The sequence below is a fragment of the Cyrtonyx montezumae genome, unplaced genomic scaffold, assembly GCF_038088225.1.
Source record: "Cyrtonyx montezumae isolate F1298 unplaced genomic scaffold, pur_monq_1.0 scaffold_14, whole genome shotgun sequence".
NCBI lineage: Eukaryota > Metazoa > Chordata > Aves > Galliformes > Odontophoridae > Cyrtonyx > Cyrtonyx montezumae.
Genome location: NW_027071870.1, coordinates 10,336,261 through 10,408,349, shown reverse-complemented (window position 1 = coordinate 10,408,349; position 72,089 = coordinate 10,336,261). Strand labels below are relative to the sequence as shown.

The window sequence follows — 72,089 nt, the reverse complement described above, 5'->3', positions numbered from 1 at the left end:
AAGGAAAGGGAGGGTATGGAAACTTCCCAGGGGAGGGTTGCTGCAGAGACTGAACAGGCTCTGCTCTATCCAAGCACAAGGAAATGTATTAATGTCAGGCCCAAGTGCCCTGCTTTGTCTCATGACAGCACCTTCACAAACATCTCAAACATTTGTTTTCTTTTGTGCAGGCTCACATGCCACCACCCAGCATCAACAAATAGAAGCTCCATACTTTTTAAGCACAGCCTTATGAGGAAATATTGTTACAGTGAGCCTCAGCTCCATCCTGGCATGGGGATAAAAATGACGCCAGAGGCAGCAGGCAGAGAGTGTGCAGAGCAGCAACTGCAAGGAGAAGAGGAGCCTGGAGAGGTGCTTGGAGAATAAGCTGTACAGAGAAATTCAGGAGACCTCTTAGGAGCTATGGGGTTAGTTAAAGCCATTTTACAGCTCTCTGGATTGGGAAAGAAACAAGCAAGTCCTGTTTTTCTGAGGTACAGAGAACTGTGTCACTGCTGTAGCACCAGAAGGAGCTGCCGCCCTTGCAAGAAGGCCTGTCTGTGGGGCAGGGTCTTGCTAAGCTCCATGAAACGTGGGGCTGGCAGTCTGGCCCCTGGGTGCACAGCTGTTCTGCTCAGAGCAGAGGGCCGTCCCGGGCTGAGCCACCAAGGCCTGTTCTCCTGCAGACCTCCCGCTGTCCCAGGCCTCTCAGGGCTGCAGACTTGGCAGCTGGCACTAGCTGGCTCCACCACACAGATCGTTCTCTAAATATTATGCTTTTCCAGGGTGTTGGTTTTAGCTGTTGTAATTGGCAGGTTTCCTTCATTGCCTTTAGGAGCAATGACTTACTGATAGGAGGAAAAAACTGAGGACATTAGCAGCTTATTCCAGGCCCTACCTTGCCTCCTGAGCAACACATGCCACCCCATTACTACCATACCCAAAAATAGAAGAGTGTTGGTGCTCAAGGCAGCTATGTCTGTATTGGCCTTGTAGAATGTTTCCAGAATCAGATTTTCTCTCCTTTCTATTTTATTTTTTTTTTGTTAGTGCTCAATAGCTCCTTGGTAAGGATGAGTTGTGGGGCAGGTCAAAAAGTTCAGATCTTCCTGCTGGAGTAGTGTCCAGATGACACTGTCTTCTAAACACTGCAGGCTGGCATTTTGAAATTCCCGCATAAATGCCACAGAAGTGTCCGCTATCTCATCAGAGTTCAGATCCTGCATGCTGCAGGTCTGTTAGGATCTCAGTGGATACAATGCCAGCTCCTTGCAGAACTTCTGAAATAGTTGATCCTTTGTCTGCAGCTACTTTGAGTTTCTCCAGGCACACAAATACCTGGTTAGAAAAAAGAGAGCTGAAGGATGGTGGGAAGGGAGGGAGAGGCAAGATTTCTCTCTTATTCCTGAACATCAGATGTTACCACAGCTTTGTGAGTGATGGTTTATAGCAGAGATGTGCAAGTCCCCTGCCCTATTCTGAGCAAAACATGCATAAGCAGAAACAAACATAAATATTCAGCTGAGGCGTCAGACTTACCAAGGCCACCTAGTGAGCTGGCTCACTATTCTGGGCTGTCTTTCTGTTCTGTATTTGTGCATGTCTTACACCATGGGGTGCAGCTCTGAGGGGGACCAGGACCTACCACTGCTTTGCCAACAGTTGCAGGGGACTGCCTGCTGCATGCATTGCACTGACTTTCCTCCAGGAACTGCCAGGAAGCTCCTCAGGGTGAGATGTGTAGGGGAGGAAAGCTCTTTGGCAGGGCTGACTTTTGAACAAAGCAAAGGGCTTCATCTTGCTTAATGCTAGTCATTGGAACTGATTAGTAACTAGTCCCTCTCAAGTACTTCCATTCCTGTTAGAGCAAGTGCAGACACTTCTGAGGATTATTCACACTCTTATCTTCTCTCAGGAGAGGTGGATGATCCCTTGAGTCTTGTCTATTCTTCCCCAGCAAGTCTATGTCTTTCCCAGCAGAGGCACCCTGCACCATCAATGCTGGATCTTCATGACCTGAAGCCTCCCAGCAGGTGAAACAAATCTGGCTCAGAGGGGCTTTGAGGGCTTCAGTCCGGTTTGCCAAAGGCAGGAAGGGCAGCACCCAGCCCTCCTCCCTTAGTTTGTTCTACAGACCCTGGCATGCCTTCTGGGAGCTCCCACTGTAGCCAAAAACAATAGCATGTCTGGAGTTGAGCCACAAAGACATCCAGCTTTGCTATTTTATGCTGTAGCTATCTCCTAAGCACCATTTGAGTACCCGGTTGAGATGAGCACTTCTTGTATTGCATGCAATATATACAAGTTACAGGATAATTTCTGTCTCCGGGAACTCAGTCTAAATTAAGACAGGACTGCAGTGAGAGATGTCACGAGAACTGGCAACAGGGAAGGAGGATGGGAAATAGGAACCTTGCTACAAGCTCATCCATTTTGTTTAAGGCAAACTTTCGTGTCTTCTAGAATGATTTCTCAGCACACCCCACATCTCTCCTGTTTTATCTCTGCCAATATCTGGTGCTTACATTGCATCTCTAGATACGTGATGCATCAGCTTCACATGTGGTATTAATAAGCAGTGGGTATCTGCACTGAATGGCTGCAAAGAGCATCTGACTGATTGCATTACAGAAGGATGCCTGGAACTGGAGTTGCTTTCCCAGATGAGCACAGGACAGATCTGAGAACGTTTTTCTTCATTCCTTCTCATCACATACATATTTTCATGGCTCACAGTCTGGACAAGCAGAACATCACGATGTCAACCAAGGGAAGAAGTAAATCTCTTTAAGTAATTTTTAATGAAAAAAAATATTGAGTTACTCTGAGTGCCATAGTTTCTGGGTGGCTGGTTTTAACTTTAGCAATCCATACTTAAAGGGAAATTTTACAGTCTTAATACATTCCAGATGTTCTCCTAGTCCCAGATGAAAGCTCTGTCATCGTTTACTGTTAATATTTTTGTCAGCAGTAGAATTTTATTGTAATACCCCATCTTATTTGTAGGCACTATTAGTCATGAGAGAAACTTCTTCCAAAAGTAATCCTTGGGTCACTCCTTGAGTGCTCTGTCTCACTCCATTTAATTAAAAACCATTAACTGTTTGTTGTGTCCAAGACTCGTCTTTATAATGCATATGAACAATGACTTTTTACCTGATGAAAGCCATTTGCTTTGAACAGTTAGACTAAAAAAATATATAGTTATATTCTACAGTAACAATAGTTGGCTTTGTAACAGCCCTCTGGTGGAACGAAAACAAGAGATTTGCTTTGAAAATAAACCTCCATGAACTTGGATCAACAACAAGGGACATTAAGGTTTACTGCAAAAACAAGAAATGCATTTCATGCTGTTAAGCTTTGATCATATGTTAGATTCTCACAAGGAGAACAGTATTTAAACACAGCAATTTTGATTCTTTGTAGTGACTGATGGTCTGATCACAGAGGGAAGGGAGATGGGGGAGCACAGTAGAGCAGATCATCAAAGCACAAGTCCTCTGGAAGGACCTCTAAGGATTCTCCTTATTCATTGAAGAGCAGCTTGAGTCAAAAAGTTGGCACTTCACAAAGGTGTCTATATGATATTCAGTTAGTAAAGAAGTTGGAAGATGCTGCTAATTTTTTCTCACTTGGTATCTCTGAAGATCAAGCTGGATTTTGAAAAAAGAGCCATCATTTTTCCTGCTCTTACCTCATCATCTTTCTCTTAAGGCTCTGGAGTTGCTGATAGCAGCTGAGAGGAGACAAGGGGACACATATGCTTCAAGTGGGATGGCCAGCTCTTGGGACAGCTCTTCAGCTCCAGCTCCAGGGTTCTGCTTTCCAGGAGAAAAAAAAAAAAAAAAACAATAATAATAAAAAGGCTTCTCTGGCTTTTGTGGTGGTGGAGACTAGGTTTGCTGTGTTCTAAGGTGATGTACAGGATCTTGGCAAGGGTGAAGCATGCCTTTAATCTGGGCTATGTTATCAATATGAATGTTATAGGCTATGAACACTAACAGTGACATCTCCAACATGAGACATTCTTGTGCTGGATTCTAGGAGGGAAATGTTTTACAGCATAAGACTCTGTACAACCATGCTGAAGCAAAGAAAGGGCAACGTCAAACAAGACTAGACAAAATAGCTCTAACTGGGCTGGAACTCTGCCCTCCGTGTCTTGTGCTTCTAATTTTGGTGCTGGGACACATGTGCTACTGTGAAGACCCAGGAATATGAGTAGAAACATAACCCTAGGAGCCAAGATCTACTCCAAAGTTCCTGATTGTACAGTCTGAATGAATCTGAGCAAGTGCAGAATCCTAAAGTGATGTGAAGGCGTGTAATAAAAGCCCTAGCCTTCCTGTCATCGGGTGCCTCATCTTCCTGTGCAGCCTATTGTCACCTTAGAGTGTAATCAAAGATTTCTTACCCTTTTCAAGTCTTCTTTTAAGTTTACAAATATGCTTAGAGCAAGACTTAAAGTGTGAGTTAAAAAGATGTTAGAGAGATAATTATTATCCAGAGGCAACATTCAGATCACAGCAATAATTAGATAAAAGTTTCTTAGGTTTCTTCTGTCCTGCATCTGCAGTGTGGTCATGTCTCTGGGAGGTGGCTAACAAAAAAGCACTTCAGCTGAGCTCTTCACTCTATGAAGCTATTCAGAGGAACATAATTGAGTCACAACAAATGAAAGAAAGAGAGGAATATTCTGTTCTGCAGCTATGGAGTGTGTGTAATGAGCCTTCATACCATAGAGGCTTAAAGAGGTCACAGCTCATCTGAATGTCACTGAGACACTAATGTACTGTTTCTGAAACTTCTTTTGCAGAGCAGTACTGTACACTGCTAGCAGTATCAGTGAGTCACAGTAATTATGGAGAGTAAAACTATATCTGTTCATGGTAGGCTACTGGATGAATTTCAGAATGCTGAAAAGTGGAAGGCAACAAACCCCTCCTAAGTGGACTGGGCTTTACACATGCCTTCCTTTCACTTTGTCACCAACATTGTCATTCAGGTGTTGTTATCCCATGTGAACACAGAATCAATGCCTGTACAATGATGACTGACAACACAGAATAAACAAAACAGCAACTTCTGGAAGCAACCTGCATTCTTTCCTGATGTTTGAGGTTAAGAGGCCCATTGGAAAGCATCATCTCTGGCTACATGGAAATTGCACATCAGTGATTACCACTTATATCAGGCATTGGAGTGGTTGATACTGCAGTCTGTGTATTTGGTGGGATGTAAAACACAAATGGGCAACAACTCTTTGTTTGCATGGCACTTCCCTCTGAGACAGTCCGTTTTCCTCTTAGGCATATATTTCTTCTACCTTTCAGTAAGTAATTCAGGTCTTCTTGTTTAAGATAGTAGTTATAGACAGGTTTCAGTACATTTCTTATCCTTATCAATTAATAAAACTAACTGCATAGAGCTCTGTCTATTTAGACAAGGAAAATATTCTTTCTATTCCTGCATGCGGAGAAGGAAAGTACATGATAAACTTAATGCATTTTAACAAATTCATGAGTATGACTGAAAACAGAGCTTAGCCTCATTCCTAGGGCAATTACTCTTAATCATGCACAACCAGTTTGGTAATTCACTTTAAACCTTCTGTCAACATTTTTTTTTTCCATGGAAGTGGCTGAATTGATTAATGGAATTTTGTTTGCTGAAATCAAAATGCAAAGACAGGTATTCAAAAGCTATTATATACCTGGAAAGATATTGCTTTTCATCTTTTTGTTTTGCCATTATACTTTTAAAATAGGAAACCAAGACAAGACCAAAGAACTTGCTGACCATTTTAGTGTCTACTCCTTCTACACATTGTGTCAAACGTGACAGACAACAATAACCTCCTCAAAAACCTCTGCTTAATACCTGCAACAAACCCAATGACAATTGCTACTACTCTTACTTATCCGTAAATATACATTTCCCCACTCATTTTCAGCACTGCCAAGTCCTTTTGCCTACCTCCTAGAGCACATATCTTGACAGGTAATGGATGTTGCCAAAGCAGCCACCATTGTGGCAACAATTTACACAAAAGATAATGAATGACTCCAAGAGCTTAGACCCAGCCATAGGTAATGCGAGTTCTTTTTCCTCTGCACTGCCTTTGTGAAGGGCAGCACAGCTCTGAGTACCCGATCACAGCTGTTAGCTGTGAGAAACACATGAGGTAAAAATCATCTTGGGACAGCATGATCTAATCTGCCAACAGGCCTTCTGAAAAGACAGGATAATTGCTGGGCACATAATGGGGTATTTTACATGGAGGAGAATGCTAATCAGGGTTTCTCCTCTCTATGCAGCCCCTAGTTTTTACAGCGCAGGAAGGAAGAGCCACTCTGGGACTCTTACTCTGCTCCATCCTGGCTGAATTGGCTGGCAAACTGCAAAGGTGTGGACTCCCAGAAAGGAAGGGAGTCTGGCAGAGTGCAGCCATGTGAGCCTCATTTCCTTCTGGAAGCAGGCTCAGCGAGAAGTATACAGACCTTTTTATTTGTGTATTTTATTTTATTTTCTTGAGGGATTTCTTCTTGCAGCTTCTAGAAGCCTACAGAGAAACTTCTCTCTTGGACTTTTCTTACTTCACATTTTAGGCACTGAAGTCCATATTTAAGCCTTGTTATACAAGGGCATAAGTGATGTGTTGAACTAGCACCTTAGGACTTGAGAGTGATCAGACACTGTTCTACCACAAGAGCAGCCCTGAAGGTGTTTGCTGGACCAAAGGCAAAGTGCCTCTCCACAGGTGCAGCAGCACCCAGGGAAAGATCATCCTGCTCACAGAGACTGTGCAAAAGGCAGCTGATTGTTCAGGACCCCAAAGGCAGTTGCCACAAAGGCCAGGATCATGCAAGCAGTTTGCATTTCATATCCAGGCAGCTTGCACGGTTGGTGTGGGTGTCCCATCCATCCAGAAATCAGCCAGCATTCTGTATATTGAGGAGTGGTCATTCTAGATGGATCCTGCTGAAGTCGTCCCTTTTTTGCTTTCCCCAGAACATATATCTCATTTCTTTGCCAACAACAAACAAGAAATGGAGTTCCAACACAAGGTGCAATGAAGTCAATCACCCCAAGTTCACAGCAGGTAGTATGTTCTCCCTCCCAATGGGAACACAGCTTTGGAAGGGCAGCACCTTTGCATAAACAAATAGTCGTTGTCTGTGTCAGGATGCAAATGTGTTCAGGATGAATCAGCTTGTGGTGAATGTCTCTTTCCACCCCTTCCTTCTCCCTCACTTGGGTTCCACTTTTAGAACAGATGGCATAACTTCCTTTGCAGCTCCACTTCCCATTGCACACTTCTTGTCCTGCAGCTGGGGAGCACTCCCAGTTAGGGCAGCTCGTGAGTAAAGCTTTCCTTCCTCAGTCCTTGCTCAGTGACATGCATCCTATAAACAGCCCAGCAATGTTGAATGAGGAGCTAATTCACCCTTAGGCATGAACTGAATACCACGAGTAAAGACAGCTGGGTTATGGGTTTTGCTACTTTGGTAAAGCATGCTTAAGTTAAGGTAAATACATTAAATGTGAACTTAGCTATGATCCAAAATGAAATCCACATAGAGTAGAAGTAAGAATTCCCAGATACACAGGACCAGCAGTCAACTGCTTAAGCATGGTGTGTAAATCAGAAAAATATTGTCACCTGAGGATTAAACTTTGTGATGTGAAGTGATTTGATGCATTACAGAAGTTCTTGCTTCAGTCTTGTACAGTTCCAAATTCACTGTTTTGAAACAGTATTTAAGAGTTGCTTTTTCTGAAAGGAAAGATGAGTGTAACTTGCTATACATTCCAGCAAACAGCATACGCAGTTGGTCAGGACTTGAGTCACTGGGGTTACGTTAAAAAATTCTGCATGCTGCAGAGTAAGGATTTTATTTACAGTATGGACCCCTATTAAATGACCAACATTTCTTCTCCAAGAAGGTCATGGGAAGTTCTTCCCACAGAGCTCTGCCCAGGGGCCTCTAGTCCAATGGCAGTCATTTTATTAAAAGCTCTGTTTTCTGTCAAGGAAACTTAGCACATCTTTTACTGTCAGAAATGACTGTAAAAACACGTGCTATAGGCGAGCACAGAGTCCATGTACATTTACCAGTAATGTGCTCTGACTTGGCTCATAGCAACAAGCTCATCTACTCCTGGAGCTACCACTGCGAGCACTGCAGAGCCTTGCACTCAGCCACAGCTGACCCCGTGGAAGTGCTGCAGGAATGGTGCCTTCTCCCATATCAACACAGAGTTAGCTCTTCATCCTGGCAAGTCACTCAGCTGCTCTGTTCTTCCTGTGCTGAAGCTAATGCACATCATCATCTCAGCACATCTCAGACCTGGGTTCCCGGCTAGAACTATTCTCCTGTGCTCACTTTATTCTCTTCCAGAGTATACAACGATTTGAGTTTCATAACAACACACACATGTTATTATACATTTCAGAGAAGGTAACATCAAAGAAGCACAGTGAGTGCAGAAGACAATGAGGTATTTCCTGTGGGAGTTCATGCTACGGTCTTGGAACTGCGAAATACTGTCATTCAGAGCAGTTGGGTCTTTGATAACCTTGGGAGTTTATGAAAGTTGATGCTATGTGCTGTGTTCTCTAACCAATGTTTAGCATGCAGTTTGAGTTATTTGGCTGGGATTCTTATGGCAACTCAGTGTCAGAGGGGAGGAAGGCAGGCTGTAAATTTATGGTATACAAAAGCTTCTGAAGTTCCCACTTTTTCAAGCCACTGTTGTGCAGTATGGCACAGCAGTCCCTCGCTGCCCTGAGCCACTCTGCTTGTACTCACCCACCTTCTGCAGCTTTTCTGTCAGGCCAAAGACCAGCTTCCTTTGACTTTATGCTGTACTCATTTTGATACAGCCTAAGTATCAGCTGGGATGCTAACAAAGTACAAATATTCACTGCTGTTAGGTTTGACAGACAACTGCCAGGTCTGCTGCAATGGATAGCTGGAAAAAAGATGTCCCAGAACTGCAGAAAAATCTCAGATGTGGACGAATAGAAGGTAAAAATGATGGGAGAGATGCTAGACTTCAGCAGGGGTCTGGGGAGAAGGAATATGAGGCACAGGGAAACAAATGGGCAGTGAAAGAGAGGTCAGGCTTAAAGCATGGACAAACCCATGGAGAAAAGAGGAACTGAAGCAGAGGTGCACAGAGAGCACTAAAGCATCTTCCTATAGATGGCCAGGTTCCAGGTACTGCCTTAGTACAGGACAAAGCCGTTTCAGGGATGTGTACATGAGTGAGAGTAATTCAGTACCATGGCAGAGAGGCAGACTTGCATTCTGCTTGAAATCTCATATGTAAGAGCTATATTCTCCCTTTCCTATTACTGCAGATAATGAGTGTTGTTCAGTGCATATGTGCTTCTATGTGACTGTCTTTGAAGGACACACAGGAAAGCATGAGACAGAGCAAGCAATAGAAGGAGCCAGATGGAGCTGCCTGGTTAGACAGCAAAATAAAGGGGCCCTAAGAACACCATGGGAAAAAATGCAAAAGGAAGCAGGCAGCCAGGAGGAGCCAGAGAAAGCATTGGCTCCTGGCTGCAGGGAGCTTGGAGCTGGCAGGGCAGGGAAGATGCCATGATACGTGTGGTTGATCACTGGAGTACGGGCTGAATTTCCACAGAGTCTGTTTCTTCTGTGGGGGACTGAGAAACCACTGCTCCGGGTCACACTGGCAGTCTCAACCTCACATCCCAGAGCAGCAGAGGAGCAGAGCCTGGAGATGACTTTGGGAACAAGATGCTGCAAGGAGAAGTTTCCCCAGGCACCAGGGAATGGCTTCTGCCCCACTGCTCGGAAGCTTAAATCTTTCCGATTTCTCTTTCAACTTTACTTTCTTTAGAGCTAGAGTGGTAATGGTTATTGCTGGTTTTCAAACACATTGAGTCCTCATTTTTGAAAATCTCTTCAGAAGAGTACCACATTTCAACTAATTATTACATTCCAAAGCATGGAAACTGTCAAGGATATGTTTGGTTATTTCTACAGTGTCAGGCATTCTCACTTTCCCACCATTTTTGTATCTCAAAACAGGATTGTTTTAGATGAAGATGTTATTTCAGGATTAGCTGTAAGGATCATCTGAGATTGTATCTGATTGAAATACCCCTGTTTATTTACTTATACAGTTCCTTACATGCCACACTTTTTTTTTTTTTTTGTCATTTAATACATTTTCCTTTTATAGAAAGCAAGATGCTTACATCTTATATTGACTTCTTTTTTTTTCATAGAAATACTTCCCTGATGCTCTGCATTGCCATTTTTTTAATTAATGTCATTATCCATGAAGATTTTCAGCTGAAGTTATTGTTTTTGTTCCACTTGGCATTTACGTTTGGGAAAGAGCCAAGGGAGGAAGTGACAAATCCATCAGCTTAAGATGGGAAACCCTGTGGTTTCAGAGCTGCTCATATCTCATTAGGAGCTGCTTTTCCCCTTGGCTCACATCCTTTCATGGGATAGTTTCTCCCCTCACTTCATTAAAATATACCATCAAAATGTTTACTCATCAAAAACTGACTGGAATAAGCCTAATCTTGCCCACTATATATACACTACCTTGTTTGCAGAGCACAAAAACCAGCAGTCCTTAATGGGATGTGGAGACTTGAGCATATGTTAAACATAACCTAGTAATAACAACTTTACAAAAAGAATGGCTTATTTGTCTAATTGCTACCCTGCTTATATATTATTTTGCCCAGAAGGTACTAAGTCAATCACAAGTACAACTTTTTATGCATATGCTCATATTTCTGTCACATCTTTCCTCCTTTGCTCCGGGCATGGAGGAAACAAGCCACAGTCCCTTGCTCCATCTCCTTCCCCATGGACAATTCTGCATATTTCGGCATCAAAGAGAGGGAAGTTTGCAGTTTGCTTCTCTCAGCAGCAGCTCTCAGAGCCTCAAGATGCTTAATATGGTAGAAAAGCAAACGGGAATAAACACATTGATTAACTTGTGCTTAGCACAAGCCCTGGACAGTGATTCAGAGTAATAATAAAAACATTGCAAAACAATATAAATACCAGTGGGATTAAAAAGCCTAACCCTAAAACAAACAAGCCTGAGCACACAGAAGGAGTGCTGTATCTAATAACTGCCCTGAGTTACACAACACCCAACATCTGCTGTCAGAAGCTCTCCACCTCGCTCAGATCAGCCTCTGGCAAGCAGAGGGCATTTTGCCCCCAAATCACAGCTCCCCATGGGGCTTGGTGCCTCCATCTGTGTCCTCTAATTACTCCTGTTGCATTGCAATGCCAGCAGAGAGACACAGGGATGCAGCTACCTGAAAGAAATGGGAGATGAGGGTGACAGCTGCAGGGAACCAGAGCCAGGCAGGCGAACCACAGTGCTTACACAGTAAGTAACCGTGCTGGCAACTTTGCTCACCTCTCAGCACTTGTCTCTTTTAAACAATTCTGTAGTATCTGGTGCCCTTACTCTAACAACACATTGCCCTGGGTGCTGACATTTAATCTGTTTATCAACAGATCCATTTGCATCTCATTTCACTGGCACTCCACGCAAGAGACAGTAAGTGATGAGCATTTCAGTGTGAGTGATGAAAGATGCCACTGCCAGTGCCCTTTCACACTGCCTGCACCACAGTGAAGTACAGCTGCCATCAGTAACAGGGATTTGAGTGCAATGTCCACCTTCACACAGCAGTCAGAAATTTATGGGTCTGACCTTTCCTCTCCCATTTGAAGTTGGAATGGTGTTGGGTCATGTTTGCAAGAAATAACAGAAAATCAAATAGAGTTGAAGTGGGTTCAGTGTCAAGTGATGCAGAGTCAGCCCCACTTCCCCCGAATAAAAATGGCTCCACTGACTTTAACAAACGAGAGCCATAAAATACCACAAACTTCATGGAAGTGGTTTGCTAGAGCACTCACTGTTACAAAAGAGAGCACAGTTTTTCTAATGTAGATTTTCAGATGCACTTCTCAAGGTCTCAAATGTGTATGTTCCAGAGGAAAAGTGCCTCTTGTCAGTTGCTTAAATCCTCAGTTTTCTGGACATGGGACAGCCTGGGAGACACAGGAGGCACCACTGGGTGGGGATGGCTTGCAAGTCACCTGCTGCTCGCAGGTCAGTCAGGGAGCACTCAGATACATCAGCTGCTAAATAGGTAAAGTGTGGCACAAGGAGGTGAAAAGCTGCTGAGCGTGGTAACCCTTTCCACCCAACAGATGGCCCCAGATGAGCAACTTTTTTATGGTGAGAGGTTTTGCTTTTGTTAAATCATCTCAAGCTAAAGAGTCACTATCCCCATGCTGCATTTCACTGCTTTGACCACTTGTTTGATTTGGCTTTATATTCAGCTGGACTGATGTCTATGCTGAGCAGACCAGGAATGTCAGTGGACTCTCATACTTCCCTCTGATTCTCACTTTTAAGGCCAAACTGTCTGACTAGTGACTTTTCAACAAGAACTGTTTTCAATAGGACTGAGACATCACATTGAAAAGAGAAGATATGGAGCAATTCTAGACACTCATGAAACATGGCTCATGACACTCATACTGATAATGAAAGATCTGCAGATATCCTGCACATTTTTGTGGTGCTGTTTTCCACTTTGTACTTGTAAATGCTCCCCCTGGCTGCACTACCGTATGTTATCACATCTATGCAAACGTAGCCGTACTTGAAGAGCATCTTTCCCAAACTTTCTTCTAGGATACCTAACTTCATCAGTTCCCCAAGATCTACACTCGAGTTCAAGACTTCTGCCAGCAAGTCTAATGTCTTTCTGCATTCAAGCTATCTGTTTTATGCATGTACAAGCTCTCCTCTGTTGTCTTGGACTTCAGCAAGAACTGCTGTTCAACAGCATCTTTGGAAATATCAAGTCATACAAAAGCTATGAAATAGATTGTTATTGTTATGTGGATATTTTTAACACATTTGAGCACTGAGCAACTAATGCAAACACACTTTGATTCCTATTAGCTAAATCCCTTGGTATCCAGTATGCTTCCCTCTGGCTTTTGTCGCCCAGTGGAAGAGACCATTGGCATCAGTGCAGCCAGGGAGCAAGACATGAGCTGAGTGCTGTGTGTCCTTTCTTGCCTCTTTTCGCTGCCACAGTGACCCGTCTCTTCTACAAAACTTCTTGCCCGATTTCCTCCTCAATACTGCAGGAAGCTGCAGTTACTGACTGGAAGAGGTGCAGGGTGGGGGAGACAGTGACATCAGCAAGCATAACAAGAGAAGGAGGGGTAACTGTTATTCCATTTATTCAATTTAGACATTTCCAACACTGGTTCTAACCTTGGGAAGATCACTATGAGAGAGCATTATTTCCACTAATGTTTCCTGTCAGACTTAATGGATTATAAGCACCCCAGCTGCTCCTTATATAGATACTTCAGATTCACTCTGTATGACCATGAGACAGCAATGCTGCACCTACCTCTGGCCAGTGCTGCTGTGCTGCAGCCCATGCCTCTCCTGGTACTCCACCATGTCCATCGTGTCCATGCTCAGCCCTTCCTTCTCCTCAGGAAGAGAACAGAGACAGAGATGCTCTCATGTCTGTGGGACAACTGGATGCATGGGCTCTTCGCCAGGAGGAGTGCAGCAGCATGCTGCTTTGGTTACTACAGGTAGCCAGCACTTTCCCAGGTAGTCTGATTCATCTGGGGAACAGCGGAATTTCAAAGCCAGTACGTTTTCACAGTTTGGCTTAATATTGAATAATGGCCTCTAGGAACTACAAGAAATCCAAATCTTTCAGGTTTTGTCACTCTTGGATGGAGCCTGGTGCTGCCATTCCCACAGCCCCCAGCCCAAGGCTCAGTGCTGCAGGGCCACATGCACACGGCACAGGCAAGCCACAGTCCTGTAACTCACTGAGGTGGGAAATCCTTACCCAAATGTCCAGTTTTCAGCAAAAATAGGGATAAAGTTTGTTGAGGCTTTCTTTTTTTATGTCTAATATGAAAAATCTTTTTGAATTCTAATTCAGTTTTCTAAGTGGACATCAGCATTTCCAAACTCAGCACCACAGTGGCTGCAGAGTGTTAATACAAGAACATGACACCATGCTCAGAAATGCTATCCTTAATGCATGGCTTATCCCACTGAATATTTTATGCTTTTTTGTTCTGCTTTCCTGCTTAAGCAATTAGGAAGTTCCCTTTGTTTTTGTTTGGGCAGCATTACTGCAGCGGGATGCTCTACCTAAATGGGCAAGAAAACATCTTTCATGTCAGTCAAGAGTTTTTATTTTTCTGATAATGACAAATTCACAAAACTGGAGATGTGCAGGATCTGGAGTTTGGTGAAAGAGCAGTGAAACAAAATCTACAAGTGACAACTTTTCTTCTAGCAAGGACTGCCTTTGTGCTGCTGGTTTCTGCCCTGTCCCACACTGGTGCTGAAGGAAAAGGGGGAAGAGTCACACGGAGCTTTCCCCCAGGACTTGCCACCCCTCCCTCCCTCCCCCCCAGCAGGCTCTTTTCTCTTCACCACATGATTAATATATAACCACAGGCTCTTCCAGTGCATGGGAGTTATTCTAGGTGGTAGTCAGAGGGCAGCAGCAACCTTTCTGCTGCAGAGGGTCTTGTGACATGTTTCATACCTTTATCTTTTCAGAACAGAGTTTGTTGGAGTAGGCTGTGCAGCAAGAGAGACCTCATATTTGGTGCCACTGGAAATGACTGTTATTGAATCCTTGATATGCCTTGAATTTCATGTCATGGGTGACAGTGATGGCCACATGCTCTGACCAGAGCTGGTTTAACTCCTGCATGTGCTGACTCTGCCTTTCTGGGTCTCAGTCCAGCCAGGCTGGAGCCTGTGAGCCCCAGCACGGGGTTAACCAGCTCCCTGCTGGGTTCTGTTAGCAGCAGCACTCTTTACATCTGTTTCTATGTTTTGGAGGAGCCCTGCCAAGAACACCCCCTTTCAATTGGCTCTCATGTCTGATTTATTTGAAGTCTCTCAGCCCCTCACCCTTGGTGTCGGCCAGATCACTGGAGCAGGAGTCACAAGATTTCTTAAAAACAACAATAAAAAAAAGCTGATTAGACATAACTCCAAAGAAAATCTCCAAGAATTAATGTACAGACTAGATGTGATTGCTTCCCATAAAGGCATCTTTCCAGCTGCAGTGTCCCTATCACCCCAGCCTGTGATGGGACAGATTAGGCACTGGGTTCCTGCCAGCTGATGCGCTGCAGTGTTTTTAGTTATGGGAAGTGTTGCAATTTGGTAGGCCTTGACCACTTCTTTGAACTCTGAACTCTGATGAGCCTATTGCCCCAATTTGTCGAGTTTGCACTTCGGTGAATAGAAGTGTACCTCTCAAAATTCACACAACCATAGCAATAATACCTTTGGCTTATAAATGTCACCCACACTTAGTCTGGCTGCACAAGGTCTGGTAGACGGACAATGCAATTACACTTTAGCATGAGAAGAGACACAGAGCTGGACTGAATGAGGAGGGTGAGGATGTTTTGCATTTTTCAGTTTCAGTGTTATATGACTAAAAAATCCTATCTCAACCACAACATCAGAACAGCTAATTAATAATTAGCATTGACGCCAATGACTTGTAAATAAAGGAGAATGCAGCTATCTTCAGGGCTGACAGTTCAGCTTTGAAACACGGTCTCATACTTGAGGCCCTTCGCTCTGCTTGGAGATGAGCTCTCTGAATAAGCTGCCAACCCTGTGGGAACCCAGTTCTGCAAACAGCCCTGGATGACACCTCAAGTGCCAGCCCAGGGCTGGTATCTGAACAGCGAGAGCATCCCTCGCTGCTCTGCAGAATGAATGGACCTCACAGAGAAGGCAGAAAAGGCTCAGAGGAAAGAGAGTTGAAGCAAGCTTCCAGCTATGAAATCTCCATGGGATCTATAATGCATAGTGAAACACACAGCTCTTGGTAGATAAAAGCACAGGCTAAAACCAGATCTTTATTCTTCTGAAATATAGGGGATTCATACAGAGTCCTTCAGGCCTAAGTCCTGCAGATCAAAATTTCTAACGAGCTCTGCAGTGTCCAGCCCACAACAAGAAAAGATTTTTGAGAGTATGGAGAACTTTCCATGTGTCCATCTCCACAATTTTTTCACAACAGCTTGTGAAAATTACAGTCCTTTCCCTTGGCTCAGCTTATAACTGAATCTCTGGGGTAAAAGTATGAATTTAAGACCAAGCTGCTTCTTGCAGCAGAAGAGATTGTTTTGTTTGACTTGTTTCCTACAGAGGTCAGTGAAGGGCAGTTATTTTTTCACAAATCCGAGTGGGTATCAAGTGATGGCTAAAATAGGAGAGCACCTCAGGAGTTGCATTCCTTCTGCATAGGTGCAAATCTCTGCTTCAGCCAAATTTGTCTCAGCATTGAGAACCTTAGCATGGGCCAGCAGAGGGTGGACAGGACAGAGAAGGGCAGGGGAAGGGATGTGCAATACCTGGCCCTGCTGCTGGACCCTTGCAGCCTGAGGCATAACAGATCTGCAGTTTGATTTAGTTCAGGAAACCCAGTTGCAATTCCTGGAGAGCCTAAAGATAGCTCTGTCACAGCAGAGCAGCAGTGTGGATTCTGCTGTGCACAACAAGTACAGCTCTTCACACTTCAGGTGCCAGGGCATGGAGTGGGACAGGCAGTGAAAAGTGGGGCCTGCAGACATTGCAGCATGTACAGGAAGGGGGGTTCAGTCTGCAGGGCAGGCTGGCTTCCATCAGAGCAAAACACAATACCCCAGAGGCAAAAAAAGTTATCTGCACAGAAAGCAAATGGCAATTACATGTTCATAGAGCAAAAACTCACTCTGAAACAAGATGTGGAAGAAATCTGGTTTTTACTTGTGCAATCAGCCTTGGCCAAATGTCTTCTACTCCCTCTCTACTCTCCCCTCACTGCTTTGCAAGAAATCCCCTTCATTACTGAAACACAAACAAGGCTGTTGCCATAGGAGTCGTCTTGAGCTGGTTAAAAAGTGATTCAAGAGGATCACCCTGCGGCTGAGTGTGCTGCTGCTGGGAGCAGAGCAGCAGACACTGGGGCTGTGCTGGGGGCTGGGGTGAGGGGAGAGCCCAGACCTCCTGCTGCAGCCCTCCTTTCCCTGGGTGTGCTCACAGAGTGAAGCTGAACAGGAAATTATTGTGCTCTGTGACATAGAGAACCATGTTATAGAGTATTAGAAAGATTGTGATGATGAAATGTTATTTTTCACTTTAGTGGTTAAACTTTTGGGTGTGTTTTCTTAACATCATTCTCATTTTATGCAGTTATTTAGCTTGGGATCCCCTCCTCTTCCACTAAGGCATAAGTTCTGTGCCTCCCTGGAGCCTAAGGAAAGGAAGGTGAGCCCTGGTATGGCTGCGATGGAAACCATCCCTCCAGTGGAGGCGTCCCACGTGCTCCATCACTGCCAACCCCACACCAAAGCCACAGGCAGGCTCCTGGGCACAGGCATGGCCTTGGGGGCACAGGGCAGCAGGAGGCAGCAGGAGGCCTCACCTCAATCATCATTCAGAAAAGAGGCTGTAGCCAAGTGCTGGCACTGCAGTGGGCTTTGTCACCCAGAAACTGTAGTATAAGATAATTCATCCATTCCCAAAACAAAGGCTAAAATATAACATACACAGCTCAGCTCCCTGTGAACTTCAGCAACCTCTCTTGTAGCCTTTCCGGAAAGTCTCCTCCAGCTACCACGTGCTGGAGCTGCCGTTTGCCTCTGCCATTGCAGATTCACCTGTGCCAGCAGAGAGGCAAGGTTTGGGAAGCAGCATACTGCTTGCAATCAAAGGTGAAAGAGGGAAGAAGTGGGGAGGAAGGATAGGAGGAAGACATGGAGGAAGAGCTGTGTTTGTTGCAGCCGGAGGTCTGCAGAAGGCAGGACAAAAGGCCATCCTCTCCAGCTCCCTGAGGTGATGGCAGCTCACTCTGAGCTCCAGCTGCAGGGCTGTGCTCTGACCCTGCCAGAGGGGCTGCTGGGCCACCTCTGCTGTACAGGATGAAACCCATCCCTTGATCAGCTGCTGGTTAATTAATGGTAGTCTGCTGTCCCCTGGATGAGATGGAGGTCCTACAGGATCTTAAAGCCCCAAGCACTCTTGGAAGTAAAACTCAACTGTTGACAGAGGGAGGAAAGAAAAAGCTCTTAGTGGACTTCTATGATTCTGTGACTTCGCAGGCTGGAGACAGGTATGCACCACACACTGCCTCGTCAGCTGCATGGTTTGAACAGAAGAGAGATGAAACCTCAGCTTGAAAGTTGTATCCACTTGGTATTTAGTTTGCAATATCGATGTGCTAAGCTGCTTGCTAATGCAGTAAATCAAGGAGCAGAAGATAACTGCCAGCTCCTACAGAGTGCAGCTTGCTTCATTTATTGCCCATTGAAATGAGTTCATTTTGCAAACAGATGTGGCATTTTCCTCTCTTGCTCAGGATGACTAGGGCAAGAGTCATATTGACAGCTTGGCTTAGTTGTGCCCCCTCGCCAGAACCCCAACCCTTCATGGCTGGCCTGATGCAGGGGTGCCAGAAGTTCTTATGTTACTTACTGGGGAAGTGATGTGTCTAAGAGGGAAAAGTAAAGAACCTTGAACAGCCAAATGCGAGGCGCTCTGCTCTCCATTGAGCTGCAGCAGTAGGCCTGAGGAGGTACAGCTTTCCGAGACTGCAGAGATACAGCTGGTGCACCAAGCCAAGCCTGTCTCCCTGTTAAAACAGGCCTGGAGCTCCTTCAGAGCTCAAGAGACGAAAAGCAGGAGATACACATCCATCACTCACAGCAGGGCACTGCACTATCAGCTTTCAAGAAGCTGATCACAAACACAAGCATGGACTTGTACTTTCCAGCTGGAAAGTGCTGATGTCTTTGCATGTCACTGTCACCCATCCTCACCTGCTCCAACTGCAGCCAGAAGCCTGGTTCTCGGATGAGGCTCTGGAAAAGCTGGAGCAAATCCAGCTGAAGAGGGCCGAGCACCAGGTGCAGTCCTGTCGTGCTGCATGGCTCTTCCCAGGGGGACAGAAGCTATGTACTGAATTTGCGAGGGCTCACGGCTGAGGTTCTCAGAGTGCTCGCCCTGAACTTTTCTTGAACTGCCTGCAGCTTTGTTTCACTTTGTTTTGCTTCATTTAGCTGTGGCAGCAATTTCTGTAAATGACCACATGCACAAAGCTCATTTGTTTTTACTTTTGTGATCTTTGCACGGTACAACCTTAGCTTCATACAGACAGCAGAAACACTTATTCCATGCAGAAAGAGATACTTATGACTTCTAGAGAAATGATCAGCATGAACACCACATTCACCCCAAAGGAGGACTTGAGAAAAAAAAAGAAGTCTGAAATAATGAAATATGATGACATAAAAATGACAGAGAGGCCATGGATAGGAAGGCGTAGTGGCCTCCTGTGGTTCGCTGGGGGCTGTCACCATTGCGCAGCAGCATCATGTTTGGGTGCCTGTGGGAGGTCAGGCAAGAGCACACACAACACATGGCCCTGGGCACAGGACACTGCCCCAGCCAGCAGCCACCAGGAAACCAGCACCTTTCCCAGGAGAAGGAATGGATCCCACAAGGAAAGAAGAATCTTGTGAGGGATGAGCTGCAACGAATGTTATTTATGCTGAAAAAGTAAGATTGGGCTGGGAAATGTTGTAGCCAAATTGATTTGGAAGGGCTGAGCTGGATTCATGTGAAGGAGGTTAGTGGGGGACAGTATGTATATAATTTGTAACCTAATCCAGGCTGCTGTGACATGGGGACACCAGCTGTCACCCGTATGGAAACATCGAAAACATTTAACATGATTAAATGAGACTATTTGGATAATGTGATGTGGAGGTTTGTTTTTCACAGGACCTTTGCTGACAATGTTTTCTTTATGGACCTTCCTCTGCCAAACAGCCACCCAAACTCAGCAGGATGCAATTTCTTCTCCATTTTCCCTGGGAAAAAAACAGGAAAGTGCTGTAATGTAGTGGAGATGATCGTACCACATCAACAAGTCTTTTACAGTTTTTAATCAATTATTTTGCCCAGCCAAAGGAGCTGCATTGTAACCTGTCAATGTTCTTTTTTTTTTTTTTCTTTTTTTTCTCACAGTGCTACTAGGTTAAAGCACCCGGGCAGCACCAGGGGCAAAAAATAGCCACAAGGCACAAGGAGCCAGTGCACAATACATTATTCAAACTACAGCACACAGAGCACTGACTACCAGTTCTACAATCAAAGCTTTTATCAACTCCAGGAGCTGTGATGTACTCTGAACACCTACATTTTGGATGGATATATCTGGATGCTGGATCCGGATCAGCCTATCCAGCTCAGTGCAATGAAACACAGATATTGTTACTTTGTCCATCAATAGGATTTCTGGCCACTCTTCAGAGATGCTAACATTTTCCAAGACCACTGCTGGCTTTGCAATACCAGATTTTGAGCCTGGTGCTCAGATCTATGCCACCTGCTTTACAGATTTACAGTAACGCTGGACTTTGCTGCAAAGACATTACATTCTAAACAGATGGATCCTATACAGGCAACCCTGTTGCTCAAATTACTAGTCTACTAATCATGTTAGCTTTTATTTTTCAGCATATGCTGATGCCACATTTCTGAAGCCAACTCATCTGTAACATGAAGGATAATTTCGCCTACTTCTAATTTTCTAGTAATAGTGTGAAAAAATTAGATTTAACCAGAAGAACTTGACATTATTGTACAGTTTTGTTCTTAGTATTGCCTACATGATTCAAAAACATCCCCAGAGCTCTGTTTTAAATCTCTTAATAGAGAGGGGGGAGGGTATACCCAGATTTCCTGTTTCCATCATTATGAGTGAGTTTCCCATTGCAGGACCAGGACCAGGGAGGGCTGCTTGCACACATGAAGCCCAGCAGTATCCTGGTCTCCGAGACTGTAGACGCCCTTGCAATGGAACAGGGCAGGAAAGAGGCAGCTGCTGCTGCCCTTCTGGAGCCATTCTGGAAAGCAGACTAGTCACAGCAGCAACATATTGTGCTTCCAAAGCAGCTGGCTGTGGAACGAGAAAGCACAGTGGGTGGAGGAGTCTGGAGGATGCAGCACCCCACAGTGCTGTGACAGTCCTCACCCCAGTTGGAGGGCGTGCTGTCAAAAGGAAATGCTGAGGAATGCTTTGCTGCCATGTGTTGCCTTTCCCATCCTGGAAAGATAAGTCACAGAGCATGGTGAGTTCATTATGTTCCATGTTTGTTGATCTAAGCAAGACAGAATTAACTAAGACTGATTTTATTTGGCTGGAAAGAGATGAACAGCAGCTAATATTAAACACCTTTCATGTGAGGCAGGGACATTGGTACTGAAAGAATTATAATGACTTAACACGAACACTAATATACTATTCATGAATAATACACTTTAAATTATTACCCAGATATTGGCTGGCTGGAGTTCCAGCTTTAGCCCATATTTCTTTAGCACTATATTACCTTGTCACTAATTTAGCGAGTTATAGGCACGAGAAATCTTGCTGTGGGGGAGTATGGATAGACTGATCAGGTTATCCTTGTCCATTAATGCACTATTTCTCCTTTTTCCCTGTAAAAGAGAGTAATAGATAAAGTCTATGACTGAAGCCTGTAAAACAGCCCACACAGAATCTGTGGCCGCTCCACATGAGGAGGCCAAGCAGTGTCCCTAGGAGCTCAGCAGATGTGCAGGAGCCATTCTCCTGACAGGCTGCAAGTTTCTCCAACAGATCCCTGTCCCTTCTACATGCTGATGAAATGGCCAACATGTGAATAACTGCATGATGCATGATGATGTAGACAGAGTATCTGGTCCATCTCCTTTTGATTAACGGATCACCAGATGATAAATCATTTGGAAAACATCTTGCTGGCCACAATTATCCAAGCAATGGACAGAGGAGAAAGATAACGCTGTAATGTATGAGCTTGTGAAATGGTGCTGACCCTGTACTCCTCTCCCCTCTCTCCAGCTGGATCACAGAATCACAGAATTGTAGGGGTTGGAAAGGACCTCTAGAGATCATGGAGTCCAACCTCCCTACAGAGCAGCTCCCTAGCCCAGGTTGCACAGGTAGGTGTCCAGGTGGGTCTTGAATGTCTCCAGAGAAGGAGACTCCACCACCTCTCTGTGCAGCTGTGCCAGTGCTCCATCACTGCACTGTGAAGAAATTCCCACACACATCTGTGCAGAACTTCCTATGCTTCAGTTTGTGGCCATTTCCCTTCGTCCTATTGCCACACACTGCTGAAAAGAGTTTGGCCTCGTCCCTTTGCCTCCTGCTCCTTAGGTATTTATAGACGTGGATCAGATCCCCTCGGAGTCTTCTTTTCTCAAGGTTGAACAGCTCCAGGTCTCTCAGCCTTTCCTCGTAAGGGAGGTGTTCCACACCCTTTATCATCTTTGTGGTGCTCCACTGGACTCTTTCAAGGATACGCCTGTCTTTTTTTGTACCAGGGAAACAATGGATGCTCACATTCTGCCTCCAATCTCTAACACCCAGCTCACAGTGCGTGTTTGGACTGCACCTCCTGAATGGCTGCTTCTTCCATCCATGAAACCATACTTCTAGCAAGTGCATCAGTAACACGGTCACCATCCCTGAATGCGTTTAAGAACCACCTGGATGGGTGCTCAGGAATGTGATTCAGCAGTGGGTTGTTAGAGTTAGGGTAGTATGATCAGTCTGCGGCCAGACTTGATGATCTTCAAGGTCTTTTCCAACCTGAGCAGTTCTATGATTCTATGGTGTATGGCTGTGAAAACATTGCTCTAAATGGAGAGCAGGTGTGGATTTACAGTGCTGGTTTAGCTGGTAATGGCAGATTCTCAGGGCAGCCTCTTTTCTTGGTGCAAATTTGCTGTTAGGGTTAGGCAACTTTTCACCCACCACAGGCTGTGAACGGCATCTTGCTGCGGAAAACACAGTGTGATGTAAACGCACATCCCCCAGTCACTTGTTTGTATAGCTGTACCTTCAGAAATAAGAGTAGCAACCAAAGTAGAGCTTGAAAAGAACCCTGCTGCTGGCCAAACAATGCTGTCAAAGGACTTCCAAACACTGTCTCATATGGCTTTGTCAATTGTTTTGCTCTGTGAATCTCTGCAGTACCCAAATCCACTTCAGCCTGGGGCTGAAGTGTGGTTTATAGGTCAGAACACCGTGCAGCTGTAATGCAATAACAATGTGGTTCTTCTGACTAAAGCTGGCTGCAGTTCTAGGGGCTTTTCTCTTGCTTTCTCAGCCACACCCTAGCCTTAAACCCTCTCCCGGGGCATGCAGTTGACTCCAAGTCCAAAGCAGCAACATCGTTTTTGAGTCCAGATCATTTAGTGTTGGATATATGGACAGTGAGCATACATACTGTCACATTTTGGACTCATGAGCAACAGCAAAGCTTATTGATACGCTCCCAGCTGGTTTTCACAAAGTAAGCAATAGAGAGAAATATTCATCCTCAAATTCCCAAGCACCAGAAGCATGCACATCCACACCTCTCCTCTGCCTTACTGCGGAGTGCTGCAGCCATTTGGGGGCTTGAACACGTTCAGCCCTTCAATTAGAAATCTTGAATTTTTTAATGTTTTTCAAAAATCTTGACATTTTCTCCAAAGTTAAAATCCAGGCACTTCCCCAGAAACGAAAGCAGTAAGTAGGCTAGAACTCTAAATCCGTGTAGAAGTTCAGTTTCAGCTGCTTGTGGTGGAAGTTTTGATACCTCCAATATGTTTTTCTTTTTCACCATCTCTAATAGTAATAATTAGAGGAAAGAGATGCAATGACACATAAAAACCTTAGCACTTTTCCTCAGTGATCTTTCTTTATCAAGCTAGGTTTCTGGTTTTGTCACCAATCCTGACATCACGTACTCTGCAGTACACAAGAGTGCCTGCACACTGCACCAGCTCTACCTACACCAGCAGCTCAGTGAGGAAGTCCACAGGACCACGTGTCTCCAGGCCAAATGCTGCAGCAAGAGAAATGCATTCCTTCAGTGTTGCTTTCCTTCATTTCTCCATCACTAAAGGAGTGACTAAACCCTTACTAAATCAACATGACTCAGCCTGAAGCAGGAGCTAATAAAGACAGGATAAGCATAGGCCCTCTAAAAACTGATGGGGCCAAAGATCTCCTTTGCTATTGTGAGTTTCATGGCATTAAGATGTCTTGAGAGAGCTACTCTAGGATGCCAACAAATGAGGCAGGTAGCAGGAGAAGCTTGCAGTTTGAGTCAATATGACAAAATGGGTGAAGGCTATCTTAGTTGCCTCTGGCGCTGTCCTTGAAGCCTGACTCAGAGGAACCCACTCTGCCCTTCCAGCCCAAGAGAGAGAACAGTAGGAAGGTGTGAGGAGAAACAATTGCTTTGTGCTCTGCCCCTCTCTCTGCCCTCTGCCCAAGGCCACAAGGTAGAGGATAGAACTAGTATCTGCAGCCTTTCCCCACCAGTTGGGCATTTGAGAGTCACTAGATCTGTCCCTACCCATAGTGGACTGCCCAGATCCTGAAAGTGCTCTATCTATTTCTCATAATGCTGAAGGAGAGCAGTCTCTGATGGCATGGAGTGCACCAAAACAGAGAAAAGATATGATTCGGGGGATTTACAATCTAATTAAAGGGTTTGATTCTTTATACACACTGTAAAACTGAAAATCCAGGGTAGGTCCATGTGAAAACAAAGGAAAACAAATAAATGTGAGCTGTTTCACACTGGGCTATGTGTATATTTATGCAGAAGACTGAACAAATAAATTAGTGGTTTCTTTTTTGATAATGTAAATATCCCCAAGAACACTGGAGATCCCAGTGAAGTCATCTGGATGGGGATGTAATGCACTGCAGATGTGAAAGTGCTTGAAGGGAAGGAGGGATCCAAGCCTTTCCTGCAACTCTCCTAGCACCCTCATGACAGTGATCTGCCTCACTGTTGTTGTTGGCATGGCTCATTCTGCAGCCGTCAGCCCAGCTCCATAATTGAAGCTACAGGTCCAATTCATTAAAAGAAGATTTACTGGTGTTAAGAGGGTTTTGTTATAGATCTTGTTTTCATAAATGCGACTACAGTGCGCTATGCATGTGATTTACAACAGAAAAAAACACCTGAGTTATGGGAAGAGCATGCAAGCAAGGTTCATGGAGTGTGAATAGTTTAGTGTGGAAACAAGATACAGATCGGGGGGGGGGGGGGGGGAAAGCCATCTTCCTCCATATGCTGGTGTCCCAGGAGGCGTGACAGAAAGATGTGAGGACGTCCGGGCTGTTGAGGTGCTCTGTCCACCACTCTACTCCTGCTACCTTCCTGTGTACTTCAGCACCTCCAGGGGAAGGTGGCAGAGAGCAGGGAGGCCTCAGCTTCCACAGCTCACTGCTTCCTGAATGGAACCTCTTCTGTATGGGAGAGCTATTTAGCTAAGTGCTCAAACCCCACTGTCTCTCTTTACTTAGAGTGACTTTCCGTTTACACTTGGAAAGTATAGCAAAAGCTACAGTGATCACGGAGAGACATGGCACACATCTGAGTTTGGCATTATTATGGCATAATAAATAATATTTGGTTGGTATTGTGGAGTCTTCAGTATGTCATGTCTCATACCAAAGCAGATATCTAAAAAGCATGCCCCTGAAGTATTCTCTGCTTCTTTCCATTGACTACAAAGGAAGCTAGGCCAGTTAGTCCTGATACAGATGAAATCCTTCTGTTTTAAATCTAATTGCAGTGTTGTAATCCCTTTTGCCCATGTGAAGGAATGTGAATGGCATTGATACCTAGAGTGCTGTCAGACAGAGGCAACACAACTGCTGGATCCAGAAAGGGAAACCTGGAAGACAGATTCAAACCCTTCTAGATCCTTTCCCTGTATTTAAAACAGCTTATGACTACTATCCTATAAGTTTGGAGTTTGACAAATGTGAGAAAAATACACCATTTCTTTATTTCTCTTGCAATATTTGCTGTACTGTAGTGACCAACAGGTGACACATCTCTTCCAGAGTTGTCCTATATACAACCAAAGCAATTTCCCTCAGATCTTGAACGTATAAAACATTTTCTGGAAATATTAATTCATATCTTTACAATTGATTCATTTACTTACTATGAGAATATCATAAAGGCCAAAGAGCTTGTAGATACTTTAATAAAAAGAAAGTCTGAGGTGAAGCATTTACTGTCTTTAAGCTATTCATGCGTCTCCAGCAATCAGTTTCCAGAGGCCATGCAGATGTTCAAATCTACATTATATTTGACAGGATCTATTGGCTGAGCCAAGCAGTACATTTTTAAGTAACAATAGGAAATGTTCAGAGAAAAGGGCAATTTTAGACTTGTACAAATGGGAATGATCAGGCAGAAAACTTGCAGCTAAGTTTCACTTGCCCGATGGGAAAACAAGAAGCAACAACATCTTTGTGATTCATGAATTTAGTCATCACGGTCAGTGTCCAAATATTGAATACTAGTCATAGGCTTCCAAACTTTCTTTTGATCGGAAGTTATGGAAGTTCCATGAGTAATTCTGATTAAGTAAAATCTTCTAAATGATCATAACTTTGTTTGTGGCCAGTTCACAAAAAAAAAATGTTAATGCTGAGAGGAGGCCTCATGGCAGCCTACATCAACTCACAGGGTGTGGAGGGGCAGCGCTGAGCTCTGCTCTGTGTGACAGCGACAGGGCCCGAGGGAACGGCATGGAGCTGTGTCAGGGGAGGGGCAGCTGGGGGTCAGGGAACGGTTCTGCACCAGAGGGCGGTGGGCATGGATGGGCTGCACAGGGCAGTGGGCACGGCCCCGAGGGATGGAGCTCTGGGAGCATTTGGACAGTGCTCTCAGACATCGAGCTTGAGTGATGCTGTGTGGAGCCAGAGCTTGGACTTGGTGACCCCTCTCATTCCCTTCCAACTTGGGATATTCTATGTCTCTTTGATTCTATGATAAAATCCACGATTTTCATTTGCAAACCTCTAAAGAGTGTATAGTAGAGTGGAAGGCCCTGCTTCTCAAGTGTAAGCTGGCTGACAACAAGCAGTTAGTTAGCTTGGACAGTTCCCTCAGGAGCTGTTCCAGGGATCCACAGATGATGGCTGAGAACCATAGTTTTAGATCAGTCATATTTGACAACTCAATTTCTGGGCTGGGTGCTGGAACTGTAAAGTTAGAAAGAGATTAAGAAGCTTGACTAATAATTGGCTTTTCAGCCTGTCAGATTCATATTATCTCTGATAAAAGCCCTATTTAAAGAACAATACAAAGGGTGCCAAGTCAAGTATTCAAAAGTTAGGCAACACCAGAAATAAGGTCATTATACTGTTTTAGCTTTTGAATGACATAGTCATGTTATCCTTCTGTTGCAGTCATCACTGTAGTGTCTGTGCTCTACAGAAAACAATTATTGTTTTCAAGCCAGTCTGTGAGGTTAGCATATCTGTGAGTGAACATCCCGTCCTACACTCACCCATATCAGTCATGACAGTTAAAGCCTGCTAGAAAATTGAGTGTTTAGTTTGAAGTGTGTCACACTTGATTTTTCAGGATTTTCAAGCATGACACTTCATTTGCCCAAAGCACAGCTCCTGCTGTCTGTAAGTGGTGCTGCCATAGTCTCCAAAGACTATTTGAATGATGTTCTCTGCATGGTGTGGGGGCAGAAGGATGGGGAGAATTCACTTTCCTCTGATAGTACTCTCTTTCCTATCCATGAGCTTCCTTACAGCAATGTTCACACCCTTTCTGTGTGCAGAGAGGCTCTGAGAGGCTGTGCTCTGTGAGATGCTAAAATCACAGTCTGTAAGTGTACCTTTATAAATACTCTGGTGTTTCAGAGGCTGTTTCTTTGGCCTACACTCTGCACGATGGCCACTTCTTCAGCCACACTGTGAGCCTTTTCCCGACAGTGAAAGAATTGTCACCTGCTGCTGTGACAAAGGGCTCTCAAATATTTCAGGATACGAGGTGGGGAAAAAAAAAAAAAAAAGACATTTTTCATCCTGAACTTGAATTTTTGGAAGTAGCACTATTTGTTGAAATTAAAGCCCAAAACAGATGCCTGACATCTTCAAAGTAGCATGTGATAAAGAATCTATACAAAAGTTTCTCCACATAGGGTTCAAAGCTATTAAGCCTAGGACTGATGTTATATGAAGACCTACGCTTTCCTGAAGACAATCACTGAGATTAGACTGACACCAAGAGTTGCACTGAACTAAATCCACAACCACAGAGTGATAGTGTCTCTTACTTAATGTGAATATCCGGACTGCTCAGACTGAGTCACCAGAGTTCCATTCTGCCCTAGCAATGTGTAGGATTCATTCATGGACTATAGTTGTTGACATATTAAACCAAGGTGATAACAAATTTTCCCAGAAAGCAGCTTCTCTCTTCCTGCAGATGGCTCCTTCAAAAATGTTGGTGTTAATTGCAGGAAGTCCTATCTGAAAGAGAAAGGAAAAGCACTATCTTGATGCTAACTTTTTCATGTGAACATTGCCTCTCTTTAACTGCTTTTCCTTTTCTAAGGGTTAAAATGTGGGAACTCTGAACAGTAACTCAAATAAGGTTCTGACTGAGATACCTAATTGTAGATACACATACTTTCATATTTATCAACATAAATGCTGTTTCAGAATCTCTGGTTTATGTTTGTTCATTTGGGTTTACTTTTCACTGATATACATCTCTCTTGCTTTGCAGGAGAGATGAGCTCACTGAAGCTGTTTGTGCAGATCTTTAAAATAATAGTGACTTTTACATTAAAAGACAGACACTGCTGGAGTATTTGAGGAATCTTGTGGCAAGTTCCTCTGGAGAGATGTTCACTCCTTCCTGCCTCAATGTGCTTGAAGAGTGCAGACTGGTGTTTTGCATCTAGTGAACAGATATCTATCAGCCTGGGTGTGTTCTGTTTCTTTTGTTGTCGTCGTTGTTGTTTTTTTCCTTGTGAAATGAGACTGAATTTGAGAAGTGTTTGTTCGAAAGAGGTGGCTGGCAGGCATTTCCCAGGAGGGCAGCCTGTGCTCTGGTCATCTCAGGAGAAAGTCAGATAAATGATTCTGGAGCTTTGTAGAGGAGAGTGTGATCTAACACTCATTTGAAACGAAGTTTCTATCTGTGGGACTTGAAATCTTAATATGTTTATTTCTCAAGTTTGGGTTCTGCAGTTATAATTGTATTTTCACCATCTTCGAAGTCCTTTAAATGAATACTCTGCTTTATTGTGGGCAGGATTACTAGGTGAGGGGAGGAGAGTCAAAAGGAGCACAATAGCTATTTGGCTTTTTTGTATCCAGGCTGACCTGAAGTGCTTGGCGTTCACTTCTCTCCTAAAGCCTGTGATGCCCAAGGGATTCATATAGATTTGTTGTGTGACTTGAAAGAGGCCAGCAATTCAAAGGATGGTCTAAAGAGCCATGGCAGGTACAGCACAGATAACGAGAAAGCCCTGCTCGTCCTTTGTGACACTGGAAGAGGAAAGGAACCAAGACATCTACCCATCTCCCTGTGAGGACAGGAAAGAGATGTGCAGGGAGCTGGAAATATACCTTTTTTTAAGAAGTACATCTGAGAAAAAATAGAAAACTCTTACACAAATACACTGCTGATACAGTCTTTTTCTACTCTCAGATCTCAAAATACTTCTCAAAAAAATGGGTGAAATGTATCCATTTCATAATGTGAAAAGTACACAGAACCTGTTGCCAAGTTCACCACATATTTTTACATCAGAATTAAGGGTGAAAAATTATCTTCATGCACTCCTGAAATATTCTTCACTCCTCTTCCCAGTTCACCTACTGACGTATTTGAAAACAAATGTTCATCTCCCCTCAACAGAGGGTTTGCTCAGTTCAATGATTGGAGAAAACTTTTATTAAGCCTGGGATTTAGATGGATTTCAAGGTAAAACTGGTTTATTTCATCAACAACTTGTTCAAAATCTGAGAAAAACATGCCAGTGATGGGTGAGGTTACAGAGCAGCTGGATGATTGATTGTTCTGTTCAGTGGGTGTTCCCAGCTATCCTAGGACTCAGCTCTCCATGACAGAAATGTCAAGACACAGCTTTCCTCCTCCAGCATTGAGATACCTTCCCTAATCCCTTCCCAGCTATTCTTCACCTGTCTCAACACAACCAGTAATGAAAAATAAAGCCATCCTTCATAGATTTTCCTTTTACTCACTGCCCCAAAGCTGTTATGCTCACAAGTGTGAAATGTCGCATTTGCCTGTGCTGCGTCTAAAAACACAGAACAGAGATCAGACAATTCAGTTGTGAGTTTGCCCAGAGGCAAATGGGATCATGGGTCACCTATTTGGGTGTGGGGTATATATATATATATGTATATGCCTGGTATGAAAAGAGACATGGAGTTCTGGCTGCTAGGACTGGAAGGTGGTAAGAAGGTGTGGTTATTTTATTTTGGAAACAGCCTCCTATTACTTTGCCTCCATGAGGAGGAATAAAACTCAGGCCTTTTGAAATCTGCATTAAAAATTAGAGTTTCTGGTACAGGCTCCACTTTATGAGCCCACCAGCTCCCACCCACCCCCAACTCGTCCCTGTGCGCTCCCGCCAATCCCGCTGCTGCCTCACGCAGCTCCCGCCGGGCCGAGGCCCAGCAGCGCCCGCTCCCGCCCGCAGGTGGCGCTGTTGCTATGGCGGCAGAAGTCCTACAAACAGTCACTGGGATGGAGGGGTGGCTTGATTTTTTTTCTATATTATTTTTTGTTTACTTTTTTCTTTCAGTTTGCCTGCTGTGTTTTTGTCGGCTAGGAGTTCACATGTCTTCCCTGCTGCAGGGAGGTGGAGGTGGCCAGGAGGCACTTATCTCAGATCACAGCTGTGTGCAGCAGGGGCTCCCTCCTTTCCCTGTGCAGGCTCGCGGGAGAGGGGCTCGGGTGGGATGCAATTTTTAGACTCATCAGCATCTCTTCAGCCAGCTAAAGGCTGTGTCACAGGACATATCCTGCTGATTCAGGACTAGAGGGCAGTTCCTGTCTCAAGAGGGAGAATAAAAAAAGGGAAATAAATCTCCTTTGCCTTAGGAGATGTGAGTAACACCTTGCACCACTGTCTGGGTAAAATGTGAACCTGCAGTATGAAATCTGCAGCCTCACTGGTGTAGTTTAAGCAGTATAATTTCTCACTGGCCAACAAAATTGTATAGATATAAATGCAGTCACCAAGGATGGAATTGTAACTTCAACTGGAAGAGATCCATTGCTCTGCAGACCTGTTTGTACACAGAGCTTTGGTGGCTGTGATTTGAAAGATGGGGGTGGGTGGATCCTAGGGATGTAAACAGATCAAAAAAGTGAAATATGACTTCTGTGGAAAGGAAAAAAAAAAAGATTTTCAAAGTGCATTTCTCAGGGTTTGAAATGTATCCATAATTATGTCGGTATTCCCTCTTCCCCTGAATTTTCTTTTTAAATCTTTTACCATAAACGTTGTCCAGGGGTTAGTAAAACACCAGCATCACAGCCAATAAACTTTTGCTTTAAAAAAAAAAAAAAAAGCGAAGTACACAGGAATAAAAAGCACATGTTCATCATGAATGTCCTCTTATTACAAGAGCTGACAACACTCATGAATTTTTACACTTCTTCAGGGGAACAAAAGATGATTTTTACATGAGGAATGTTTGTGTTAAAAATATAAATATGACGCAGGCCTTAGTTGGCCTCTGTCCTGACTTACCTCCCTGCAGTCACTGTGCTTCTTTGGGGGAGAGGATAGGACCCTCCCTATTTTTTGGCATGGTACCAATATCCCTCGGGGCAACTGTGACCACAGTAACTGATTTGTATGAAAGCTGCTTAGAGTAAGGAGGGTGCTTCAGGAACACAGAGGTGCGTCTGCACTGAGGAGAAGGACCTGAAAGCTAAAACAGAAGGAAGAAAGTGTTGTGGATACTTTTCAGCCTTGGGCACTCAAGAAGGGTCTGGGAAGGGAAGAAGAAAAGCAGAGTATCACAAAGTGAAGAGGGTAGTAACATTTTACAGCAGCCGGAGATCTCTTTCAGAGTGTTTGCAGTTCTTTCATGTGGTGTTATCGGAGTTCTTTGCAAGGGTTTATTATCGTGTTCTCTCAGACAGAAAGCAGACAGCCATCCTTTGACCCACATCCTGAGTTTTACAGCCCTCGCTGTCCTGTGCCATCTGGATATTTATAGTGTGACCCACTGCTGGGAAAGCAGAGGGCTTCCTTTATGCTCTAAACACCGTGCTACGATGATAATGAGAAACTGGGACAAATGACAGGCTTTCCTGCCCACAAGATGTCATAACCCTGCCACTTCATATGACACCAGCTGGCTAGGTCACTGCGCTGTTTGCTCAGTGGATTTTACGTGACTGGTTGTTCTTGCAGCTGCAGTGAAACCAAGGAGAAGGGCTGTACCTGGGGTGGTACAGAGTGCAAATGCTCTGTGGTTTGAATGCAGCAGCAAAGAGGTAAGAGGAGAAGCTAAAGCTCCCCAGTTAGGGCAACGTGTGACCAGCCGGTCTGTCCCAAGATCTGGCTGCAGCCAGCTCTTCAAGTACAGTGCTGGAGAGCTCTGGTGAAATATAGCCCTTCACAGGGACCTAAGGTTTTTATTCCTATTGTTTTTGGCAAATCTTTGCCTTGATCATCTGTGCAATAGATGTTTTTACTTCAGGGGTTAAAATGAGGGAGTTGGCTTCCTGATCAGCCCCCTTCCTTTCTGCATCACCCCCGAGGTGTGACACTGCTTCGGGCTGGTGTCAGCACCTCTACATGAGTCGTGCAAGGGGATTCCCAGCAGCTGTTTGCCTTCCCACCCCCAAGAAGATTCAGAGCAGAACAGAGAGAGAGATAACACAGCTTTAACCGAATTTGGGCATGCATACCACCGCTACCCAGCAAAGGTCAAACATGCTCTAGAGCTATAAGAGGCCAGTGAGAGAGATAAAGAAGATGAGATGTGTGTTGAATAAGATAAGAGCAAGGGGACTTACATGATTAGCAAAGATTCAGGGCTGTGTGGGATAATGTGACCAAGGGTGAGTGACCTGCTGGCTCCAGAGCTGGAGCTGGAGGGGATGCAGAGCCTTGCAGCTGTTTTCTGCTTGCCTTAGCAAGAAACCTGAGTGAGGGCTGAGCAGCATCTGCTCATTCTTAGCCACCTCTGCCTTTCCTGCTCACTTGTTTTGCATGGTTGTCGTGAGTGCCTACAGATGTGCTTGAAAGGAGCACTAGGCTGTTTGTGCTGGTCCCCATGACACGTCCAGCCACATGCTTTGCACATAAGGTCTCAGGGTACCAGAACAAAGAAAGTACTGCAACTGGGTAGAACTGAATGTCTGCCCTCTACCTCTAGAATTAAAAACAAGAATATTTGTTTGTAGATTCAGATTGGATGGTATTTGGGATTATACCAGACTGGAGGTTTTAATACTTAAAGAAGCTGGGGAAGAAGAGAAGATGGGGTGAGATCAGAGCGGTTGGTTGATGGAAAGGAGAGCAAAATTCCACAGTGGTTTCCATGTGCTGCCTCCCTGGATCTGGCTGGTCCCTTGTTTCACAGGTAGATCTGGGACAGGAGAGGAGTATGAAGATGAATTCATTGTTTCTCCACACCATGTGTGGGCCCAGCAGTGAGGTCTAACCTGTTTGTGAGCCAGTGACAAAAGACAGACTTGCACATTCTAGCCATGAGTAGCTTACACTATTGTCAGTGAGTCGGTGGTGGGTTTTTTTAATATTAAAATAATAGCTTAGCTCTCTTGAAGTCTTATCAGCACAGATACGGAGCATGCCATTATTTACTGCAACATAGCTGAAGTAAACTATCCCAGTGCATAATGAGTTGTGCAAAGGAAGTGGAAAATGTTCTGACATGGTGGGTTTATCCAGTGCTGGTTGGTTGCCAGGCTATAAAGGAGGAACCTGCTCGTGCATGGGTGCAGAACATACCTTAAAGGTAGCCAACAAAGGACTCAGCTTGGAAACGTGACTGTGGATATCTCAGGAAGTGTGGATGTGGAAGGTAAATTTTTTGCAAGTAAACATGTGAGAGATAAGGACAGTGCCTGTACCCTTCAGTGTAACATGCCAGCCACAATGTCAGGTTTCGCTGCAGTGAAGTAGTAATCCCCTACAGAGTACTGCAGCCTTTTAACACTTCACCAATACACTTGTCTTTATCAAGGCAATGCAAACATCAGAGCACATGCTCCATTTCGACTCATGGTAACAGTATCAACATCAGAGATGAGCATATCTATACAAGATCTTTATTTGGAGTGTGTCTCCTGTTGGACAGCAGCCCCCCTCCAGTTTACAAGTGAGCACACAGCATGTGCATTGAGCAGAGCAAAATACAAAGAAAACTCTTAGAACGCATTCATCTTCTGATATAAATGCTATTGAAGTTGCTTGCTCCTATTCTCTCTTTCTCCCTCCAACTCTGCCCTTTGGGCTACACACAGAAACCACAGAAATTAGCTAGTATTAGTTTTGGAGTTAGGCCACAGTATCTTGAAAGAGAATTATTTGCAGTGTGTAAGGACAAAGACAGATACCAATATCCTGTCTAGTACATATATCTCCTTGCTTTCCTTAGGTTAGGAACAGCTTTTGGAATGGTTGTGACTGTTTTCTCTGCAAGTCCAGATTTAGAAAGAAAGCTGAAATTGCTGCTGTTGAGGGTGGAAAGTTCCTCTTTCACTTATAATCTGTATGTTATTGTGGTTTCTCTTGGCTGGGAAAATTCATTTTTATTTCTAATCTCAGTCATGTGTCGGTCAGTTCTGACTTAAGTTCCCTTCACCCTCTCCCTGCTGTGCAGCTCTGCAAGCCATATTGCAAACATATTTTTCTGCATGGGTGGGAGATAGCATTGTGGTTTTGGGCTTTGCTATTGGTATCAGGATTTCCCTTTTTCTTTCTTTGAAACACTTTTTTTTTTCTTTTAAAAATAGAGTTGATGGTAAACAGCTTTTGTTTAGTTTCCAGGGGGAGGTGCAGTCAACATTTTCGTGGAAGTTTTAATAGCAGCACTAAATCACAATTTCCCTAATGGATTCACTGACAGAATCATCATCTCATGGAATCTCCAATTTGATCCTTTGTTGTGACTATGCAGAAGAACAGAAGTTTAAATGCTGTGCTCTATGCAGGTAAGTAAATCTCACTCCTGTAAATTAGGACCACAGTATTTTGGTTTACTGCTGGTGGAATGAAATTAGGACAGTTTCATCCTTCCCTAAAATAACATTGTCCTGCAAAAGGACAGCTTTACAAAAATCATTCAAAAGGCCCGTAAGTCACCAGTCCTTTTAACACAGCTTACCCTGCAGTTTTGTCTCTCTTACTTCAGCTGTTGACTCCTGTCAAGTAAAGATCTACTTCTCAGGTATTTTCAGCTCAGTCAGATCTTGGACAAAATGCTCACTTTGCAAGAACTTCTGCCATATGAAATGCAAGACTCTCACTGTTACTTTTCTTCCAAAATCTTGTTTTTCTTTTGAAAAGGGGCAGTGAAGAAAATGTCTTTTTAAATGTGAGGAAGAGGTCCAGTGCTGCAAAACTAACATTCAACTGTCTGTCCATGTGCCAAAGGCAACAGAATTGACCCAAGATATGAATATTGATTTATGATATTAAACCGAAATATTTTACTAAACTCAAATATTTATATGTGAGTAAGCTTGACAGAACTGGCTATTTTCAAAGGGGGCACATTTGACAGATTAGTTTTATTACTCAAGCACTTTAAGCACATACTATCCTTCCTTTTTTCAAGGGTTACTGGCTGTTTCAGTATAGAGAATCTTCACTCCTGACATCCTTTCATTTTTACATGTTCCATCAGGAGCTGAGTGAAGGAAACAGTGGCTTGAGACAGCATGCAGTTTACTGTAGAAGCTGTGGTGTGAAATACAACAGTCTTCCTTATGCCTAAGGAAAGCTTTTTTGCTGGGTTTTTTGTTAGCTGACAAGTGATGCTTATTTGGGCCTTTCAGTTACCAATGATGTTGAGTCATGCAAATGGATTTCTCTCCTTTGCACGACTCATCCTACCCTATCTAGCTGTGATGGCAGTGGGATTTGAAAGACACGTTTCGGAGTACACTTCTGCCCAGCTCAGGATGCCTTTAGCAAAGACTGGAGAGGGTTCAGAGAAAAGTGGCTCTTCCTGCGGAGTTATAATTCGTGCTCAGGGGAACCACACGAGGGAGCACTTTCACCTTCAAAAAATACCATTCCCCTCCGGGAGAGTCCCCGAATACCTTCTCATTTCTCCCCTCTGCAAAGCCAGTGACTTGGTTTTGTTGCTCAGCATAGGTGAGCAAAGCTGGTGTGCAGCACTGGAAGTTCACTGGCGACCCTTCTCAGACAGAAGAGCCTCAACCTTTGGATTCCCTGTGTGCGTCCCCGGCCCCAGGGCGGTACCATAGCGCTGCCACTAAGCACTGTTAACTGTTGCTAACCCTTGAAGTCGACCATCCTTCGTGGATTTCAACGGAGTAAATGGAAGGAGATGGCTGTTTAGCTATCCATTTCCTGGGGAGTGTCCTCATTAAACGTTTTTAAAACAAGTAAGCCCAGGCTCTGGTTTGTTGGGTTTGTTTGTGGTTGTTTCTGTTTTTTGTTTTTTTGTTTGTTTGTTTGTTTGTTTTGGGTTTTGCATCAGTTTCTGGAAATGCCTGTGAAACCAGTAACATCCCATCCCAACCCCAGCATTCCCGGCTCCAGTAGCAGAGCAGCAAGACGAGCTGCACACACATCTGACAATGTGCTTTTTGAGGAACTAGCTCTGCTCTTTCTCCAGAGAATAAACATAAATGCAGAGTCCTGCAGTCACACTGCTGCTTTGCAGGAGGCACTGTAAAGAGGCCCCACAACCTCCTCTCCTGCGTCCACTCAGCCCTGAGCTCCTGCAGCTGCCATTACCACCAATAGCTGTTGCCATGGCAGTTTATGCTCCCATTGAGCACTGAAAGTGATCATTTTCTAACTACATCTGGTGTAGAAGGAGCTTTCTGTTGACTATTTGCAAGTGGTGGAAAATTGTTAATTTATGGTATTTCCCAGCCCAGTTCAAATATCTGGTATTTCAATTATGGCACAGGTATGGTAAAAACACTAAGCCATACTAATTCATAAAGCTGTACTCCATGTTCTTCTCACTGGTATGCATAATCGAATGAAATAGTCAGGGCAGTTAGACTAAAACACCATTTTTAAAGCAGAACTAACTGCAGTCTTTCAACCAACACTCAGTCACATTTCTGCAAAATAAAGCTTAATAACTTCCTTGGATTTTATTTCTCATAGTCTTGTCTGCTAAAAGCAATTTTACAATATTGCTTCTTCCTATCTTTTCTAATTTGTTTTTTTTTTTAAGGGCTTGTCTGCTTACATGTGTTGGAGAAGTAATTACTTGATACGAGTGATGAAACAGATCAACTCCACCCTATCTGAAGGAAAAAAAATGCACAAAAACTGTTTCCACACAGACACAAACTGAAGGTAGTGGGAGCTGCGATACGTGACAATTTACAGTTCTCCAGAAACCAAGGGTAAATTGAAATCTTCGAGTTATTGCCAGTCCCTCAACTCTGCAATTAGATGGGATGATGAGAGTCAAAGCGTTCCATTTGGAGGTAGCTCTTTATAGACAGAGTCACAGTGGGGTGAAAGATGCCCTGTAACCAGGTAATGGCCCCCAGACATCCTAGATGGGTACTGGTGATTATTTTAAAAGAAAGGTGAATATAGTAAGAATGGTAGAAAAAGTTTGTCAGCAAGTATTGCTAGGCAGCACGCTCAGGAGTTAATAAAATAAATTATACACAACATTTTCTTTTTAAACAAGCTTTAAATAGTCCATATGTAACAGAACCATGTGTTACAGACAAGAAATTCATTCTGTCAAAACACAGGATGAGTGTCTCACCCCATCGTTACTTCCAAATTACAGACTTCTTGGGAAAAAATATTTAAAGACATTAGAACTTAGAAAATAAAATTATGCTACAAAACAACAACAACAAAACAGAAGACGGTAAAATAGACCAGTGATGTACATGGACAAGTTATCTGAAGAATGTCAGCAAACAGGTACTTACAAAAAAAAACAAAAACAATGCACAGGAATGAACGTAAAGGCTTTAAAATCACAGATTCTATGCAGGCTAATTCAGTATCAAAGAGCAGAATGCATAGGCTTTATTATATACTTTGTAGTTCATGCATTTGTGTGTGCAGATAAAATACACTTGAAGACATGTATTTAAATGCCTTGAAGAAGAAAGACGTCTCAACTCCTCCCCAGCACCATCAGTTAGCTGCAGGAAGAATTTAACCCAAGTTTATTTCATTTTATACACTGGCCTAATCCAAAACCACGATGTGTAAAAGTAAGTCAAATGAATGAAAGAAACAGGTATTTCATCAGAGCCACTCAGAGATACCAAACCCACTTTTTTGGTAATCACAGTCACTGGAATGTTATGGCAGCAACACCAGCCTGGACAGTTCTCAGCTGTGTTTCAGAAAGTTGCTCAAAGAAGAACAATCCAAGGCTTGAGTGCCAAAAAAAAAAAAAAGAAATTAACCCTGTAGTACATACATACGTACATCGATGGCTCTTTTCAGAAAAGAAGGGAGAGCTATTGAATATGGGGCAATATGGAATGTGCATTAAGATATATAAGTGAAACCTTCTTGGGTCACCTTCACTCAGAGGGATAAGTCTTCTTAAAATATAATAATTATAATAATAATACTTCTTTATACTTGCCACTTGTTAGCAACTGTTTACATCGTAGAAAAATAGATAGTATTCTGTAACAAGAAATATAGTTATTTTGTTAAAATGGGCTATTTTAAACCAGCTACTATTCTTTCATATAAAGAATTTCTAAACAGCAAAACAAAAATAGGTAATACTGAGTGCAAAACAGCCAGTGGTATACTTTGCATTGGTCTGGAACACTAGTTGCCAGCTATTATAGTTACGTGTTCTGTACAATGTACTACAAAGTCTTCATCTTTAAGAAGCTTTGGGATTTTTGCTTTTCTTCTCCCTAGGTGGCAAGAAAGTATTTAATCCAAGAAAATTCAGACTCTGGAAGTCAGAAATAATTTCACAATCAGTCTTTGCTACCATTGTCTCGCATTCCTTCCCCCACTTATTGCAGCAGCACTTTCTGCTTATGGCCAAAAATCCCTTAAGTTAAACAATGTTTAGACTGTAGAGACTTAGAAGTTTAGCTTATAAATTCACATTCTTTTAAAAATCATTTAACTAATCTCCCACATTTACATCTACACCAAAGAGAAAGCTCAAAAGCCTCACTTCATGCATTTCATCATCTTAGCTGAAGACTGAAATACTGTTCAGATAAAAACTCTTCGCCAACTGTAGGCATTAAGTCTTAATGCTACAAAGCCAGATGGTTCCAATGTAGAAGTCAGATTTTTCTGCAGTCTCCGCAACAGTTTCAGATATGAATAGCTAATTCCTAGTGGCAGTGGTAAAGGCATTATCAGTACACCATGGACACCACAAATGGAGGCAATTTCCAAGCATCAAAGAACAAAAATAAAAAGCACCCAGCAAAAATTCAGTGAAACATTCTTAGTAGAGCAGGAATCTTTATTCTCTTCTCTGTTCATCTCACACCTTCTCAACTTTGGTGGGGTCATATGTGTCTGAAAAAGACAAGAAAACACTATGAATAATAATGTATCGTGGAACTTTTTCAATAACAATACATGCAGCAAGCCATGGAAATAAGAGTTTTTTTTAATATAAAAGTTAGGGAAAAAAAAAGGGACACTAACACTGGACTGACAGCCCTAAAGGTACATAATACATTCCTGACCCAAATTCTGTATTTGCACCAATATGACTCAGTAGCAACTCAGATCAAACACATGGAAATATAACTGGGAAACCTTGTGTAGGCTGGAGAAAGCTCACCGACCGTTAAGTGACTGCTTCTAGTGCTCAGATTCTTTGAGATTTGAAGACACAACATTTACCCCCTTTACACTGAACACTACATAGACGCTGCACACTTCCTAATGGGGTGATTGAGGCTGGTTCAGTGATACAGTTCAGCATCTTTTTATTTGACTGTGCTTTCTCAGCTTGAGATTCATGCAGTGGCATAATGGAAAGCATCGTCATCTCACATCACAGCAAACTGCCTCACTTCAGCCTCCAAAACTGCAGATCATGGTTTGAACATTATTCACCAAAATGCTGGACTCTCTTACTAACACTGCTCTTTATTTTAAGCCTATCTCTTGTTAGATCACAGGATAGAACTCACTTTGCATTTCTGACACTGGCCATGCAGTGAGCAGACACAAGCCTTCTTTTTTATCCTTCATCCTTGTGACTCTGGGAGAGGATTGCAATGGAAGGGCTTTGCCTTCTGAGATCTGCCTGCCTTGCACATGCCTGCCTTACCCCACCACCTTGGGAAGCACAGCCACAAGAGGAGTCTGTTTTCCCACAGGGGTCTGGACAACCCAGCACTGTAGCCTATGCCACCTGCTGTGCCTGTGTAACTTGGGTATCTGCATTAACCTTAAAAGTCCCTCCCGCGGGCTAAGCTCCCATAGCACTTGCATTTAAACAGTTGAGCATGAAAATAGTTGGACCCATAAATATCACACTTGAGAGTAAAATGTTCACCCTGAGGAGTTTCACATTGATATGAGTGAACGTCTTCATTCAAACAAGCATAACGATCCTCAGGGAAATTTTTACTTGTCTAAGTGTCCCTCTGCTGCATCCAGATGCATACAAGAGACTGGCTAACAAAGAACTTTGGCCCTAGTGGGCGCTGGGTGGGATCTGTAATTCCACCCTCCTCTCATTGCTAGGCTAGCCAAGAAAAGAGTCTGTGCCAGCAGCGCCTATGTTTTCAGAACTGCTTATCACTATTCAGCCTCTGCTGGTATTTCCAAACTTCGAGGATAGACACTACATGAATGCAAAAAGTCAAGAGGAACATAGTGTTTGAGGACTGGTGCACTCCAGGACAGTGCTGCACCTAAGCTCAGTGCACTGACAGTGTGAGAAGACACTATTATTTCAGTTGCAATTGCAAATGTTTTCTTCATCTAAGAACACACAACAATTCTCAATTGCTCTGCATGAGGCTGACCTAAGAATAAGAATGGGCTAACATTTCAGAAACTCCCAAGACCTCCCTGACCCAGTTTTTGGAGTCATTCACGTTGTGAGAACTCACCAGCAGTTGGAGGAGCTGACTGTGTGAGGGAGCGGGGTGAGAAATTCAGGCCACAAGACCTGGGGCTGCTGCACAGTCCAGGTTATTCCTTAAAACCTTACCCAGATCTTCAACATCTAAATCAAGAACCCCAAAGATCCAGACTGCCAGGAATACTCCTGGAGACATCAGAATTCTGGAAGGGCAAATACTGGAATTCCATCATTGATGCACCTACATTTCTTCAATATTTGGTTAAGCTAATTTGCAATGCTTTCTACAGGAACAAGGCCAGATCAGTAGCTTCCCGGAAACAGTCTTCAAACAGCAAAGAAGAAAAAAGCATCCAGTGCATTTGGGAACACTTGGAGATGTTCTTCAAATAGCACTATTTGCATAGTAAGATCAGCTCTTACTCGGAGATGACTGTTCATCCGCCAAGCTGCATTATACATGTGAAAGCCTGTTTCTTTTAAGGCCTCTGAGCCTCTAGGGGAGGCCCAGTCTGCCACTGTAAGACTAACATCACCCTAGCTCCCTCCAAATAGAATGGACTTTAGAAATATTTACTCCCTGAAAGGAACAAATACAATGCTTTTCCAAAGTGAGAACTAGGCTTTGGCTTTCACTGGTACCAGTGAGCTAGTCTGGAAGATGATGTAATGAGAGTTAACAAAGAAGACACACATCAGCCCATTCTATAAACACAAATCTTCAGTCCTGCCTCACTAAGGCCAGGAGAAGATCCTGTGGCTGTCAGCGAGGCAGTGTCTCTTTGGACTGGAGGAAGCCAGTGGACAGGACTGCTTTTTCCATGTGCGTTACTGTTATGTGTGCTGGGTATGTGCAGCGGGAAGGGACAGCCACACTGTGGACATGGGGAAAGATGTTAAAAAGGACTACTGCAGAGGGCCCACACTGCAGAATATAAACCTGGTATTGTCAGTAAGAAGGATAAAACTAGACCTAATTCACTGCAGAATAATTCTAAGTGCAAGGCTCCAATGAAACATACACAATCTGTTTTCATACATCCCTGAAGTCATGTCACCACAACAGTTATTTTCCACACTCCAGCAGAAGCCCCAAGGGAGGAAAGCATATGAGATCCATGTGGGGCATACTAGATCTGATGGATACATAGAAGCTGAATTACTCTGTTTGGAAAATCTGCTCTGGAGAAATACAGTTCAGAGCAGGAGGAGATGCAGAGCTACAGGGTGCAGAAAAAGATGCAAATGAGAAGACTGTAATACTGGAAGAGTCAATGCTCAGAACTCACTTAAACATTCATCTTCAGAAATAAACACATACATTCACTGTAAAGCATGCTCGATTTAGTTTCAGTCCCTCTGCACTGGAAAACTGTAAATAGATTAACATTGATGGAGTTTAATGAATAACCTGTGCAAATTTCAAGATAGAGTGGTGGCTGCTGCAAGGAGGACAGAAAAAGGGAGAAGATTAATATTAATTTAACAACTTCACACTACACACTGGCTCACTCCAGTTAATTTAATGCACTATGCAGGTGGCCTGGGAGATTCATCCCTTTACGCAGATCTATGGCAACAACTGATTTTCACTTGCTCAATACAATGCCATATGAAAACTGTTTTGGAGAGAGAAAACCTCAAGTTACTTCAGTGATAGATACGGACTACCCAAGTTTATAAGGTATTCACTGAAAAAGTCAACTTTCCATTTGACCTGGGGATAACAGTTGTTCTCAACATGTGATTTGGAAAATATTCATGAGAGAAAGAATTTTCCAGGCCTTTAATGTAGCCATTTCCCAGAGGCTTCACAGAAGAACATCAGATTTTTATTTTTAGTTCTTTCTGAACTCTGATGCAGTATGTGTCTACTTAAGTATTAGAGATGGAAAATTAGGCATTCAAGGAGACGCTATGACTAAATCACCACGTGTTCCCAAACACTGGCAAAAGAGTGACTATCTCTGAACTGAGTAATTTGAAGCTGGTAGTTCCCTGAAACAATCAGACAGTCAGCAGACCTTGGAGACTGCTCCAGTCCCTGTGAATGAGTTTCAGTATCACAAGTCAGTTTTACAGTAAGTTTTCCTAAAATAGGATCCCTCATGTTACCTATTCCACAAGGAGAGTAAAGGGGGTGGCAACCAGATGGGGGTAGTACCACCTACAGCCTGTTACTATTTGAGTGGCATTACGTGGGCAGAAGGAAAGTGACTGTGCCTGTTACATAAGAAAACAGTACCCACTTGGATCTCCAAAAGTAGGGTCTTACCTAAGGAAAAATCTCTGTCGATTTTCTTCTTGTCCACTCCACCTAAATATCCATTTTCACTGAGAGAGATAACACGCTTGGAAACAGCCCCTGAGGTTGCCAGTTTGCTTCCTCTCTCCTCATGTACCTTCGACAGCTTCTCCTCATCTACCTCCTCTCCTGAGTCTGCACTTTTAATGCTCAGACGTCTCATCCGGGACACAGAGTCAACCTCTTTCATTCGTACTAAGCGATCCATGGCAGTCCGGCTTGGTGGAGACGTAAGCTTGCCTTGGAGTGTCTCTATCACTTTTGAGGTGCTCCTCACTCTCTTTTCTGAGTGATGACACACAGTTGGTTTGGACACGAGGTTTTGGTTCCCACCTTGGCTGGGACTCACAGGTTGTTCAAACGCTTGCTCCTTCACCAGTGTTTTAGTGCTGCCTTCCTGGTGAGTGGTTTGGCATTCATCAGGGTATAAGGATCGGTCCCTCACACCAACAAAGAGAGCACTCTCTGTCCAGCCACACTTACGTCCGCCTTCATAAGAACTCTCTTTTTTTCCATCTTTGCCACTTACAGTGTTCTCTGCTGATGACCCAAAGTCGTGGGCATCACTCACAAGCCTAGTGTCTGGTTGAGGCCCAACATGGTCATCTGGAAGGAGAGACTCCACTGCTATTTCTATGCCTAAAATTCTTGCAGCTCTTGCCTGCAAGGACTCATTCACAGGAATTTCCACTGAGTTTGCATTTGAAGAGTGATCACAATTGCTAGCACCAGGTCCTGGGGCTGTATCAAATCCCACTGCCCTCAAATCCGGCTCAGAGCATCCTTGGTTCCTCTTAGTTAAGGACAAGCGTACTACTGAGCCTTGCTCAAATGTCGTATCATTTTGGGGAGCTGCACCTTTGCTCAGTTTAACAAAGTTGAGATAATTTTGGTCTTCGCTCATCTCCTGTAATACAGGATCATTGAAAGGGTTACCATGATAGGAACTACTTGGACTACTGGACAAGAATCTCTTGATAGGTCCCGTGCGAACTGTCTGGCTGTCCGTTCTATTCTTGGCTTCCCCTGTCCTCATTTCTGTTATCAGACTTCCATCTGCTGGCCTGACCCCTTCACTGCTCCCTCCTGGCTGCAAAGAGCACTGAGAGCCAATGCAGCCCATCTCAGCGCCATGCTCTGTCCCTACGCTCCAGCTTTCAGACTTACTTTTAACCCTTCCTGACTTAAATACAGGCACCTCTGGCACAACTGTTTCCAACTTCCCACCGCGTTTTGGTTCTTGGTTCCCATTTCTAGGTGACCTTCTCTGTGGAAAGGCACGTGGCTGTGGAGAAGCTGCTGCACTTTCCAAGTCTTCCTCACTGCTCGTGCTCTCTTCCTGCCCTTGCAGCTCCTTGTTAAAACTTTCTAGCTCGCTTATTGCATCCCAGGGTCGGCGACTGACGGGCTTCAGGAGGAACTGCCCGAAAAGCTCTTTACTGTTGCAAGGAGCTCTTACCTCTCCCTTAACTACATCGGTCTTGGGAGGAAGGCCAGCTTCCCGCTCCTTTGGCGAGGAGGCCTGAGGAACAGAGGCGGCAGTTCTTGAAAATGCGCTGTTGCTGGACTGGCTGAGGTACATCTGTCCCTTCATGCCATAAGCACCCTGTCTGTAGCCTCTGTCATCAGAAGGTGACCCCGCCTGTTTTGACGGTGTCATGGATACCGTAGGTCCTTGTTGCTTAGGAGACAGCGACTTGTTGCTGTTGGGTTGCCCAGGCTTTGTACCATGGAAAATCTGTGGGTTTTTAGGCTCTTCAGAAAAACTGGTCTGTGTCTGCTGGTCTTTGTACTGATCACCTGGCCAGGAGCCAGAGTATTTGAGCTCTCTGTGTTTTGCAGGCTGAATAAATCTGAGGTCATTCATTTGTTTGAACTCTTCTGGTCTCCACAGCTCTTGTTTTTGTAACTCATTTTTATTGGTCATGCTTCCTGTAAGAGCCTGTAACTCCAAGTCAGTTGAAGACATACTTAAGAGACTTTGTTCTTGCAAAGCCCCATTGTTATCAAACCCGTTCTTATCAGGGCTCTGGGTTATGTTGTTGTTCCTATCTGTATCTGGCAGATTTGATTCTGATTTAACTGGGATAGAGACCAAACAAAATATAGTTTCATTCATTTTTTTCTTTGAACTCTTCTTGCTCTGCATCCCAGTTCCAGGTTCAAACTTTTTCACTTTTGTAACGGTCTCACAGGTGCTGTCCACATGTGAGTTTCTCACAAAAAGTTTGCCTTTTGTGTACTCTGTGCTGGCTTCGTCACAGGGGCTGTGATTAGTTGTGCTACAACCGACTCTTTGGTCCAGCAAGGCACAGTTTTCCTGATCTCGGATGGATGGTGCCAACCATCTGCTGCTGTGGGTGGAGCTGTCAGAAGTTCTTTCTCCCTTTACAGAACCCGACAGGTGCGATGCATCCAAAAAGGCACTGTTGTACTGTACTTCAAGATCTCTCTCTTGCAAAGTACTGGAACTGGGACTATGTGCATTTTCAATGTACTTAATGCTGTCCTGCAGACCTTCGGGTGGTGCAATTTTCATGTGCCGTATCCGAGGATCATCAAAGGGAATATACTGAACAGAACGCAGGTAGTCAGTGGGGCGCCTCGAATGGCTTTGCTTCCCAGGAGGAAGATGGTTGTCTTTGCAAGGTGTGGCCCCCATTTCAACACTGTTTGCAGCTGGTCGTTGGCAGGCGACAGCCCGCTCTGCAGCGTCCTGCTGATCACAGCTGGCATACGTGGCATTGTTAGGCACTTCACTGAGGGGATGTGGGCTCACGGTATGGTGAGGTGGGGATTTGTAAGATGGAGGAGGTACATAGACCGGGGGCTCCAAACCAGGGTCTTGAACACAAGCATCTTGCCTCAGCTCATTTGCTTTGGCTAAATAGGAAATGGGTTCATCTTTCTGGTAGTGGTCCTGAAAACCACCGGTTTCGGCAGGTGCCCTGCTCTGCCGCTGCAGTTCATAGGATGGAGGCTTCAGAGGTCTCCCATACTTGGGCTTCACCAGGGGGAGGAAATGGCCTCCTGTTTCATGGTGCTTGGCTGATTCCACAATCAGTCTGTGTGAGGGATAGGAGGGGACTTTACTTACGCTGAGGGAGTTGTTGCTGTTGGTCAGGGAGGGCATTTCCACACACCTCATGCTCATGCTCTCCGGCAGAAGGACTCTTGGCAAGGACTGTGACTTCGCTTTGTTGTGGGAGCCCAGGACGTCATCTCCCAGAGTCAGCGAATACAGCTCTTGGAGCAGTTTCTCCCTGTCACCATCTGACATTTGCCTTCCTACCTTCTTTGGCTGGTTCCAGCTTTCTGTTCTCATGTTCTGCCATTTGCAGTCACCAGGCCCCTCACAGCTCTCGGGCAAACCGCTTCTCCTGACGTACTCAGAGCTCAGCCCTGCTTTCAGCTGGGCATCCTTGGGGTGCCTGGGTGCCCCATGGGCTGCAGCCAGACCTTGCATTTCTGTACCTCCTTTCTGGGAGTAGCCCAGCAGCACGCTGAAGTCCTGCCCTCGCCTTCTCCAGTAGGCCAGATCTTTATCGGTCTTGGGCTGGGAAGAACATGCTAGTTGAGGTCTGTCATAAACCCTGAAAAAGAAACACAGTGTCACAGACAATTTCCACAGATGCACTTTCTCTCCCTTATGGGTAATTCCATTAAGGGGTCAAATGTTGAGTTATGCCAATGGGGCTTCCGTAATCTATTTGCAACCAGAAGGCTTTATGATTTTAATGAGAGGATTTAAGTCAGTCGTTAGCATGAGCAAAGAAACAGTGAAGGGACCAATGCTCTTCTGGCACATTGTTAGCAATTGCAAAGCTGTTAGAAAGAGAAACAAATGCACACAGTTATGAGCTCTGCAAACATGTACAGCTCCCTCAATGGGCACCAGAAAGCCAGAAATAATTATGTTGAACTTATTTCTGCGCTCCGTTACATCAAAATCTATAAACTTCAAGGGGACTACTGGTATAGGCAAGTTCAGCAGTAATCTAAAGCTAAAATGCAGAGGGTAGGGAGAACAGGTGGAGGGTTACTTCCTAAAATATATCCTGTAAGAAGCATGAAGAGCTGAAATTAAACATGTCATTTCCTGTGCTGATTCTTGTTCGTTTTCTGAGGGGACAAATCTTTAAAGGGCTTTGGATGAAATGATACATGACACAACAACGGCAATATACCAGCACAGCTCTAAAAATGATGGAACCAACATTTAAATCTAAAACACCCCAAAAGAAGTATAACTTTTTTTTTAGAAATAAAAGAGGGATTTACTCCAACTACCCATTACTGAAATACGAAAGGCATCACATTTTACCACAGATTAGAAACACTGACTTAAATGAACAGAACAGCTTCCTCGTGTTTTGAACAGACTAAACTATTTTGTATATTACTGCTGAACAGAATTGGTACCTTTTCTTATAAATAATTAATCTTCTACTTCAACCGTGTTCTGCTATTCTTGTACCTATGGTGTCCAACAGAATAACTGCTATTACACTATGTAGCTGCCACCAGCATACAGCTAGAATGAAAAATCAATTTTGACATAAATAGGACAAGTATGCAGATAGAACCTAAGAATTTCACCCTCTTCCCTCAACCCCAAGGTACATAAACAGTGTTGCTGGGCACTTTTTCTTTTTTTCCACTAGAAACAACCTTTTTGAAGAGCAGTTTGTGAAAACTTAACATATTCAAGTGCAAATTATTCATTTTTCTAGATCCACAGTAGTTTTCTTTTACATATATTAACTTTATCCTGTAGGAGCTGAAAATTAAGTTGAGATAAGGAGCGACTTGATCACATTAATTCAGTTAGATTAAGACTTAACATCTGAACAAAATGTTCTGACTCCAATCCACAAAATACAGTTCAATTGCAGAACCCCAGGAAGTAATAAATGTCTGAATTAATGAGATATAACAGGATACCTCCTATATTAGAAAGTTGTTTGCAATAACAGCAAACTTTTCAATGCCTTTCAGCAAGTGGAAACAACTGAACTAAAGCTGTCTTCTTCTGAGATTATCACATCTGTACTTTCATCTGATCCCAGTGCTGCTTGGCACTGTTTACATCACTGCTTATAACATGAGGAGGGAAGCAGACTCTAGCAGTAGTGAGGCAGGAACAGATTACACTTTCTGTTCTGCCAGATTTGCTAGCAAGGAGAAATACCTGACGTGATTTAATCAATCATGCAGGGGTCTATGGAAAACCCTAGAAAGTACAGTGTCACAGGTGCCAGGATCAGAGGACACCTCACAATTAACTGGTTTTACATCCTGTTCAGTGCAGGCCAGCAGACTTCCCTGAAATGGTTCCTCCCTCAGTGCTACCAGGTCTCCTAGGAAAGCATCTCAAAATCTTGATCTGAACACTTCTAGGGATGGTGAATCATGACTGTGGCAAAGGGTCATTCACCATTAAAAAGACAAAAATGCACCAAAAAAATGTAATATAAACTGAACACAAATTTTATCAACTCAAGTATAGAAACGCTGGGGGAAGGCAGTATGGTCGACGATAATATTGAGATTTGAAACAGCTGCAGCTAACGGTACAGAAATGAAATGGGCTGGCTGTTGAAAAGCTTTAATAGGAAACTGGGAATGGGGAAGGAAGCATTACTCAACTCTTTCCTAGGAAACCAATAAAAGAGCAGTTTTGGTTAGTTTGCTTTTTTAAAGACAAACAAAGCTCAAGCTCAGATTTTCATTAAAGTAAAATGGCCCTAAGTGTGGACAGTGACAGCTGCAGAAAGGGTGTTCCTCCATTTATTCAAACTCTTTAAATGTATCACAACTGTTAAAAATACGAAATTTATTTTTTAATATTAAATGATTCTTGACTCTGATAATAAACTTCGAACAGGATACAAACAATCTATCTCGTGGTCATGCAAGTGTAGAAAAGATGCTTAAAAAGAGGTACTTAGAGCATTTAAACCTGATCTTTTCCGTGATCTTTTCACTAGGCAAAGAGTACGTTCACTCCAGCTCCTGGGTCAGGTGCTAGAGGTGGTTATGTGCTGCCATCCAGGGATACAGAAGGGTCCCATGGGACCAAGCAGGAAACTTCAAACATTGTGAACTCTTTTTTGAAAGCGCTGCTTCAAGCAGATACCACACGTGCTGCCAGAAGGTGCTCGGAATTAATTCTATATAAAATTAGGTTAATGAGAAAACATTTCAAAACCAAACTATTGCTAGCCCTTCTCAATACAGCAGGCCACCAGCCCGCCCTGCACGGGCTGCACAACCACATGTCGCTGAGCTGCTGCCCTCACGGCCATGGGTCACGGCTGCCCCAAGGCAGTGCTGGACAAGCTCACCTCGCATGGCTCACCAGAAGCAAAGGAGCACGGCAGAGGCTGACATCAAAAAACTGCAGGGCTATACAGAAACAGCACAGGAGTTTCTGTCCCACTGTGTAAGCAACAGGCACCCAGCTGCTAAGGGTCCATGAGGTGGGCACTGGGGCAGATTTCTTGTGCCCAGCAGGAAGGCACTGCAAGGAACTTATTTCCAGGATTTGGCAGCAAGGGAGAAAAATTTCAGAGAGCTTTTACAGACACAGGCAACTTCTGTTCTATTTTGAGATCCTATCCTCACATACACTCATCCACTCTGAAACACCAGTACAGTCTTCTAATTTTTGCAGCAGGTGACCTCATTAATGATACTATCTACTTAGCTCTAAATTTGCAGCTACTAACATAGTTCCTCCCACACAAACAACAAAGCAACGTGCATCTCCTCCTCACTCAGTAAAGGAGCAGCTCCTCTCTTCTCTACCACAGGGGCAGCTTCTCTCCTTTCTTTGCCTCATCTCCTGTTCCTGTGCAGCTCTCCTAATGCTCAGCAAAGCAAGCACGACCAGGACAGCCCTACCAGCACCTTCTCCCTTATGTGGAGAACAGGATGGAACAAATTCTCACTGGTAGAACGCTGAAACAATCCCTAAGTGGTTCATGGAGACTGGAGCTGGGGGTTTCTCACCCTGCAGCCCAGCAGTTAAAGCACAGGTGCTGCAGCACCAATACTGCAGCAAGCTTTACTGCATCTGGCCCAGCAACTGCTCCTGGGCAGAGCCAGCACTGCGCTGTGCTTCCAAGGATGACAAAGAAGGGATGGCTGCTACAGAGGTTCTCCCTCATTCCTAGCTGCGAGTGACACATAAGAGCTCCCAACACGTTCACTGGGAGTTTCAGTTTGCTTAACAGTAAGAGAAGATTTCTATTTTTTGTTGAAGTGCAACAAAGTCATCTACAGGGCTGTGACCTCTATCTCATGTGAAAAAACAGCTTTTGAAAACCAGGATACCATATTTGTTATGCTATAGGCTGACAGATTCCTCCCCTCACATTCTGAGAGGTTAGAAAGGGATGCTCAGTATGCCAGGAGTTTTGCATTTAGCCATCCCTCACCACTGCAGATGCCTCTGTCACATCTCAGACACAGGGCAGACAAGTATGCCTCTGCCATGGGTTTCTTCATAAGTTCATAAGTTCATAAGGTTGGAAAGGACCTATAAGATCATCTAGTCCAACCATCCTCCTATCACTATCTCTACCCAACTACTAAATTAAGTCCTTTAGCACCTCATCTAAACGCTTCTTGAACAGCGCTAGGGATGGTGCCTCAACCACCTCCCTAGGCAGGCCATTCCAGTGCCTGACCACTCTTTCAGAAAAGAAATGCTTCCTCAGGTCTAATCTAAATCTTCCCCGGCGCAACTTGTGGCCATTCCCTCTCGTCCTGTCATTACTTATCAGGGAGAAGAGACCTACCCCCTCCTCACCACAACCCCCCTTCAGGAAGTGGTAGAGTGCAATAAGGTCTCCTCTGAGCCTCCTCTTCTCCAGACTGAACAATCCCAGCTCCCTCAGCCGCTCCTCATAAGACTTGTGCTCCAGACCCCTCACCAGTTTTGTTGCCCTTCTCTGAACACGCTCCAGGGCCTCAATGTCCTTCTTGTAGTGAGGGGCCCAAAACTGAACACAGTACTCGAGGTGCGGCCGTACCAGAGCTGAGTACAGGGGGATGATCACCTCCCTGCTCCTGCTGGCTACACTATTTCTAATACAGGCCAGGATGCTGTTGGCCTTCTTGGCCACCTGGGCACACTGCCGGCTCATGTTGAGCCGAGCATCAACCAACACCCCCAGGTCCTTTTCCTCTTTACATTCTTCAAGCCATTCTGCCCCAAGCCTATAGCATTGCATGGGGTTATTGTGGCCAAAGTGCAGGACCCGGCACTTGGTCTTATTGAACCTCATCCCATTGAGCTCAGCCCAGCTGTTCAGCCTATCCAACTTCACTATTCACTATTCAACTATTCACTTCACTGCTGTCCAGGTCACCTTACTCCAGGCACGCCACAAAGGATCCTCCTTACCACAATTAAGGCCATGTCCTCTCCTGCCTCCTCCAGAAGGGCTGCTTCCACTTGGGACCTTCCCTTTAGTGGGACATGCTACCTTAACACCACGTCACAGCGCTCCCATACATCCCTGCCCGCTATTCCAGCTGGAAGTCAGGAGCCACTCCTGCTCCAGGCAATTGGCCTCGCAAAGGAAAGGGAGATGAAGGAGACACGAGATGAAAGGGAAGAGCAGACAGGCCCAGCAGCCAGGGGACACATCCCTTTGCCACTAGTCACTGAAGGTCTTTGAAGGAGGACAAAGTCCCAAGGCCGGAGCGTTGTGTCCTGCTTTCAGTTTCAAGCCTGTTCTGCAGGAGGAAGGGGCTTTTCCTCATGTCACAGCAGGTCTGGATTCCAGTCCTACTCTCACCCCTTCCCTTTGTTTGTGGGGGAGCTCTCAAACAGCTGCAGAACAATGCTGGGCTGCTGTATACACACAGCTCTTCCTGCCCAGCCTTCCCCAGCCCCGGTGCGCACGTACTCTGCAGTGAGCGAGCCATGCTGGTCTAGCTCACGTCCTATGGAGTGACGACAAGAGCTGCCACTGGTTTTGAGATGCTTTAAAAAGAAACACACAGACACCTCCTCATGTTTACTCCAGAGGAACGACCTCAGGAAAACAAGTCCTCTGAGCATGGAGGAACACCCACCGAGAGCTGCACACAGCTGAATCTCCCACCACAACCAGGGAGTGCATGTTGCAGAAGAAGCTGGGTTTGGGTTTTTAAAACCTCTCCTTTACAATAAGAAGAGCTTTTGCCCTTTTATGTTTTACTGCACTTGGACTGAGCTTTCCTAAGCCCCTCAGCAAGGCCTTTCTGAGACAGACTGTATTAGTCAATGGTATTTTCCCTCACACCAATATTCTCAAAGCAGCAGCCAAATGATGTCATGTGGAGATATCACAGAATTATAATGCTGGAAAAGAGCACCAGTCCAATCATCAACCCATCACCATTACGCCCACTAATTCGTATCTGTAAGTACCACATCTACTCTCTAATTGAACACCTTCAGGGACTGTGACTCCATCACCCCCCTGGGCAGCTTGTTCCAATATCTCAACACTCTTTCTGAGAATGATTTTCTCCTAATATCCAACATGAACCTCCCCTGGCACAACTTAAGGCTATAACTTCTCATCTCAACTTGCAGTGCATGGCAATAGTCACCCTGGTATGAGAGCAGGAAAGGATCACAGGAGGATGGTGTCAGAGGTTAGGAACATGCTCAGTTATCTGCCAGAACCAAAAGAAAGAGAAAGCAAAGCCATAGCACGATGCTGAAACTTACCCCCCTTCTGAAGTATGAAAAGTGGACAAACCCTGAAGGTCATGGTGGTAACCAGGACCCGCTTGTCTCCCTTGGCTCCCATGGCTGCTTTCGGTGCTGCTCGAGTTGGTTTTTGTCAGAGGCCTCTTGCAGTAAGCAGCTCTCGGGTCTGCCTCAAAGCCATTCAATGTTCTCTGAGCAGATCTGTTCCCTGCAGCTTCATGCCGGTACCCATCGTATCTGTTCTCATACGAAGCAGGGGGATTTTTAGACAATTTGTATCCATGAGAAATCAGGAGGTCCTCCACACTGAACATATTGCGTTGGTTTCACTCACAGCTGCGCCATCCAAAAGCTCTTTCCAGAAAGACCCATCACTGGAAAGAAATCAAACAGAAGACAGCCTTAAACAAGGGGAGACATCCCTGATCCACAGATAGGCTGCTAAAGAAGAGGGTTTCATTGGTCACTGCAGCTTTCACAGTTCACTATGGGATCTCCAAAAAAACCTGTGCCAGGGCTGAGCCCACCATCCAAGCCTTTGCCTAAAACCCAGATTCACTCCTGTCCTGGAGAGATGTACTCTGCAATACGTTCCAAGTCACTGTGGGAGGAGGGAATGGCCTACAAGACAACGTGCCACTCCCTACAGCTCTGCATATTCCAATTAAGAAAAAATGTTCACATGAATAAGGACAGTATTTGCATGAGAACCAAAATTCATGATGCAACCACATGAGAAACACAGGTAATGCCATGCAACACCCCAGCTAAGCAGTCTTTTTTACGGATGATTTTGTTCTTGGCCTACACTGACCTGCTGGAATCCAGTAATCCTCACCCAGAACAACACAAAGCCTAAGATATCAAGTATGCTCTATTTTTACAGCACGCCTTCTCTGTGAAAAATGACTGCAAACAACCTGAGGTGCCTGTGTCTATTGTGTCTCAATGATTCCAGCACACAGGACAGCCAGGATTTTTCTCTCTAGTGACAGCCCTCAATTCTTCACCAACTACAGCAAAGATTCAGCAAAATGAATTAGTTGGCCGGAAACAATCTCTATTGTCTGCACCTCTCTCACGTCTTGTTATGGCAATTACTGGATACCCATTCTTCCACAGTTCTAAAATGACTGGAAAGTAATGATCTATTCTGTAGGATGAGCACAGTGAGGAACCAATTCTGGGGCATTCCTCCTTGCTTGAACTGCACTGCAAAAAAAAATAAAATAAATAAAGGTGCATAAATAAGAAGTGAAACACACCAAAATAGATTTGTTATGTAAAACACAGAACACTTGAGATGATTTTCCCTGCATAAGCACTTCATCCAGCATGCAGGGTGAGTACTGAGTATCCTGCATAGCAGCAGCTCTACCTGAGGGACAAGAGCTCTGAGGCAGCTGCTCAGAAGGAGAATATCCCTGCAAAGATCGTGAACAAAGAGAATCAGAGAACCATTACAGCTGGAAAAGGCAGCTAAGATCATCTAGCCCAACCATGAAAAGCAAGTACATGTTTTACACAGGGCTCTATTGCTCTTCTTGGGCAAGAGGAAGGCGAGAACTCTCATCACTGTTATTTACAATAATTTACTATAGAGTGAGCATTTCCAAGTGCTAAATCTCTCAGGCTACCCATGCACAACAGTCACAGGGCAGCGCTCCATGCATTACAGCATTACACACCAGCACCTCATCCCATTTTTGCTCCTGTCCTGTCTGCAATGCTCCACAGCCCACAGTTTTTTATTCAGAAATACACGAACATTTGTAATGCTGAGCCAAGATGCCACTAACTTGGAAAGCTGCAAAAGTGGCTTTGCAGCTTGCTAGCCTGCTTAGCATTTAAACCGGTTTGTCTCTGGAGCTTAATGAATCTCTTCCCTCTTCACACACACAACACTACACACCCTTTAAAATACAAAAATAAAGCTGCGGTGAAGACATATTAGGAGTATCTCTTGCTTGTACAGGGCTCCAAGCTCCTGGTGAGCAGGCAGGCAGAGAGCAGGGAGGAGTGGACCATTCCCTCCTGGAAGGCTCTGCAGGTTATTTTTGAACACTAACCTAAAAGGCTGATTTTCCATCCACCCCCCCCCCCACCCTGGACCGTGCAAGGAGCCAGGTAGGAGCTGAACAAGGGGAACAGCTGGCTGCTAGAGCCGTTCAGCCTCCAACAGGAGAAAGATCCGAAGTGACGAACAGGGAGAGCAGAAAGAACAGGGAGAGCAGAAAGCCCATCGGAGCGCTCACAGGTGCAAGGAAGAGCAGTGCTTTTCCTGCTATTATTGCCAGGCTGGAGCAGAGTACAGCTTAACCCCCTCACTGCCGAGGCAGAGTCATTGGGGAGGCAGAGGGGAGCAACGAGAACCCACAGATAAGGGCTTGGCTTCGACCCCATTCCCAGTGAGGAGCAGTGAGACACCCACAGTGTTGGCAACCAGTGCTCATGGGGACACAAGCTGGCTTCCCACAACCAGCCGTGGTGCTGGGATGCTCTTCCCAGCCTCCCTTAGATAAATAAACACACAAAAAAAATGAATATCAAAGGAGTTGCACTGGCAGGAGTAGCAAAACCATGGCTGCGGCATGGCCTTGTAAATAATCTGTGAGACTGGGCCAAAGAGCAAAGGCTGCACAGGGCTTCTAATTTGAGGTAAGATCAACAACGCTGGAAAACAGTTTGCTTTTCCAGAGCTCATTTGTTTTGTTTGCCAATGACATCAGTGCTCTCTGATAGGGTTTGCTTCCTGAGGATGCCTGCTATCTTGCCAGGGTTTCCGACTCGTCCCCATCAGCCAGTACAGCTCCACATTAAACCGCAAACAGTGCCAAGCTTTTCTATGGAAACTTCTCAGCAACTCTCAGATGCACAGAGGCTGACTGTGGTACCAGCACACAGGCACGAGGGGACCCCAGCAAGCAAGTCACAGTGGGAGCGCTGTGTGGGAAGGCCACCAAGCTGCAGGGAAGCCTGTCCCAGCATGGGGATGGCATCACTGCCCCAGGGACCAGCCCTAGGCACTCCCAAAAGCCTTTAGGAAACCTCGTGCTGGAGCCTCTGATGCACTGCTTCCAGAGCTCGCTGTCTGCAGGGAAAATGTGCTGATTTCTGCTATGTTTCACCTTCATCTGCACATCAGCACAGCTTTATTTTTTGGGAGTACCACCAGTGCTGGCAGTGACAACGAATGCCAACTCCTGCAGCAGCAGAGGCAGCTCTGTCAGTGCTCTGGAAGGGCTCGTGTGCTACTGACCCCTATACAGCTGTGCCTCTTCACTCAGCGGATGGCAGAGTTCCCTGGCAGAGCACCATGCATCTCAGTAGGAAGCAGCATGGACACAGAGCTGGCCACAGGCTGGCTGCCCTATGTTACATCTCCCATCCCTCTGCCATTTAAAGTAATTTGGATTGCAAGCGATTCTTCCCATCCACTTTTGCTTAACTATAGCATTTTGCAAGCGATTCTGTGCAACTTTACAGAAATAGAAACAATGAGGGAGTGTTATTCACACTGCAAAATGAAGCACGCAGCCATCATGAGTTGCCCAAATGAGGGCCCTCCACATGGACACACGAGGTGCTACAGCTAGTGATTACACACCTTCAGGCTACGGAGCCTGCAGGACTCCTGCCTGGTCTGATGCACAGGAGAGGTGATGTTATCTTCACGGGCTTATCTACAGCAATTATCCCCAGATGCTACTCTGAAGATGGAGTTACTAAGAGGATCTGAATTACAAACTGTTATCTAGATGGGTCACAATTAAACTAGCTTATCTTCCCTCATTTCTGCTGTGTGGTGACATAATTCTAGTTTTATGTCAGACGAGTGCCTCACAGAAGTATTTACGTAGATGGATCTCAGTGAAAACCACCGCCTACATTCTAGGCACCTAATCTCATGTGTCTGCACCCAGATTTTTTGAAAGCACAGCCTTCAAACTGAGCAAGATACTGCCAGAGAGCCCAGCACCCTGCACACTGAGCCACATGTGGGAAGCCAGGTGGCAGGAGCCCACAGAGACATAGAATCATAGAATTAATAAGGTTGGAAAAGACCTCCGAGATCATCTAGTCCAATCATCCAACCGTTGACCCAACATGACCAAGTCCACTAAACCACATCCCTCAGTACCACATCTACATGTTTCACGAACACCTCCAGGGATGGTGACTCCACCACCTCGCTAGGCAGCAGTTCCAATGTCTTACCACTCTTTCTGAGAAGAATTTTTTCCAAATATCCTACCTGAAGCTCTCCTGGCACAGAGGCTGACCCCCAACTCGCTGCAACCTCCTTTCAAGCAGTCACAGAGAGTGATAAGGTCCCGAAACCACCTATTCTCCAGACTAAACAATTCCAGGAATGGGGTGACCCAAGAGGTTGGCTGCAGTAACTTCTTTCACTCTCCTGTATGTCCCTCTGCTCACCTAAACCAGCTGCAACCTTTTGTCCAGGCTGCCCCCACCTTCCTCTTCTGCCATTAACTTCTCACCTCTCTGCACTCTGGTGCCTTCATTTCCTAGTTCCTTGGGAGATGAAGGAGCAGCAGTTCACCTGAGGAAAGCAGGGGCTACACAGGCACTCTATGCTTACACATTCATAGGAGCAATGAGAGCACTCTGCACCCAAGGCTGTGAGATTCAGATGGATGCAAAGACAAAGTCTTGGGAAAAGGGTGACTGGAATCAGAGATGCACCTGCTGAGATCACACTCAGACATCTGAGTCTCGTAACCAAAGATCCTGTTCCTGAATGCGATGGCACTGCAGCTTTCAAACAGCTGGAAGGTTTCTTTTCTTTCTCCTTTTTAATGTGAGCGGAACAACATTCCTTCTGCCCTCCCTCCTCCCCCTAGTTTTTCTTGGAAATGGTTGAATTAGTTTGGCTGACGATATTAGAATAAATTTAGCTGTAGAGACACAACCTGAAAGTCTCAGATTGAGTGATAAAAGCCTGACAGACTACAGCAAAAGAGAACAGGTTCCTGGAACAGAAGTTATAATACTAGATGGGACTGCTAGCTCGGTCTAAATATAACCCTGAGCAACATCCCAGGAGAACAGGCAAGTCTTTGGCCATTGCAATGCCTCCTGTTTTCTTACTGGTTTTGCATGTGCGCATACAAGACAGCTCATCAAAAACACACACTCAAAAAACTCACACTTACCTTGATAATTTCATCCATTTGGGGACACTGAAGTCAGAAGGGGTGTATGGGGCAGAGCAGAGCACCACTGCTGTGCCCCTGCCCTGTGCTCAGACCCACAGTCACTGCCCAAACAGCCACCTCCACAGCTGCTTACTGATGAACACATTCACGTGGTACAGATGGAATTCACGTATCTGAAGAGTTTACAACAGTAGCGTTCACAACCATCAAATATTAGGTAGCTAACGAAAAGCTAGGCCAGGATAAAAGAGGTTACAGAAAATTAATGTAAGTTGGATGCATTCCGTTCAGCAGGGCACAATTAAGCATACACCAGGAGTGAGGAGGGAGCAGGGAAGTCACCAGAACAGCCTCTGAGCCTTTAGCAAACACCTCCAAGAAATTCTCAGAGGATGGGCGAAGGGCAAACACATTATCTAAGCTCAAACAAAAGGGGGAAGGAGACACAATGGAGGAATCACAGACCAAACAGCCCGCCTTTGATATCAACTCAGACACATCAGCAGCCCCGCTTATAAATCCTTCTTGCAGGTGTCGATTATCGTGGAGCATGTGGGAGAGGGACTGAGCGTGCGACCCAGGAAGGGCAGTGCCACTTTCAGCTCCTGCACTGCAGCTGCGTCCACTCCCACACGATAAAGCCATGAGAAAACAGAAAACCCACACTCGTCAAGAACAAATTAAGTCTAATCAATTTAATTTTTTTATTTGATGGAGTTGGTAGTGTAGTGACTACAGGGAAGAAAACAGTAGAAGTCACACACTGGAACGAGGAAAGCTTTTGATGGATGCATGTGACAGTCCTATATGCAAACAAGTTGAATATTATTTAGGTATAATTTACTGTAGGTGGGTATACAAATGTTCCAGATCTGTACGCAAGAAATAGAAAGTAAAATCCATGTCAACCTGAAAAGACAGATACAGGTTCTGCCTGGAGTCTCGTTCTATTCAGTATTTCCATTAATGACTTGTAAATTAGAATAAAGATTACACTTACAAATCTGTAGGGACTGCTGTGAGCATTTTCAGGGATTACAATTAGAATAAAATCTTAATGAATTAGAGAAGCAAAGTGAAATGAATGACTGAGATTCCATACAGGCAGGTGCAATGAGGCACACTGATGAAGGAAGACAGGAAAGTCCAATTATGGAACAGTACAAGTGAGACCCAGGAGAAGAGCCATGGAGGCATCAGGAGCAGCACAGGACTTGGCACTCAGAGATGAGTATAACTGGAGAGAGACCAAGAGGAGCAACTCCTGTCAGGCTGCTCTACGCCCTGTGCTGCAGCCCTGCACCTAGTGCTGAACCTGACTCCAGACAGATGCTGCTCCCTGCCAGCTGCTTGCAGGAATGATAAAAGGTCGGTGGAGTGTGATCCCATAAGAAAAGGCTACAAGAAGTGGGCTTGTTTAACTGAAGGAAGAGGGAGGAGGTGAGAGAACGAGACACGATAACGAGTTTCAAATATATCAGGCTGCATGAAGGCGGTGATAATCTTGTTCTGCTCCCTCCAGATGTGGAAATCTGAACTGATTGGCTTAGCAGGCAGCAGGGGAGATTTAGGTTAGACATTAGGAGCAGCCATCTAACCACAATGACTGGTAAACTCTGCTTACCCTGGGAAGCTACAAATCTCCACCGACATAGCTTTTCAAGAACAAGCCAAATGGACATCTATCAGGAACAGCACAAATAAAGCAGATCCTAACATAGAAAGAAGAGATTTTGGACAGAAACTAAACAGTTTACATTACTCCACCTCCCCCCAGTCCCAAAGGTACTGCTTTGTTAAAATGCCCCACATCTGTAATTTCTGAACAATTGACTGGAATTCAAATATCACTTATTTCCCTCTAGATTTCCCAGCTGTAGTTTGTTGGCCTCCATTCTCTCCTATGGGCCTGGCTCCCTGGCTTTGTACACCTGTAGGACCAATACCATGGTACCTCACAAAGTGCTGCATGCAGCTGAGGAGCAACAGCTCTTTGGGAAGCCACGTCCTCTGCTCAATGCCCAGCTGCAAAAGAAGTGAGGTCAGAAACAACTCCCCAGCACGTCATACACAAAGTGATGTATAGCAGTTTGGCTTTCTCATTGGAAATAATACCTTTCAAAGAAAATCAAAAGCCTTCTTACAAGATTTCGGGTCTTATTAATAATCACCTCACATGAACTGCAGTGCCTTCCCCCTCAATACGACTGTGAAAAGTTAAACAAGCCCTCCATCGCAGTGTGGACGAAGCTCCAGGACAGTTCCCACTAAAGCCAACACCATACTGAGTGCTTCCAGTCCACTGGTGCTAAATGCATCGTCATCCCTGCTGGCTACACATGAGGATGTGCCAAAGTATTGCTGGCAGATAATTCAACGTTATGTTGGCTCCACATCTCTTCCCCGGGCAGCATGTTTCATTCATCTCATAGAAATTAAAAAGAAATCTGCAAATTTTGTGTTTCACCCTCATTACTCGTGGGCAGCAGGGTTTGCATTTTTTCCTCTAAATGCAGAGATTCAGACAGGGAAAATTACAGCTCACATTCTCTCAGCATTCCTTCAGAAAGAAGTCCTGACTGAAATCACTGCGGAACTGTGCCAGATGAACCCATGAATGAACAAATGAGTGACCCAACGTGTCTCCAATAAAATTAGGAAGCAAGGAGGAGGAGAGGAGTGAGCATTAAAGGAAGAGTTTATCTAACATGAGCAGGTACTTACTCCTATCTTTTATCTCGCTGGCACAGATGCATCAGCAAACACATGGGGGCAAGAGGGAGAGCAGCAAGAGCCTCCTTGGCTGTGGGAGGGCAGAGAGGGAGTGCTGCCTGCTGGGCTCAGTGCCCCACTGCTGTGCGATGGGCAGAGTTCAGGGTTCGCCTTCCCAGATTTGCCAAGAAAAAATGGCACTGAGCTGAAGTAAAGTGGGTGTTCGAATATTCCATTCATACAAGGATGCATAGGCAGGAGTTTGGATCTGAAATAGTGTTGATTTTTAAATCTGCTGTAGCCCAACCAAGCACTGAGTGAGCATTCATTGGCTGAGGGTCGTAAGCATCCGAGAGAAATAAATGCATAAACAGAGAGAGGAAACCACTGCTTGTCCAAGCAGCTCCTCGCAGCACCAACAGCTTGCTTCCACCCATGTCAGTACAGTCCTGTGCTGCTCTGCCAGAGGTCCAGGCTTTTTTCAGCAAAGGAGCAATTGTTAAGGAGCGCTCACAGTTATTCTGTCCCACAGATATAACGAGTTCTTAGACCAATTGGCAGCATATGGTGCATTTCCTCAAATGACAGCTTTTGTTTGTCACAAGAGGAGAACGAAATAGTACATTTATTAAACAAAACATAATTAGCCAAGTCTTTCCCTCCCCGAAAAGAACTACAGAAGATGGTGTTTTTCAGAAGTCAGACGAATGTTTCCCTGCTGTTATGACACTTCTGAACAGAGTGATCCATCAGGGCTCTGGTGGAACAAAGCAAATGAAGTCCCATTTGCTGTTCACATCTAAGAATCATGATGCTAAGGGCTACTCATCTCACCTCAAATACTGACAGGCAAAGTGCTAATGAGCTACTTGCACGCTAGGACAGCAGGAGTTCGGTGTTTGTTTGTTTTTTGTTGTTGTTGTTGTTGTTTTTAAAGGAAAGCTGTCATTTGTACAAACCACAAAAAAAAAGGGGGGGTGGGTCTTAAGAATAATAAATAAATCTTTCAAAGAATAAATTGTTAGTAAGAGGTCCATCACACAGCCAGATTTCTTTGCAGTGACAGTGACATGACTTGTATAGCCTAGGATCTGTGATCAAAAGGATTGCACACATCACATCCCACTCATCACAGCAGGATGGGGCGGCCCATCACTCAGGGATCATGGAGGAGATCCCCAAACAAACACTTTCTTCCACTCCAGACGTGGCTGGGAGCACAGTGCTTCAAGCCAGGAATGGCCTTCTCCTCTTTCAAAGAGATAAGGGCTATGCCTGTGGGGTAAATAAATGCATCTGTTTGTTTATCCATTTTCAGACATTACCACCCTCTCCCGTGTTGTTATCCCTTTTATATTACCCTTGTATGTGTAATCGAGTGCCCTCTCCTCTGGATTGACCCTCTGCCTTTTCCTGTATTATATACGTCTTTGATCTTCCCCTCCTGCATCTGTGTGTCCTGCCTTGGAGTCTCAGCAGGATTTCCCCTCGACCCCTTGCACTACTAGAAAATAAATGCCAAAGCAATGTTTGCAAGCATTAGTGTAGAAAAAAGACAGACAGTGAAGAAGCCCACGCTCACCTCCCCTGCAGTGTCAGGGTATGCCCAAATGGGGGAAAAGCATGGCATGGATGAGCCCTGAGGACCAACAGACAGCACGAAGAGGAATTATCCTAAAAGTTAAGAAATGGCTGTTAAATGTTCCCCCTTCACCCTGCGCTCGGGTACTTTCAAAAAGCAGAACTCCATCTCTTACCTTGCTAGACTAGCTCAAATTCCAAACACCCGTCTCTTGCCCCACCACCTGGGAGGGCCCAAGTCCTGACCAACTGCAACGCACGTGGCCAACCAAGAGGCTGCTGCCAGTGTTTGTTCTCTGCAGCACCACAGTGCCAAAGAAACGGCTGGTTATCTCTGTGTAGATGTGAAAAGATGTCGTCAGTTCACATGGAGACCTTAACAATGGCATCAAGACTGCTGGAAGGCTGACCACCTCCTTCCTCTGCAGCTGGAACCGGTGAGTAAGCTTCCCCGGCCAGCCCTAGTCCCCTGGCTCTTGGAACAAAGCACAATAGCAAGGTTGCAGAAAGTGAGATAACCCTTTCCACTCAGGAGCTGGAAAACAACATCTGTTAAAAAATAAATAAACGGGTGTAATGGCTTCTGCAAGGGACCCAAAGGATTTCATGGACGCAGCTCTCAGTTGGGTCAACACATTGTGAAAGGCAAATTACAGGAGAACAATTGTTTCACAGCAAGCTCTTCCACCCCTGAACTCCCTGAAGGTTAATTAGGATGGCCTCCAGCCAAATTAATTAGAAGAAATTTGGGCAGGACTTTGCTGCACTCCTAACTAGTTCCAAGGTGTCCGAGAAGTTCAGAGACACATCATCTTCCAAACAAAGTCTGCTTGGCAAAGCCCAAGTCCACGTGTGCCGTGTCATTTCTCTGGCAATCAGGAGAAACACTTAAAAGAAACCTTTCCCTAACCAGACGGCTAAGGCAGGAGAATTTTCTGCATCCTTCTCACTGAACAATATGCCCTTGTTTATTTCTGTGTGATTTTTAGGTCATAGGAGGCCAGCGAATGATGCATCCAAAGAACAATATACCACTGTAATACGTCGCTTGACACACGCGGCTGGGCAGGCTCCGACAGATCAGTGTTTGCCAAGAGTTGGGGAATACGGGTCACAGGAGCGAGGAGGGATCCTGAACAGCATCACAGAATGGGAGGATGTAGAAGCAGGGCCTACCCTTCAAAACAACAGAGTTTGTGGCATTTGGAAACACACTGTGCCCAGTGGTGTGCCCTTGGAGAGGGAGCATCCTGCTCCAGAGAATGGATCTGCTCAATTCTGCACCCCAGGCACTGCCTGCCCCGGCCCCTCCTGACTCCTGCTGCCACCCGTGCACAGCTGGCAGGACAGCAGGATTTCCTCCAAGCCTTATCTTGGTGTGTGGTACAACTCTAAGAACATAACAGGGCAGGGCATGTCCAGCCTCTGTGATTAGGCACTGGAAGCACAAACTGAGGCTCTCGCGGTGGCTGCATCTCCAAACAGCACAGCCTTTCTCTGTCATCCATCTGATCGCCCGCAGCTGGAAGGTTGCTATTTTCCACGTGTCTGTTACCCACAGACAGCAGCAGCTTTGCTGGGCAGAATCAGAACTTTTAAAGCAACGAAACGGAGAGGCTGCAGATCCCACAGAGCAGTGCAGCGGGATGCTGCTCGGCAGGACACCGTTCCCACTGTCACCGGCCGAGATGTGACGTCCCGGCTTTGCGGATCAGACCAACCGCTCGGAACGGTTACATCACATCTCCACTCACAGACACGGGCTGCAGGAACTCGGCATGTAGGGGCCGTGCCACACACACAAAAAAAGCTATTTTTCTCATTTCTTGACAATAAAAACAACAACAACAAAAACCCAAAACTTTAATGGATGCAAGAGCCCGCTGGCACAGATCCAGGGGCACAGTGAGGTCGCAATTTGTAATTCTGGGCCAATTATGAAATGACATAACGGTACAGACCTCCTCCCGACATAATCGCTTTTTCTTCACCCCCCTTGCAACAGCCAATGGTTTGAAACGGCAACGGGAAGGGAAACAAACCCCACGAGCTCTGAGTGCCGAGCAGACATCGCACCGAGCACAGACCCCAGGAACGGGCGACGCCTCCACCCCCACTCCGCATCCCCACTCCGCATCCCGCCGCCGGTGCCGAGCGACAAAGCGGGGGACCCCGCTGAGCCACGGGCACCCTCCGACACTCGGGGCGCCCGGCGAATCCCGGGCTCCCGCCGAGGACGGGGGCTCGAGGCGCACCGCAGTCCCGCGGCGGCACACGGGGTCGGCGTGGGCAGGTGCAGCGCGGCGGTCCAGCAGAGCACGAAGGGAGAGGGACTCCCGGCGCCGGCGGGACGCTTCCCCGACGCGCTTCCCTACCCCGAGCCCCCACCCCCCGCACCCTCCCCCCGAACCCCCGCGGCCGCTCAACGCCACTCACCGCTCGGCCGGCCGCCGCGGGACCCTCGGGGCGGCGGGGCCGCCGCGCTCAGCGGCCGCGGCAGCCGGGAGGCGCCCAGCCTGTGGCGCCCGCGACCCGCGCGGGGCGGAGCGGAGCGGAGCGGGGCGGGCCGGGGCGGGGCGGCCGCGGGCGGCTCCCGGGGCTCTCCCGGCCGCTGGCGCGGGGCCGCCGGGACCGTGCTGTGCCGTGCCGTGCCGTTTCTCCAGGTCGGGAGGAGCGCTGCCGTGCCCGGAGTTACAGCTGCACGCTGATCCCGAGATCCGCCGGTCCGCGTTTAATCCGGCTCCGTAAACACTGCATCGCAGGGTTTGATAGCCAGCTTGGGCACGAGGCGCTGCCTGCTGAACGGAGCAGGGCCCGGCAGGCCTGGCCAGCTGCAGTCCGCCGCCAAGGGGACTCGCTCCCGGGCTGTGAGCCGATAGGGACACGTCCCCTGACATTGTGTCCTTCCAGGAAGGTGACACCGAAGGGCCTGACCCAGGAGCCCTGCCAGGACCCATCGCAGGCACCCCTTGCCTACTCTCTGGGACATGGGCTCACGGCCCAGCTGATAAGAGGAGTACAAACTTTCCCCTCACAAGGAAAACCTGCAGGAAGAGCACAGTGAGGAGGGAGAGGAACTGGAGCACATCCTCCACAGCCAGCTGCCTGCGCCAGTATGGGCCGGTGTGGGCCCGTGTGTTATCCTTGCTGGGGTTTGCACTGTGGCATTCACAGGCACTTTTGAAGCATCCCCTGCCTCTCTGTGGCCCATCATTTATTAAGCCTCAAGAAACAGATGACTGATTGGAAGCCTATTTTAGTTTAAGGACCCTCTTAGAAGGGTATGTTTATGAATGGTGTATCTCAGCAAATGCTTGGGCCGGACCAACTTCTAGATGTCTCTTAATTGACTTTTACCTTAGGCCATCACAATACTTACATGTGCTCATGAAGGGAGTCCTATTCAACATGTTCATAGTAGAAAAGCAAGGGCAGAGGAGCTAGATGAGGGGTCCAAGGGCCCAGCAGTCCGTTGGTAGGGCAGAACAGGCCAAAAATTGCATTACTTCCATTACGTTTTGTTGCCATGTGGCAGATGGCAGCAGAGGGGCAGACTGATAAAATAGCATCTGACATGGAAGTACATACGAAGCAGAGACATGGAGTTGAATTCCTCCATGTGGAAAAAATCACACCCATCAACATTTGTTGGCAATTGCTGGAAATTTATGGAGACCAAAGAGTGGATGTCATCACAGAAAGGTGGTAGATGGTGCATTTCAGGAGTGGCATCAGGGATTGTGAAAGAGAAGCCACAATCTGGATGGTCATGCTCTGCTGTAACGTCACAAAAAGAAGAGTGTCTTGATCAGCTTGTGTGTGTGAGTTGGCAGATTACAACCAGGGAATCACGAAATTTGAGCCAGGAGTGTTCTACAAATGTTCAAACAGGAACAGAAAGAACATGGTATACAGTTTTTAAGGACCTGTTTAACTAATACAAGGCTGAAGGTGGCAGTTTTCAGGACTGTGTCATTACCAGTGACAAGGTGTGGTGTCACCACTACAAGTCAGAGTCAAAAAGGCAGTCCATAGAGTGGGTACATGTGAGTTCCCCATCGAAGAAAAAGTTCAAGACACATCCCTCAGCAGGTGAAGTGATGTACACTGCCTTTTGGGATAGGAAGGGGGTGATCCTTCTGGATTCCTGGAGTCCAGACAAACCATCAGTTCTGAGCCCTACATTGCAATGTTGACTAAGCTGAAGGCCTGAACTTGCAGAGTCAGGCTGGAGGGGAAGACAACCTTTCTCCTGCAACACAAGAAGGTCAGCCCCCATACCAGTTTGAAGACTATGGAGAACATAGCCAATCTTGGCTGGACTATCCTACCACATCCACCATATAGTCCAAATTTGTCACCTTCTGATTTCCATCTGTTCAGGCTGATGAAAACTGGACTACATGGGCAGCATTTTCTGAGCAGTGACCGTGTCATAGCAGCTGTGATACAATGGTCACCTCTACTGATGCAGATATTTACCATCATGGCATCCAAGCTTTTGTTCACTGCTGGCAGGAATGCATAGTGATGGTGGTAACTGTGTTGAAAAATAGTGCTGTATAGCTGAGAATTTGCTCTATCAAATAGTGTTACTGTGCTCTTTTTATCTTCTAAAGTTCCCATGTAAATAAATAGGAGGCATTACTTTCGGTGCGACATACATAAATGTGGCTGCATTAGAGGTGTAGAAACAGAGTCTGCAGAATAGAAACCTGTCCCTGCTGGGAACACCAAGGCTCATCCCCTCAGAAGTCACAAACAACGCCTGCTAGTCAGGGCTAGTGGTTGTTATAGAGGGAAATCATGGAAAACAGGAACTCACAAGTAAGGGAGAACCAGGTCAGAGGGGGGAAACAGATGAATTAATGCCTAGGGAGGGGAGAGGAAAAACATACGTGTGCTGCCCACCAGCCGGCTCTTCAGCCCCAGCACTGATGCTGGCCACTGCTGTGTGCTGAGTGAATGGGAAGTTCTGCTCTGCTTGGTGCAAATTTTGGTGTGACTTTTACTGAGAAGGATTAATTATTCCCTGAAATACTGTAACAGCTTTTGTTTTAGATCCAGTTGCTGGGGACGTATTTAGGAACATACGCTGAAATCATCACATACCTGAAGTTTACTATAACTAACTAGTCACAGATGTGCTATTAAAACTGTTCTTATTCCTTCTTCTTGCCTGCCCTATATGGCATGTTACAGCCACAATGTGTTTAACTTTCTTAGAACAGCTGATATTCATAAACACAACAGCTATTACATGAGAAGCAAGAAAAAATGCCGCAGTACACCTCCTGCCAAGTCACCTGTTTATAGAACAGGCTCTTCTTTCCAGTTTGGAACAGGGGCTTCAGATATTTTATAGCTTCATCAAGGGAAACATTCAACATTACCATGGTGAGGAGATGTTTTAAATTGTTGTGTTTTTTTTCCTGCTTCTTTACCTGTATTTTGATCTAATATTTGGGGATTCTGTTCCTTAACTACTTTCCCACTTCCTAAGCATCCCCAAGAAGTGGATGGAATAGGCACAAGTTTGTATGGAATAGAGGGAAATAGTTCACAGTACTGGGTGTTGACCTAGCTGCAAGGATTATTTAATACACAATTGTTGGTGTTTGCAGGGGGTGTTGGACCAGAGGCTGTAGTAATTTGTTGCCAAGCAAATAGAGCCTGGGGCAGCATTGCAGTCTCACAATCAGCTCTGATGCAGAGGGATGGTGAAGGGAGAGAAGTGTCTTTGCCTCAGTCAGTCTTTGGAGTCAGCTGCAGTTGTGGAACTCATAGGTTATTGCTGGCCTTTGACACTCCTTTCTTTAGAGACAGGTATGGGGCAGTCACTGGTGTGCTGCTATGGATGCTGCCAGAGAACAGTGGGTCTGTGCACTGACAGAGCATATTTTCATTTAAATGTTTGGATTCTCTGACCATAGAAATACAAGTGTGACGCCTGAACATGTGATGGAGGGAGGAAAAGTGGATAAAGAACTGAAACAGTAATTAATATGGAGGTATTGTATGCAAATACTGTGCATGAAGACACTTGAACATTGTGAAGGCTGACGAAGAGGTTAAGAGGTGTGGCATGCAAATTACCCTTCAAGTTTTAGCTGTTTTACATTTTGGAAAATTACGTACTGTTTCTAAAACGTTTGATGTGCTAAGTATTGTTAAAATAATCCTTGCAGCTCTTTCATTCAAGGACTAGGCTGGGGGTGCTTAGCAAATATTAATGAATTTCTTATCATAACACCCAGGAGAGGTGGGAAGATCCAACAGCAATTACCCACATCACCTAGATGAGACACAGAACAGCTAGGCCTGATTTTTCAGAAGAGTTTCCTGACCATAATATTTGTACTGTCATTCAGCTGGAAAGCTCTCAGGAAGGGTTGGGAGCTCCAGCAGGCCTCCTAGCAAGGTGCTGGATTTGGGGCTGGAGAGGTCATTCCTAAAAGCAAGGGAAGATAGAAGGGAAATAGTTGTGAAGTAGTGAAGTGTATGGGTGCTGGATCTGTCCTGTACTGCCTAGTTTAAATTGTGTGTGCTCACTACTGTACAGAAGGTGGATGCTTGCTTTAGCTCAATGGAAAGAAGATGGATTCGATGCATTAAGTACAAGGTTACACAAATGGTATCACAAATGGTGTCACAGGGACGTTACAGCAGCTTTACTGATATCCATAGGTATGAAGGCCAAGGACTGTGATGGCCACATCATCATTTCTGCCAGTGACCTGTCTGTCACTCGTTAGGGAGTGAAGTTTCTCAGACACTGTCAGGTGAGGTCATGACTGAGGATGGGCATTTGAGATGAATGCAGCCAGGAATCAGTCTTCTTCTGAGCATAGGTGAGGTTTAGGCTCTATTTCTCTAGTCGATAAGCAGTAGTTAGAAAGGGCTGTGATCCCACTGGCATCACTGTGGAATAGTCTGATGAAAGCATGCTTCAAAGAAGGTTAAAGAAGAGTGGACTCCGGTTGGATATGGTTACCACAAGATCTTGATGGGCTCTGTTAAATGCCCACTTCACTGTTACGTGAGGTGCTGGCAGCTCACAGCCAAAACCCAGCAGCCTGTGAGGTCCTGCCTGATAACCAGTGTGACCCCAGATTTACAGTGGGGAGGTCAGACAGTGACCTGTTGACATTACACTGAAGGCTGAGCGGAAATTCAGCGGAAACCACAGGCAACCCGGTTCTTCATGAAGCTAATTCCAAGCCCAAGCTACTTTGAAAAAAGCAACTTCATCTTCAGAACAGCTGCAGACATATTCTTAGCAGCATAAATAATTTAACTTGCAAATGTTACATATTGTGCTTGCTGAGTAGCTCTTTATTTGTGAGAACGGAGGCTAAAATAGTGGGTACCTGATGGAAGAGATGCACAGAGAAAACATGCAAAGTACTATAGAAACAGGAAAGGCAGTAGAGGGATTCTTACTGATTTCTCTGCGCATAGTCAGGCTGGGACAATCACTGTTTTTAGATTCAACTTAAAAGCCTGAGGTTTGTAAAGAACAAATAAAAAATGTGTACAGGCAGCAATAGAACCCATGGTTGCAGCAGTAAATATCAAGAAATGAGTCTGGAGGGGTTGCTATCTGCAGCACGCCCTTCCCCAAGGACTGTGGGTTCACAGAGTAAAAAGGCTCTTTTTGTGATATTTTGCAGCACGGTTCCTATTAGTTCTGTAAGGATTTAAATAACAGCTATTTAACTTTTGCTTACCAACTTCAGCCTGTAGCTGTGGCACTATTCCATTTTAAAATCACTTATTTCAAAGGCAGTGCCTTTCTTCCTGAAATACTGCCTTCTTGCTGCAGATAGACGTGCTCATTTTAGGAGATGTCGAGGGCAGAAAACTATCTATAATGGGCTGATTTCCTGCTTGCTTTTCTGTAGACATTGAGTGCTGAGGCAGGAGCAGGAGGCAGGGCTGTCTGCAATGGGAGTACTCAAAGAGTTCAACGAGAGTTTGCGAGACCCCTTCATGCCAGGATGTTCCCACACAAAACCTCACCCAGAAAGCTGAAATTACAGTTCTGTTAAAGAGAAAAATGTGAGAATGGCATGCAGTTTTTGAACCAAAAGAGCTATGTTTATCTCCCACAGAACAGCCCCCTGAAGGCAGGAGTGTCACCCAGGGTTGAAAGGCAGACAGCCCGTGGAGGGGTGGACGTTGGGACATGGTGCACAGGGAGTGTCTCCTGGGGGGGATGCTCCGGTTATCTGGCTGATATACACCAGGATGGAGCGGCTTTCTGTATCCAAACACATCTTGACACTGGAGATTGTGCAGATCCCCAGGCTCTGGAGGGAGGCCAGGGCAGCACTCCCATCCCGCACAGCTCACCCTGATGGAACAGGCGGGGGACAGCAGAGATCTGATATCAGGGCAAGGACGTGTCGCTCTGATGTGCCAGGAGGGGTCAAAGGATTATAGCTTAAATCCATTCTTTTCGAAGTGCCTGACTTCAAACTGAGAAATTGCCCCAGGAGCATGCTGTTATCTGTGGGGGCAGCATGGATGCACCTCTGCCTCAAGTGTGGGTCCAAAAAAGAAAACCAAGCTGTGAAAAGCATCTCTGTGGCACAGCAATGTGCTCGGCAAGCTGCTTTCCTTCCCCCTCACACCCACTGGTGGACAGGTTCAGAGGAGTGAGTGGGAGCTTTAGACCCACAGCAATAAACTTGCCTTCCACATGTATATTTTGGTCCTGAATTTAACTCTTATTCCCTCTCATATTGTTTTGCAGCAGGAATTGTACTTACATGATACTGCTGTCGTCCCTTTTCCTAACTAGTCTTCACTTCCAGTGCTTCTAGAGGGGCTGGAGAGGAGATGGTTTTTCAAGAAAGTGCTTGTGCCAAAAACCATCTGAGAGACATTATGGAAACACAGTTTTGCTCAATAACCTGTTAGGTTACTGAAACTGTGCAAAGGGCCTCAGCACCAACAACAGAACATAAAGTCTTCAGGTGTGTAGGGGGTATAATTTAGTATGAAAGTCATTGAAGGCTATCAATTCCTGAAGTAAACTTGATTTTACAAATAAGCCTTGCTTGGAAGGTGTAGAATTCTCATATCTCACACCAAAATACTTCTCTGGTTAAGCTGAATTCTTCCATTTCCCCCCTTCTCTCCAGCACCTGGGGGAAAATGGAATCAAGGACCAAAGTAATAAAAAGCTTTTCTTAGGCAAATCCTTCTTCAGATGAATCAGAAGGCATCCGTATGCATTTTACTACGTTATTTAAGACTGAGGCCACCTCCTTCTACACCTCACGCAGCCCACTTGAATCACCAGAGGGCTTTCAGGCTCATCACTGAAAATTACACCTATACTTATGCTGTACT

The 72,089-nt window shown here is 45.2% G+C and overlaps 1 protein-coding gene across 1 annotated transcript; it reads right to left on the bottom strand.

Moving 5' to 3' along the window:
• Positions 1-39,620: 39,620 nt before the first annotated feature.
• JCAD (junctional cadherin 5 associated) lies at positions 39,621-65,252 on the bottom strand. Its single transcript, XM_065731435.1, has 4 exons — positions 65,166-65,252; positions 53,275-53,630; positions 43,512-47,134; positions 39,621-39,708 (listed from the first exon to the last, which is right to left on the bottom strand). The coding sequence occupies exons 2-4, from the start codon at positions 53,568-53,570 to the stop codon at positions 39,674-39,676; spliced, it is 3,954 nt and encodes a 1,317-aa protein (XP_065587507.1). The 5' UTR covers positions 53,571-53,630; positions 65,166-65,252; the 3' UTR covers positions 39,621-39,673.
• Positions 65,253-72,089: the final 6,837 nt, after the last annotated feature.

Bases quoted from the DNA above. Each gene is read 5' to 3' on its own strand.
- JCAD (XM_065731435.1), bottom strand. From the start codon at position 53,570: ATGTTCAGTGTGGAGGACCTCCTGATTTCTCATGGATACAAATTGTCT. The intron at 47,135-53,274 runs GTAAGTTTCAGC...TTTCTTTTTCAG, and splicing joins TTTCATACTTCAGAAGGGGG to GGTTTATGACAGACCTCAAC. The intron at 39,709-43,511 runs GTAAGACCCTAC...TGTCTTTTTCAG, and splicing joins CGACAGAGATTTTTCCTTAG to ACACATATGACCCCACCAAA.